Below are 61286 nucleotides of genomic sequence, written 5' to 3' on the forward strand. Positions count from 1 at the left end.
AGAGTTGTAGCTCCATGGTGCAGAAAGCATTTTGAAAATGGCCATGGTGATGTTTGGTATGGCTATTCTCCTGTAGTCTGCGATGAAGGAGACGACGATGACGATGGTGGTCCCAATTTTGACTTGTGGAACCCTATGCCAAGAAAGTAAGTCATGATACCATGGTCACTCATTTCAAACTCCTCCATAAGCTCACTCTTAAACTTAGAAATGCTTAACTCATTGTTGTCCATGATCAATAAATCATCCACATATAAGCAAAGTACTACCATATCTTTGCTCGCATCCGTCTTCACATAGACACCATGCTCCGAAACACACCTCTTGAAGAAAACATCGACAAGGAAATCATCTATGCGTTTGTTCCAAGCTCTTGGAGCTTGTTTCAAACTATAGAGCGCCTTCTTCAACTTGTAGACCCTTCCCTCTTGATTTGTCAAAACAAAGCCAGGGGGCTGTTCTACATAAACTTCCTCCTCAAGTGGATTGTTCAAAAATGTGCATTTCATATCCATTTGATACATCGACCAATTGTTGCAATTCGCAATTGCCAACAACTAGCCTAATGGTTTCCAACCTAGCAACTGGTGCAAATACCTCATCAAAGTTTATCCATTCTCTTTGCGAAAATTCCTTCGCAACAAGTCGAGCCTTATGCTTGACAATTTAGCCTTTTAGATTTTCCTTCACCTTATAGATCCATCTCACACTGATTTCCTTCTTCCGTTTTGGTAAATCAACTAGCTCCCAAGTATTATTATTCTAGATCAATTCCAATTCTTCTTTCATCGCACACATCCATTTTGGATTGCTTATAAGTGCCTCCTACATGCTAACGGACTCGGATTCGGCCATAAGCGCAAAGTGAATGAGATCACCATCATTGTTAATCTCATTGTCCCAGAATACTTCACAATCTCAAAACCTTTGAGGAAAACCTCTTTGCCTTGCTGGTCGTCTACGGGATTCATCATTTTCGACTTCGGCCGACTGCTGTTCTAAATTTTCAAAATGCTGATTTTCCGTGTTTGCTTCAGGAAATAGATTTCCAGCAATGGGGTAATCGATTTCACCTTCTTCAAAATCTTCATAATGCAGAAATAAATCAATTTCCGTTTCTGTCATGGCCATTTTTCTGCTATCAAACAACCTCACTTCATCCACAACCACATCACGGCTGATCACAATCTTCTTACTCTTCACATCACACAACTTGTAACCTCCAGTAGGATGGTAACCAACAAGAAACATCAATTCTCCTTTGTCATCCAACTTCTTTCGAAGTTGCCCCGAAATATGTTAAAATGCAATCGAACCAAAAACTTTCAAATGATTTAAACTTGGTTTAAATCCACTCCATACCTCTTCAGGAGTTATTTTGTCCAGCTTCTTTGTAGGGCACCTATTCAACAAATAGGTGGCATTAGAAATTGTTTCACCGCACAAATAGGTTTTTAAAACACGAAGAAGAAGAAGAAGAAGAAGAAGAAGAAGAGAAAGAGATGATGTTGATGGTCACAACAAGAGATGAAGAGAGATTCAACGAACAATGGTACTTGGATTCGAGATGATCATCTAACATGTCTAGAAGGAAAGATTGATTTGTCAACATAAAGTCCTATGAAGAATACAATGAAATTTGCAAATAGCAACTGAAGTATTGAGGATGTTCTGATTATGAGGCAAGATGGCGAGAGGTCAGTAATTTCCAATGTGTTATACATATCAGGCATGAAGAGCAATTTGCTTAGCATTAGGCAGTTGGTCCAAAAGAACTAAAAGGTGTCGATCAAAGATAAGATATGAGAGTTGTCGATGCAAGTGGGAGATTAATCTTAAAGGCTCATATATCCTAGAATAGAATTTTCAAGATTGAACTTAATGTGATGAAGTACAAGTGCCTTGCAACTGCAGCTAGCAGAGATGAATGAAGATGACACTATCGACTAGGCCATCTCAACTTCAATGACATCAAAAAGTGGAAAAGAAGAAATATAATTTTAGGATTACCAGAAATTGACAATATTCCAAGAGAAGTGTGTGAGAAATGTATGCAGGCGAAACAACAAAAGAACAACTTCACCAAGGATGCAGGAAGCAAGTCGAAGACAGTCCTTGAAGTCATATACTCTGATGTATGTGGTCCAATTTAGGTGGATTTGAATGGAGGTAATAAATATTTTGTGACATTCATAGGTGATTTTAGGCAAAAACGGTGGACTTACCTGATCAAGAAGAAAAGTGAAGTGATCGAGGTATTTGCCAAGTTCAAATATATGGTCGAAAGGAAAAGTGGGAAAAAGCTCAAGGTTTTGAGGACTGATGGTGGTGGAGAATATGTGTCGAAAGACTTCGACATGTTATGTGAGAAAGAAGGAATTATGCATGAGGTGGTGCCACCCTATACTCTACAATCATGAATATGTTGAGAAGTATGTTGAAAGGCAAACATTTACCTAAAGAGTTTTGGGGTGAAGCTGTGTCGATGACAACATACATTTTGAACAGATGTCCGACGAAGAAGGTAGAAGGAATTATGCTAGAAGAATGTTGGTCTGGTGTGAAGCCTAGCTTGAATCATCTGAAGTTATTTAGATCTATAGCACATAGATATGTGCCAAATCAGTTGAGAAGAAAACTTGATGACAAGTCGAGTAGATCAGTTGAAAAAAATAGATTACATGACATATGATTTGGTAGATGTCAATAGATTAATTTGGAGTGATTCGTTTAGAACAGGGTATCTTCCAACTCGTCTAAAACCTAGTTCGAGTAATATATTTTAAGATAATATTATATATGACAAAAAAATTATCAATCTTATAAAATTCAAGGTCTTCGAGTGCTGTTTCGTTTAAGAATCGGTAATTCGTTTTTGACAGCTCTAGTTGCTTCTAGGCACATTGAACCACATTCACTATTTGTGGCACTAGGACCATTGAGCCACAAGAGTCCTCACTATAGCTAGAAATAAGAGATTCCTCATCGTGCCAAAAGATACCTCAAGGATTCCGTATGTTATTGTTGTTATCCTCCAACTACAACAACACCAATATATGATGCGTTCCTATATTCTGGACTGGATTCCATATATCTCCAACGTGTCTGCAGAGTTGTGTGAATTGGATTTCCTTTGTGGCGAGCCAATATAACACTCCACATCTCGAACTCATACTCTCACCATAAATCCACACTTCCCTCGTGCTTTTCTTGTGCTTAAAACATGTTTCATTTCATACTTTCCCCTTCCCTTTATATAAGAGGTATTGAGTCTCTTCATCCATATATAATCAAACACCACAACAATCTTACACTATTCAGGACACTAGAATTTGTACTTGTTGTCTTACTTCCAAAAAAACATGGCATTCTTTAGCACAGTTGTTACTCCATGGTGCAAGAAGTATGGAAATGATCATGATGGTATTGTTTGGTATGACTATCCTCTAGCAGTTTGCAACGAAGGAGACGATGACGATGATGATAGTGGTTATGACTATGCTCCAGCAGCATAAACTCAATCAATATCTGTCTCATTGATTTTGGTTACTACTTCAACTAGCTAGAATTAATTACTACCTAACTACTTATAGTGGCCTTCTTTTTGGTAGTAACTATAAGTGCTAATTGAAAAAAAATTAGAATATCAACTCTAATCTTACCTATTAGTACTACTCATCAGATGATCATTTTATGAATGGTGTTGCACTGTAATCTTACTTTAATTATATGTTTGAGAAGCTTTTGTTGTGTAGAATGGAAAACTATATATTATGAGAATGAATGTGTAACATGACAAATTTTACTATATAATTTTTTTTTAAGCAAGATATATAAATAACGGAGAATTAAGGGTTCTCCAACCTGTTTACACAGCGAAACGGGATAACCCGACAAAAAGCGAAGATTACAAACCAATTACAACTACGACAAAAAGTGCATAGGATCCATGCAAAACTCGTAGAAAGAGTAATTGGGGTGAGTAATTTTCCCGCAAAAAGACCACCTCCACACCAAGTGCTTAATGTTCCAAACAATATTATTCACATTCCAAGCCTCCTTCCGAAAGCAACTACCATTCTTAACCGTCCATATAACCCAAGTGGTGGCTAGCCAAACCACTCCCAACTTCCTATCTTTCACTTTTTTACTACGAAAAAATAAGTGCCAATCCGTAAAATTCGACAAACACTCATCATCTACCGTGTCCCCTTTACCAACCCAAAAAGCAACCTCACTCCAAATATTTTTCACCACCAAGCAACTAAAAAATAAATAATTACAAGATTCCAAACATAACCCACAAAACACACACTTAGACTCCTCCAAAGAAATAGAAATACCTCGGATCTTCAATAAATCTTTCACCGGAAGCCTATTAAGGAATAATCTCCAACCGAAGGCCTTGAATTTAAAAGGAACTTCCAATTTCCACAACAACCCAAAAGCTCCATCATTCCTATTAGGAGGACCATAACTAAAGCGAAGATTGTTATAGAATTCATAACAAGAAGCTACCGAAAAAACCTTATCCTCGGAATTATTCCACTCAACGGCATCCTTGCCCTCCAACCAACCTCTAAACCCCACCACCTTCCCTTTAAAATCCGCATAGACCTCCTCCAAGCATAATTCATCCACCTCTACCTCGGATATTCCAAAATCTCCCCAACACCACATACCATCTTTCCACCCTCCCATGGCCGCCACCGAAACATACTTTAATCGGGAAATGACATATAAATCCGGAAAAAAATCTTTCAAAGTAAAATCACACAACCATTTAGCCTCCCAAAACGGAGTAGAAAAACCATTATGGACGGAAAACCTACACAAATCAACAATAGGATCATGAGAAGAAGAAGAAATAATTTTTAAAACATCCTTCCACCAAACCGAACACTTTGAAAGGACTTTATTAGCCCCTCCACCACCGAACATTTTGGATGAGACGTCACCGTACTGCGAGTTCAAGACTTTAAACCACAAAGAATCGTGCCCTTGAATAATCCTCCATCTCCACTTGTTTAGAAGAGCCAAATTAAAAGAATATAAATTTTTCACGCCTAACCCCCCTTTATGCATTGGTAACGTAACATCCTCCCACTTCACCCAATGAATCTTCCTTCTTTCCTCTAATCCTCCCCATAAAAATTCTTCAGCTAAAATTTTGATTAACGTTGATCATTTTTTGATTAGCATTTTGGCAAGAGTTTTTATTATTTATGGTACTGTTTGTGACATCATTTCTTAAATATTTTATAATCGATGGAATTTATTTAAATATTATTCCATGGTACTGTTTGTATTAATGATTGTGCATGAAGTATTGGATTAGTATTTGGTTGTTATGAAATTTTGTATTATTCATAATTTATTGTACAATATTGTCGAAACAAGAATTAAAATAAATGATAACTAGTTAAAAAAACAAAACTGTGATTGTAAATTAAATTAATTGATTTAAAATAACTTTACTAAATCATGTGAGTCGATTTAAATTTGATATTTCAAATCGGATCATATAGATTTAAAAAACTGCGATACTTTTGGATAATTTTTTAAATGTGTCAAACCGATTTAAATAAACATTTTAAAATAACCACTTGCTTTGGCTAGATGTGCACTCTCATTGGATTTGGGATGGTTCTTTGGGTTGGTTTTTTGTTGGGTAATGTGGAAATGTAGGAATGATATTATTTTTAATAATCTTTCGTTGTCGTCTTTTGATGTTTTGGGTAGGATCAAATTGCTCTCGTGGGATTGGTTGTTAGTTTTTCATAAAGGGCTTGTTAATGGCTCTTGGGTGGATTGGTGCAATGATGCTATGCTAGTTTTTAATTTGTTGATGGCTTGAAGGGTTTTGTTCCCTTTTCTTGTTGTGTTGTTTTGTTGTATGTTTGGGTTGTAGCACCCCTAGTGCTCTTAATTGATTCCCTATTTTGCTTAAAAAAAAACATTTTAAAATCATATTAACCGATTCAATAAAATATTTTAAACCGGATCATAACCGATTTAAAAATAAAAAACTTTCTAAATCGACCAGTATTAAATCGAAACATCAACCGATTTAAAAAATTATTTTTAACAGATTTAAAAAGTAGTTTTTATACTAGTGATGTTCTCCTTGCGACTTGTACACGGGAACATTAAAGTATGAAGTAAAAAATATCAACTTAAAATCAAGTCTTCGTAATTTCAAACCAAGTACAAATCAAGTGTGAATTTCCTTTTAAAAAATAAAAAATAAGTGTGAATAGATATAATATAGATTTAACTAGATGATTTTTGAATATTTTAACCAAACCAATTTGATGACTGATGATCGAGGCAAATAATAAGAAATAGTTCAAACGGTTTGTCCCTTATCAATCCTTCACTATTCTTGGCACTAGGCCCATTGAGACACAAGAGTCCTCACCAAAACTAGCTAGCAAAAAGGAGATTCCTCATCTTGCCGAAATGCACCCCTAAATATTGATGTCGTTAGTAGTTAAAACGACGACAACCTTGCACTCAAGGATTCCCTATGTTATTCATGTCCACCAACATCACCAATTTGTTCTGCTTAGTTGTCTGAATTGGAATTCCTATGTGGCCAAACAGTATAACACACCACATCTCAAACTCATATTCCATCCATAAATCCACACTTCTCTTGTGCTTTTCTTGTGCTAAAAACAAGTCTCACGTACACTTCCCCATTCCCTTTATATATATATAAAAGCATATGGAGTCTCAAACACAACAACAATCATACCTTAATCAGAATCTTATATTAACTTAGGACTCTAGATTTCGCTCTTCTTGTTTGTTGTCCTACACTTGTAAAAAATGGCATTCATTTCCAATGTTGTTGCTCCATGGTGCAAGAAGCATATTGAAAGTGGTCATAGTGATGTTTGGGATGGCTATCCTCCTGTAGTTTGCGATGAAGGAGACGATGACGACGATGGTGGTTATGATTATGCTCCAGCAGCATAAACTCTTTATTTGTCTCATTGATTTTTATTGCTACTTCAACTAGCTAGTATTAAACTAGTTATAGTGCCTCTCATCTTTTTGGTTATTAGTGCTAATTGTTATGAAAAAAGAAAGAAAGAATATTTACTCTAATCTTACCTATTACTCATCAGATGATCCTTTTAATGTAGCATTGTAACCTCAATTAGTTATGAAGAATGAAAAGTATTATAATAAAGATGAGTGCGTAATAGGACAAATTTTATTGTATATTTTATGATAAAATTTTCACATCATCTAACAAAATCAAAATATAAGAAAATAGATGCAAAATGCATTTAACTTTGGCTATAAAAACGAAGTAAAAGACGTCATAAAAAGTTGTCATTTTATTCCTCGATTAATTAAAAAAATCAAGGTGTTAAGTTACCTGCACATAGGTTCGAACTTCAACATCTGCATTTTTATTATTTTCAAAACTAACACATCATACCTTTTGGTTTATCAGTAAAATCGAGGCATAAGATAGATTGTATTTTTAAAAAAAAAAAACTCGTTACATTGTTCACACAAAATATTAATAAATTAATTTGGTTATAAACAACATTGTTTACTCAGAATATTACATTGTTTACACAAATTAAAATATTAAAGTTAAAATTAATTTGTCACTGAAGATAAAATGCTGGATCTTCGAATCATTGAATTTTGGGGAAGATCAAATGCTAGGTGCCAGTATATTTTCAATTGCTTTTGTTTGCATTTGTTTCTAATATAAAACAAAAAATGGTTATATATATAAATGATTTTCCGCTCAAATAAATATTCAAGAACAAAAATCTTAAACCCAAATAACTTTCTGTTCTTGAAATTCATCATTGAGAACTTTTCATGGTAAATTCCCTTACAAACCTTAAAGTGATGGGTGTATATAGTTTCAACTTTCAAGCACTTTATGATGTTTCATTATCAATTTTTTATATTCAGCATGTTTTTATAATGAAAGGTTTTTTTTTATTTTTATGTTTCATGCGAATCACTAATGGTAAACTCTTGAGGGTTGATACTCATTAAATGGAAGGCGAAGATTTGTTCAAGAATGATAGTCAATATCCTCAATAATCATGCTAAATTATTCCCCCGATTTTGACAAAAATATGTTTACCCTTGGTTTCAGTAGAAAACTAAGGTGAATAAGTTTTTTTTTATAATAAAAATAACATTATATTGTTTACACAGAATATTAAAATACAACATGTTATGTTATTCTTGGAGAATAACACATCTTTGTTGTAATCCCGATTTTGTAGTTGTGTAATAAAATTTCTCGATTTTGTTAAAAACTGAGGGTAAAAGAATTTTCTTTTTTAAATAAAAAATAAAATAAAATAAGTAAACCCCTCATTTTTATAAAAAAAAAAATCAAGCTAATAATTTTCAATCAAAAAATGTTAAATGATAAAGAATTAAAAGTAACATGTCATGTTTTACATTTCAATTCTTTACCAGTCACCATTTTTTGTGCGTAATTTACAACATGTTTAAGAATAGATTTCTCAATGATGTTAACTCAGAAAAGCAATGTTGTTCTCTTTGATTGACAACATAGAAAAGTTATTCAAATAATACAACAACAAAAACATTAACACCATTATTTGAGATACATTGTAAGGGCAAAAAAAATATTTTGTTCATGATAGAAGAACAGTGAAGATTTTTTCTACCTTGCAATCTATTCCAAAGAGTGACACGTATACCTCAACAAGTATTTTTTATAGTAAAATCGGATTATTTTATCCCTTGGTTATTTCGGAAACCGAATAGATAAATCATTTAGATTATGTTAAGAAATATGGTTGGACATAACTCAACCCTACAAAACCGGGTTGTAGGGTGAGGATTGCCCTCACTTATAAGCTCGTGTTTAGACCATATATTGTCTGATGTGGGACTCTTAATACACCCCTCACGCCCAGGAATAGTAAACTGGAACGTGGGAATAAATGGTGGGTGGCCTGATAGTAGAAACCATAATAGGTTGCCCACCAGAGCTTAAACGAGACTCTTGATATCATGTTAAGAAATGTGGTTGGACCAAACTCATCCCTACAAAACTGGCTTGTAGGGATGAGTTAGGTCCAACCACATTTTTTAACATGGTATCAAGACTCTCGTTTAAGCTCTGATAGACCACCTATTATAGTTTTTGTTATCGGGTCACCCACCATTTATTTTCACGCTCTAGTGGTATATTTGTGGGCATGAGGAGGTGTGTTAAGAGTCTCATAAATCATTTAGATTACAAATAAAAAAAATAAAAAAAAATTCCACTTATAAAGAAAAAAACATAAACTGTATTAACTAGGATTCAAAGCATGTCATGGATTGTTTTAACCCTACGTTATATTAAAAATCAAGAGAACATATGATTTTTTTGTTGTTGTTTGGTTTTATTTCTGAACTGAAATGTTCTGTGTTTTTCATATTTCATAATTCTATTATATTTTTTTGTGTAAATTATTGTATATATTAAATAATTCTAAATGAATAATAATTTTTATTAAAAATTTTTTTTGAAAATGTCCACTATCTCTTGACCATATGGAATCTTTATTGTTGGTTGCGTCCTTAAAGCTAAATTTTTATGATTGACAAAATTTCGATATTGTTTTTAAATAGTTCGGAAAGATGTATTATGTCAGATAAATTTTTTTTTTTGATAAATGAGTATTGACATCTTATTTATTTAGTAGTTAGAAATTTCAAAAGTTGGGTAAATTTGACTAAATTTAAGTGAAAAATGCCACAATGCATCTGTTCTGGACTGGGCCGAGCAGGCCCAGCTCCCCTTGTCAGCCGAACAGGCCCAATCCATTTGGGCCCATCTTGCCGTTACGAATTGGTCAAGCATAAGGACCACGTGCGTAACGCTTCAGCGAAGGATCCGGTCAATCACCTCCGAATCCTACGCCACGCTCACCCAGAACGTGGGTCACCTGCTGACTCAGCCCTAGCAGAGGTTGTTCTGGCAGTCTCCTAGCACGTGGGCCTCCAACTGGATTTGGCCCAATTAGGAGACCTTGGCCCAGCGCTGGGGGCTATAAATACCCTCTTTCACTATAGGGTCAGGTATTCATTCTCTACTTCTTAAACCCTCACTCTCTCTGATAGCTTCTGATTTTAGCATCGGAGAACCTTGTAGGTACCCCCACCTTGTTCATCAAGTCAGACCAGTTGCCGTGACGATCCATTCTGATCAGGTTAGATCAGTGGCGCCGTCTGTGGGAATCCTGCTTCCCCATCTTTTCTTTCTTCAAGAAACCTAGAGATCAAAGCTCAATCCATCCCACGATCATCATGGCCAGCAACAACAATGACGACCAGGAGAACAGCGACCAATTCAGCGTTGAACGATTGATCCAAGAAACTGCTGCAGGCAACCAGTCTCGTCCTCGTCGGGACGGGCAGAACCAATCAACTAAGAACGGGCAGGTGGGTCCCATCGGGCAATCCAAACCCAACGATGGAAAACCGCCTCCGAGAGACGGTCAGACGGCCACCCCGTCAACCCAAAGCTCCAAACAGGTCGAGGACCTGGAGGCCAATGCAGAATCCCTCCAGGTCGAGATCCCGATTCCAGAAAACGTTGACCCGGTCACTGTCGCACTGCTCGTCGCAGTTAACCGGACCAACACCCTGCTGTTCGAGCAGAATAAGAGGATAATAGCTGCATTGGAAAAGAAACGCCGATCCAGGACACTTCCGAAGAGGCGCTACCGCCACCGCTCCTCATCCAGCTCTCGCTCTCCTCCCAGGAGGAGGTATCGCAACTGCTCCTACAGCCCTTCCGCTAGACGAGGCAGTCTGTCCCCCGGATACAAACGCGACCTGTCCGATTCCGAGAGTCCCCGAGGACGGAAACGGAACCGTGGCGCCGCTTCAAAGAAGACCTCTGTTTCCAAGCACAAAGACTTGTCACCGAGGAAGAAACCCGCCTCCCCTCACAAAGGACGCGGGGAAACCCTCCAGATAGCTGGAAAGCCCTCCAAGCCGAGACATTCCCCGAAACGTCCTCGTCGCTACACTCCTTCACCTCCTGAGAGCGACGAGGAGAGACAAAATCCTTTCTCCAAGGAAATTGTCAAAGCCAGAATTCCCAGGGGAATGGAAAAACCTCCGGTGATGGACCTCTATGACGGGACCACCGATCCTGAAGACCACATCCTCAGTGTTGAGACCATGCTCGACTACCACTCTGTCAGCGGCGCCATCAAATGTCGCATCTTCCCCACAACTCTGAGGGGAGGCGCAATGACTTGGTACAATAATCTTCCGAGGAATTCTGTCCGCTCCTGGGCCGAATTCAAAGACAAATTCTCCCACCACTTCACCGCGTCTCGTCGGCATCCGAAGACAGAAGCCTCTCTAGAAGCTATAGTCCAGGGACCGACCGAGTCTCTCCGAGCCTTTTTGGACCGATTCAACCGCGAAGCAGTTCAGGTGCCCACGACCGAAGAAATGAAGTTATATCTGCTCGATAAAGGGCTCCGACCTGGCAGCGACTTCCACAAAGCTGTCGGCATCGAAAAGTCGCAAACCCTGGAAGATCTCCTCATCAAAGCTCAATCATACATCACCTATGAGGAGAGGGCCAATCCTCCTCGAAATGAAAAAGCTCTAGGCGCGATGACACGCCTCCCCGCCGTGGCGGAGAAAAAAGAAGGGAGGAGAGATCCAGAGACAACAAAGAGAACCGAGGCCCATCTGGACGCTTCACAGAATATACGCCTCTCACCGCTCCCCGAGAGCGCATCTGGACTGAATGCAGAAGCACCAAATTTAAGGACGGCGATGTCCGCATTCCAAAACCAGGGGCCCCGAGACCAGCTGCCGTGACGATCCATTCTGATCAGGTTAGATCATTGGCGCCATCTGTTAACCAAGGCTCAACCGAACGGGTCGAAATGTTTCAGTTCAAGACCAACAGTAACTCCGTCCACCTCCTCGGACGAAATGTACACCGTCGAACCGATCGTCTCCTCGACGCGTACGTCTCTCCCCAATAACTCCGCTCCCCGTGAGCCGAGGAACCAGATGACAAGAAGACCTTAGTTTACCACTAACACGTTTGGACGTATGCTCGGCCAGACCTTAGTTTACCACAATGCATCTTATACGGCTTAACCGCAAATATAAAAGGAGTCAAAAAGTGTCCCCTATATAAAATGACCCTACATTGTTGCACTATAGGATTCCCTAACATACTTTCCAACAATACCATTTTGTGGTGAATTCCTGTTCTGCTGAGTTGTGTGAATTAGAATTCCAATGTGGCAAGACAGATAACTCTCCACATAACAAACTTACACCCCAACCATAATTCCACACTTCTCTCGTGCTTTTGCCGAAACGAGTCTCACACTTCCCTCTTCCCTTTATATAACAGCATATCGAGTCTCAAATAAATCAACAATCATACATTAATCAGAATCTCATATTTTCTTCTCTACCAGTCCCCAATTTAGGACACTGATTTCGCTCTTATTGTTTGTTGCCCTATTTCCATAGAGAAAAATGACATTCATTTCCAGAGTTGTAGCTCCATGGTGCAGAAAGCATTTTGAAAATGGCCATGGTGATGTTTGGTATGGCTATTCTCCTGTAGTCTGCGATGAAGGAGACGACGATGACGATGGTGGTCCGAATTTTGACTTGTGGAACCCTATGCCAAGAAAGTAAGTCATGATACCATGGTCAATCATTTCAAACTCCTCCATAAGCTCACTCTTAAACTTAGAAATGCTTAACTCATTGTTGTCCATGATGAATAAATCATCCACATATAAGCAAAGTACTACCATATCTTTGCTCGCATCCGTCTTCACATAGACACCATGCTCCGAAACACACCTCTTGAAGAAAACATCGACAAGGAAATCATCTATGCGTTTGTTCCAAGCTCTTGGAGCTTGTTTCAAACTATAGAGCGCCTTCTTCAACTTGTAGACCCTTCCCTCTTGATTTGTCAAAACAAAGCCAGGGGGCTGTTCTACATAAACTTCCTCCTCAAGTGGATTGTTCAAAAATGTGCATTTCATATCCATTTGATACATCGACCAATTGTTGCAATTCGCAATTGCCAACAACTAGCCTAATGGTTTCCAACCTAGCAACTGGTGCAAATACCTCATCAAAGTTTATCCATTCTCTTTGCGAAAATTCCTTCGCAACAAGTCGAGCCTTATGCTTGACAATTTAGCCTTTTAGATTTTCCTTCACCTTATAGATCCATCTCACACTGATTTCCTTCTTCCGTTTTGGTAAATCAACTAGCTCCCAAGTATTATTATTCTAGATCGATTCCAATTCTTCTTTCATCGCACACATCCATTTTGGATTGCTTATAAGTGCCTCCTACATGCTAACGGACTCGGATTCGGCCATAAGCGTAAAGTGAATGAGATCACCATCATTGTTAATCTCATTGTCCCAGAATACTTCACAATCTCAAAACCTTTGAGGAAAACCTCTTTGCCTTGCTGGTCGTCTACGGGACTCATCATTTTCGACTTCGGCTGACTGCTGTTCTAAATTTTCAAAATGCTGATTTTCCGTGTTTGCTTCAGGAAATAGATTTCCAGCAATGGGGTAATCGATTTCACCTTCTTCAAAATCTTCATAATGCAGAAATAAATCAATTTCCGTTTCTGTCATGGCCATTTTTCTGCTATCAAACAACCTCACTTCATCCACAACCACATCACGGCTGATCACAATCTTCTTACTCTTCACATCACACAACTTGTAACCTCCAGTAGGATGGTAACCAACAAGAAACATCAATTCTCCTTTGTCATCCAACTTCTTTCGAAGTTGCCCCGAAATATGTTAAAATGCAATCGAACCAAAAACTTTCAAATGATTTAAACTTGGTTTAAATCCACTCCATACCTCTTCAGGAGTTATTTTGTCCAGCTTCTTTGTAGGGCACCTATTCAACAAATAGGTGGAATTAGAAATAGTTTCACCGCACAAATAGGTTTGTAAAACACGAAGAAGAAGAAGAAGAAGAAGAAGAAGAAGAAGAAGAAGAAGAGAAAGAGATGATGTTGATGGTCACAACAAGAGATGAAGAGAGATTCAACGAACAATGGTACTTGGATTCGAGATGATCATCTAACATGTCTAGAAGGAAAGATTGATTTGTCAACATAAAGTCCTATGAAGAATACAATGAAATTTGCAAATAGCAACTGAAGTATTGAGGATGTTCTGATTATGAGGCAAGATGGCGAGAGGTCAGTAATTTCCAATGTGTTATACATATCAGGCATGAAGAGCAATTTGCTTAGCATTAGGCAGTTGGTCCAAAAGAACTAAAAGGTGTCGATCAAAGATAAGATATGAGAGTTGTCGATGCAAGTGGGAGATTAATCTTAAAGGCTCATATATCCTAGAATAGAATTTTCAAGATTGAACTTAATGTGATGAAGTACAAGTGCCTTGCAACTGCAGCTAGCAGAGATGAATGAAGATGACACTATCGACTAGGCCATCTCAACTTCAATGACATCAAAAAGTGGAAAAGAAGAAATATAATTTTAGGATTACCAGAAATTGACAATATTCCAAGAGAAGTGTGTGAGAAATGTATGCAGGCGAAACAACAAAAGAACAACTTCACCAAGGATGCAGGAAGCAAGTCGAAGACAGTCCTTGAAGTCATATACTCTGATGTATGTGGTCCAATTTAGGTGGATTTGAATGGAGGTAATAAATATTTTGTGACATTCATAGGTGATTTTAGGCAAAAACGGTGGACTTACCTGATCAAGAAGAAAAGTGAAGTGATCGAGGTATTTGCCAAGTTCAAATATATGGTCGAAAGGAAAAGTGGGAAAAAGCTCAAGGTTTTGAGGACTGATGGTGGTGGAGAATATGTGTCGAAAGACTTCGACATGTTATGTGAGAAAGAAAGAATTATGCATGAGGTGGTGCCACCCTATACTCTACAATCATGAATATGTTGAGAAGTATGTTGAAAGGCAAACATTTACCTAAAGAGTTTTGGGGTGAAGCTGTGTCGATGACAACATACATTTTGAACAGATGTCCGACGAAGAAGGTAGAAGGAATTATGCTAGAAGAATGTTGGTCTGGTGTGAAGCCTAGCTTGAATCATCTGAAGTTATTTAGATCTATAGCACATAGATATGTGCCAAATCAGTTGAGAAGAAAACTTGATGACAAGTCGAGTAGATCAGTTGAAAAAAATAGATTACATGACATATGATTTGGTAGATGTCAATAGATTAATTTGGAGTGATTCGTTTAGAACAGGGTATCTTCCAACTCGTCTAAAACCTAGTTCGAGTAATATATTTTAAGATAATATTATATATGACAAAAAATTATCAATCTTATAAAATTCGAGGTCTTCTGTTTCGTTTAAGAATCGGTGATTCGTTTTTGACAGCTCTAGTTGCTTCTAGGCACATTGAACCATAATTCACTATTTTTGGCACTAGAACCATTGAGCCACAAGAGTCCTCACTATAGCTAGAAATAAGAGATTCCTCATCGTGCCAAAAGATGCTCAAGGATTCCGTATGGTATTGTTGTTATCCTCTAAGTCCTACAACACCAATATATGATGCGTTCCTATATTCTGGACTGGATTTCATATATCTCCAACGTGTGTCTGCAGAGTTGTGTGAATTGGATTTCCTATGTGGCGAGCCAATATAACACTCCACATCTCGAACTCATACTCTCACCATAAATCCACACTTCCCTCGTGCTTTTCTTATGCTTAAAACGTGTTTCATTTCATACTTTCCCCTTCCCTTTATATAAGAGCTATTGAGTCTCTTCATCCATATATAATCAAACACCACAACATTCTTACACTATTCCAGACACTAGAATTTGTACTTGTTGTCTTACTTCGAAAAAAACATGGCATTCATTAGCACAGTTGTTACTCCATGGTGCAAGAAGCAAGGAAATGATCATGATGGTATTGTTTGGTATGATTATCCTCTAGCAGTTTGCAACGAAGGAGACGATGACGATGACGATGGTGGTTATGACTATGCTCCAGCAGCATAAACTCAATCAATATCTGTCTCATTTGATTTTGGTTACTACTTCAACTAGCTAGTATTAATTACTACCTAACTACTTATAGTGGCCTTCTTCTTTTTGGTACTAACTATTAGTGCTAATTCAAAAAAAAAAATTAGAATATCAACTCTAATCTTACCTATTAGTACTACTCATCAGATGATCATTTTATGAATGGTGTAGCACTGTAATCTTACTTTAATTATATGTTTGAGAAGCTTTTGTTGTATAGAATGGAAAACTATTATGAGAATGAATGTGTAACATGACAAATTTTATTATATAATTTACTCTGTATATCAACTTCATATCTAGTATATATTTATATTCAAATGATGATATTGAATAACTGAGTGAAAACTGAATAAAGGTTTTGCATATATAAGGTGTAGTAGTATTGTATATAGGTTTGATAACTAATTTCACTTGGCCATCATAACCTTAACAAACTTATCTTCATAATTGATTTAACCATCACCGTCAGTCTCTCGAATCGTTTCATCAACTTATTCATTAGTTAGTTTCTCGCCAAGGTTGATCATCACATGACAACGTTTAGCAGCAGGAAAAATAACAGTTGAGGGACTTTTTTTCTTTGAGAATAAAGTATAACCGTTTAAGTTTAGGTTGTGATAATATCCTGTCATATTAGTTTTTAAAGTTTTTTAGCTAAAATTTTGATTAACGTTGATCATTTTTTGATTAGTTTTATAGAATTGGAGTTATGATTTATTTTTTGTGAATTCTTATCTACCCAACTCAAAAAGTTGGGTAAGGTTACCTCATTTGTAAAATGCTTTGAAAACAACAAATATTTGTAACATTTTAATAAATAATTAAATGGTTGGAGGTACACTACCCAACTTTTTGTGATGGGTAGAGAAGTTTTCCCCTTTATTTTTAGGGCACCTCAAATTAGTTTAACTAAACAACTCTTTTTGATATTTATACTTTGTGAATCTTATGGGTAAGAAGAGTTCATTATTGTTTTTATGATGTGAACTCCAAATAAAAATAAAAACATCATTTTATACAAGTTCCTAGACATTATAGTCCACAAAAAATATTGATACAATTTAGACCAGACAATAGAATCCAATAATTTGACGACTTTCAAGTAACATAATCTAAAAAATTCAAAATCCCTCAGCATGAGTTCATATTATAGCATCTGGTATGAGTTCAAATGACACCTCTCAACATAGTTTTAGATTCTAGGGTTAATAGACATTTTCCCCCTGCCATATAGGCGAGATTCGGTTTACCCCCTATTAATTTTTTTTTTGGATTACCCCCTGTATTTTTAGGGTACCCCCTAAGCGTGTAAAAAACAGTGAAAAACCAGGGGTAAATCAAAAAAACAAGTTTACAGGGGTCCTAGGGGATAAATCATAGAGCTTTTCATATTTCAAGGGGCAATCCAAAAAAAAATATTAGTAGGGGGTAAACCGAATCTCGCCTATTTGGCATGGGGCAAATGTCTATTAACCCTAGATTCTAATAAAACCATCTTTTACAGTTGCACAATTCATGTTTTTGTTAATAATATCTTTTAATTACACCAATATAAACAATAACATAAAATAACATCTAAAAAATAACTAACTAAAAATATTCAAAATAATACATAATATAACATTTCAAAATTAATATTATATAAATAACTAACTAAAGATTTCCGCGGCCCATCGTAAAATTGAAAAAAATAAAAAATAGATGCAACTGTAATATACATATCAAATCTCTCCCTCCCAAACGAGCCTTTAAGATATACTTGAGTCTCCAACATCTAAGGCACGCCACTCGCACCTCAAGCACCTCCAATTCGACCTCCTGCACCCGTGGCTCCCGAGAATAAGGTTGTGACTCAGTTAGTCCAACTCCATATCAGCACATAACTTACACACACGCTATTGCCTAAGAGATAACAACAATTGAGTTTCGGTTTCTCCTAGAGAGGATCCTCAACCTATTGTTCTTATCCATTATTAACCAAATTTTATTAATTAATCAACCTATTCGACAAAAAATTATAGAACTTAAAATCAGCATGTAATTTGTCATGGTTCAAATTATAGTATTTGAGTGCATGCTTGCCTATGGATACGTTCAAATACTATAATATTGTGAAATCATATCATAATATGTTATCAAATGTATAATCTTAGCGGTACCAGTAACCCATTAAAAAAAGGCACATAGTAAAAAAATATAATCAGACACGCGTATATTAATCTATTTCGAAATAAAAAGATACATGATGATTCGAGAAAAATTTGGTAAAAAAAATTGAGACAACGTAAGGATTTTAGATTTTGAAGTTTAGGGCCCAAATTATAGAAATGCTAAAAGAGAGATGAAGAAGAGGAAATTGATGGCTTAAAGAGAGATTTTAGATTCAAGAATACGAGAATTTTCAAAACATACTCTAGATTCTAGGATGTAAAAGACATATTAGTCAAAATAAAGTGTTTTCAAAAAAGTTACAAGTTGAGAAAAGAAACCCATAATAGTTTGTTCTTATCAACCCTTCACTATTCTTGCCACTAGGCCCATATTGAGGTATAGTCCTCACTATAATTTGCAAAAAGTTGATTCTTTACCATATGCCAAAAGGTGCACCTAAATGCTAATGTTTTACTAGTTAAACTGATGACAACATTGCACTCAAGGATTCCTTATGTGAATATTGTCCAATATGTGGTGGATTGGACGCCATATATATGTCTCCGCTGAGTTGTGTGCATTGGAATTCCTATCTGGCGAGACACTATAACTCTCCACATCTCAAACTCACACTCCAACCATAAATCCACACTTCTCTCGTGTTTTTCTTCTGCTAATAACAAGTTTCACACTTCCCCTTTCCCTTTATATATGAGCATATCGAGTCTCAAACAAATCAACAAACAATCATCGGTATCTTATATTATCCTCTCTGCTAGTCCCCAATTTAGGACACAACATTTTTCTCTTCTTCTACTTCCATAGAAAAATGTCACTTATTTCCAGAGTTGTTGCTCCCTGGTGCAAGAACCATATTGGAAATGGTGATGGTGATGTTTGGTTTGGCTATCCTCCTGTAGTTTGCAATGAAGGCGACGATGACGACGATGGTGATTATGACTATGCTCCAGCAGCATAAACTAATTATCTGTTTCAATGATTTTGGTTTCTACTTCAACTAACCAGTATTAACTACTACCTAGTACCTAATTAACTAGTGTTGTAAATTTGATGTTGGCAACTAGTATTAATTTCTACATAATTAACTAGTATTGTAAACTTGATGTTACCAATCATTAAAATCACATCAACTAGTTACAATGTCTCTCTTCCTTTTGGTTGCAACTATTAGTGCTAATTGAAAAAAATAACTTGAATATTAATATCTACTCTAATCTTAATTATTACTCATCAGATGATCATTTGATGAATTATTTAACCTTACTTGCATGTTTGAGCAGATTTTGTTATCAAGAATGAAAAGCATTCCAATGAATGAGTATGTCAACTTCAGATATATAAATGAGAATTGAGTAACTAATGATGATATTCAAATACACTCTAATGATGATACTGAGTAACTAAATAATAATTGATGAAAGGTTATAAATATAAAAGGTGTAGTAGTATTGTATAGGAGCTTGGTAATTTCATTTGGCCATCATAATTAATTTGACTATCAACATCAGCCTCTTGCATCATATCTTCAACATCTTCATCAGTTAGCTTCTCACCAAGGTTGGTCCTTTCTTGACGAAGTATAGCCGCAGAAATTTAAAGATGCGCGGATGCAATATTATTGATGTTGTAGTCTCTGCAACCACATCTAAACTTTAATTGTTGTGTGATTTGAAATCACGCGCGTTCTTATTCCTCATTAGAAACTACATCAGACAGTTTCATTCAAATTTCTTCTAGTATTTTTGTCAAAACTCAAAATTTAGAATCCAAAAATTCTATTTACTTTTGAAAAATATCAACATTATGTGTTTCAAACAGTGCATTTTAAACCATTTTCAATCAAAATTCACCCCACAACGGCCGCAGTGCTTATCGTTGCAACTACAATGACCTTAATCACAACACATGCATCCGCGACCGCAACCACAATTTAAAACTATGATAATGACACTCTAAGCCTTTTAATTTTTTAATTAATTTTTATAGTCGTTTATCTAGAATTTTGATTAACATTGCACTTTTTTGAATTGTTTATAACAGAAATTAAGACTTATGTTTAGAGTATTGTGGACTCACACTCGAGGGGAGTGTTAGAATAATAATGTAAGTGTGAGTAGTGGGGAAATAGTCTCACATTAGATATGAATGTGGTGGGTTGAGCATTTATATGTGAGAGAACCTATTCACGTATCAACATAAGATTTTAGGTGGACAAGTAGTGTGCCTCTCATAAAGGTGCTTAGTCCTACACTATCTATCAATGCTCCCTAGTAAAAAAACTCCTCTAACATAGAGCACTAGTGTATCTTGAATTAATCTAACTAAACCACTATATAATGTTAATACATTCTGAATTTCAAGTTTTTTATTGTTGGCTAGATCTTCTCTGATTGATATCAAACAATATGCTCAACAGTGGACTCAATAGTATCACCTACGAACTTTGTAAAATTAGGAATCTTGAAACTTTTGTGAAGTTTAGTTTGCAAAACATACTCAAACAAGATAGAAAAAATTAGGCATATGAAGGTCAACACAAAGACTATTTTGGGCTAAGATCTATTCGACCAAATAGGCTATATTATTTTTGTTCCCAAAATTGTTTAGATGGAAATTTCTAACTACTTGGCCTGCATCGTAATTTTTGTTAACTAATACCACCTCTAGACCATTTCGACCTGCATCATCCCTAATTACCCTTACTATTGGTTGTTTGACTTATTGGGGCACAACTTGTTGTTTCCCTTAATCATTAGGAATCTCTTGATTGTTTGGCATTCCTAGATTTTGAGCTGGCCTAACATTTTGGATTTGAGGAATTGGTCGAATAGGCATTTGAGGAGCACCAAAAATATCAGCAATTCGACTTATTTGGGGAGCCAATGGTTGGTAGCTAGCTGTTGTTTTTGTTTTAGATCAAAGGATTAAACACAATACCAATTCGTTGGGTAAGCATATTCATCATATCATGGTTGCTTTCATTAATTTGTCGCCTCACAGAGAAGAGGGAATTGGCAGTTAGTAGTGACATAACATGAAGGACATATCCTAACCCTGCTTGTGGTTGTATCATTTGACTATGATTGCTTATAGCAGATCCTAACGCTAAGTATGGGTTAATAGGTTACCCAATAGACATTGCATTATTTGCATATGTCGATGCATTCGTTTGTAGGTCTGCCATCATTGCAGTTGGCATGCCATATACATATTCCTTATTACTAGGGGGTATCGTAAAGCTTGGGAGAAAAGAAAGCCTAGGGTCTCCTACGATTGCTTGTGTGACCTAGGGGGTGGATGGAATACTTACTGAATGTGGCGGGGAAATCGCCACTTCTGGTAATATTGTAAAAAACAACATTTGGCTTATTACAACAGGGGTTACTCCAACAGTTGTTGAAGTTCTTGCACTACCAACCGTCAATTTAACTAGTTGTTCTTCTACATTATGAGCATTGTTCGGCGTAGGGGGAGGATTCTTTAATGTTGGAAAAGTCATTTTTGGAAGAATTTTACCACTCCCCAGATGCATAAATACTCAACATTCAAAGACATTTCATGTATGAAGAACAAAATAACAATAAAAGACACAACACTTTTCTACGGAAGTTAAAATTTCTTGCAAAACAGGATTCTATCGGGTGTGCCAATTTGTTTACTGGTATTTTTAGTAAATCAAATTATAAGTTTTAGTTCAGTTAAGGGATGAAAAATCCTAAGGACAATTTGTGTATAATAGTATAAGAAAAAGTGTTTGTGCTTAGAATTTGGCCATTTGGATAGAAACTATGATCAAAACAATGCAAAATTGTTTTGGAAGAAGAAAATAAACAAAAAGCATAATAAATGTCATTAAGTAAATGCGTGAATTTAAAAAACGGGAAGAAATGACGCATGTTCATACATATTCTCACAAATAGTTTCTCTTTAAAATAGCAACCTTTGTTACATAAACAAATCTTGACTTAGATACTATCACAATGTTAATCGTCGATGATGGTATATCTACACAAATGAACACGTATACCCCTACGTGGGCTTCAGTCTTCCAGTTGCTTCCACGCGTCTTCAACGTTGGAATTCCTGCAAACCTCTACTCACGATGATAACTGCCTTTAAATTCCCTAACTGCCTCTTTCAAGAATCTCTAGTCGAATCCTATAGATTTGTCGAAATGTCTCTAGTTCAATAACCTCTGGATTAAAAAATGCACTAAGTTCCCAACATCGGATGGGTGCGTCGAAGTTTTGATTCGTGCAAATCTTTTTGAGATTCTGGACATGTTTTGAAGTGAGATTGATCCTAAACTTGTGGATAGTTTCCTCCAAAGCAAGCCTAATAGGTTTTTCAGCATATCTAAACCTTGAACTCAAAATGTCAAATCCATAGCTAGATTATCTTATCCTTAGCAAATTTTATACCTTCATATAGAATTTGTATTAGGGGCACTATTATGATATTTATATTAGAGACACTATTATCATTTGTATTAGGGGGTTCCGAGCCCGTTATACCTAATAATTTGTAGTATATGCATTAGGAGCACTATTATCAATTGTATTTTATATTGACTTCGTTATGTATTATGAATTTATTATTTTATATGTCATTTTCATCATACGGTTGTATGGTTTAATTTATACAAAATTGAAAACAATAGCATATCTATAATATATTGTCAAATTCATCATAATATCTCTAAATAACGTCAGGATTACTGTTTGGTGTGGTTCCAGAGATGCCTCCCAAATTATGTATGGTGTAAATAAAGAGATGTAACTAATATTATGTCTGATGTGAATACGGAGATGCACCTCTAAATAAAAGTCAGGAATTTAGTTTTTATTAACCCTTCACTATTCTTGCCACTAGGCCCATTGAGGTACAATAATCCTCACTATAACTAGCAAAAAGGGGTTTCTTCAGCAGGCCAAAAGTTGCCCCTACATACTAATGTTTTTACTAGTAAAAAATGACGCCAACATTGCACTCACGGATTCCCTATGTTATTGTTCTCCAATATGTGGTGGATTCGATGCTATATAAATGTCTCCGCTGAGTTGTATGAATTGAATTTCCTATGTGGCCAGAAAATATAACACTCCACATCTCAAACTCATGCTCTAACCATTAATACACACTTCTCTCGTGCTTTTCTTTTGCTAAAACACGTCTCACACTTTCCTCTCCCCTTTATATATGAGCATATCTACTCTCTTCATCCATATCACTCAAAACATCTCAACAATAACACATTAACTAGCTAGTCCCTTATTCAGAACACTAGATTTTGCTCTTCTTCTTGTCCAATTTCCAACCAAATGGCATTCATTTCCCGAGTTATAGCTCCACGGTGCAAGAATAATGGAAATGGTCACGGTGTTGTTTGGTATGACTACCCTCTAGCAGTTTGTAATGAAGGAGACGATGACGACGATGGTGGTTATGATTATGCTCCTGCTGCATAAACTCATTATCTATCTCATTCATTTTGGTTACTACTTCAACTAACTAGTATTAACTACTACTACCTAATTAACCAGTCTTGCAAATTTGATGTAGTCAATTTCTAAAATCACATTAACTAGCTATAATGTAACCTTACTTATATGTTTGAGCAGCTTTTGTTATAAAGAATGAAAAACAATTATATGAATGAGTTTGAAAAAAGAACAAATTTTATTATATAATATACCCTGTATATCAATTTCACATCAATTATATATTCATATTCAAAAATACATACCAATAATGATATTGAATAAATAAAGAAAATTTCTTTAGCCACCTCCCTATGGGGATCACCCCCAGCGAAAATTCCAAAATACCCCTGCTTCGGAAGTTCATTTCCGAAAGCGTCTTTTTTTGAAAAAATTGACTTATTTCGGAAGTTCATTTCCGAAAACATTATTTCGGAAGTTCACTTCCAAAATACTGCGATTTTTGCAGATTTATCAAAACACTCCCCCTCCCCCAATCATTTACCCTAAATCAAAACAAAAAGTGGCAAAGGCGAAAATTTGTGCAAACAGAATTCCAAAGCTGCATCAAGGCTCCAATCACACTGCTAAACAACATTCAAAAGCCCTCAATCCTAACACTTTGTAAGTTTTGAAATTTTTAGATATATTATTCAAATGCATGTTATTTAGGGTTTTAATTGCATAAATGATATATGGTTAGGTTGTTTGTAGTATTTAGGTTGTTTAGAAGCATTTTGATTTGGTTTGAAGTTTGGTTTAGGGGTCTGCCATGGAAGTTGCAGAAAACTCCATCGCAGGGGTGTTTCGGAAGTTCATTTCCGAAAACACCTCCATCCCAGTTTTCGGAAATGAACTTTCGAAATGTATCAGAAGTTCAAATTTTTTTGTTTTTTATTTTATCTCGCATATTAATCGATTTCAATTGTTTACAGGAACATGTCAGACAATTAACCAGCACGCAAGACTGCGTCTTATAGAGAGGGTAGGGAGTGTCCGTTTTAATTTGCAAGTACTTTATTTTTAACGTCTTTGTTTATTGTGCCTGTTTCTTTGAAGTTTGTGTCCCTTTCTTCTTTTATAAAAGGAGGTCTCATGGACCTTTCTTTCTTCATTTTTACGCAGGAATGGGTGGCGCTAAGGGAAGAAAGGGTTCTTCAAAGAAGGAGGTGAAGGAGGTGAAGGAGAAGAAGAAGGTTTTGACTGGTTCTGCTTCTCGTCCCCTGGGGGTCCATGGCTCGGACGTGCAGACTCAGTCTTCAGGCGTGATCAACGCTGATGGTTCTGATACTGAGTGGGATGAGGATTGGTATAATTATCTTCATTCGAAGGAGTTCGCTCGTCGGGAAGAATAACGTGTTTTTATTTTGTTTGATGTGTATTTTGTAACGCTCGTCGGGCAGAATAACGTGTTTTTGTTTTGTTTGACGTGTTTTGTTTTGTTTTGTTCTGATTTCGGATTGTATCGCACAGTGTTTTTGTATTGGATTTATCATCTTAGTTTTTGGATTATTCTGATTTCAATATGTAGATTCTTGGATTTCATCGCCGCGAACACTATCCATCTTCTGGATTATAAACATAGAACTTTGACTTTCCCAGCGCACCCTTTTGTTTGATTTTTTTGTAATGACGTCCCCTGATCAGGTAAGAAATGTGGACACATGTGCCTACGTAAGTCTTCTAAGACGGTTACCTTCTAAGAAATGTGGTAACACTTTCCTACTTAAAAGCCTACGTAACAAAAACTGGGAAGCTCCACAGCCACGCCCTATTTAAAAGAATAAAAAACCTTTTGAAATTTCGAAGTTCCCTTTTCCTTCTCCCCACCACTCTCAGACGGTTAACTTCTAAAACACTTTCCTATTTAAAAGCTTCTCACCAATTTTTCTTTCAAAATATCCTAAATCATTTTCGATCCTAAGTCTTCTTCTTTGCTTTAACGTTTTCTATCTCTTGTTACTGCTTTCATCACAATGTCTCGCCGCGGTGGAGGAAATCATCCCGAAAATCGCCGGAGTCAACCATCTCCTGCACATTCTCAACAATCATCCATCAATGCTGCAGGATCAGGCCGTGGTGGTGGTGGCCGTGGCTCTCGCGGTGGACGTACCTTCAATCCTTCTTCCTCCGGACATCCACCTCCTCCGTCATATGCTCCGGCCCCGGTTACCTCTCCTCCGTCTGTTGTTGCAGCTCCGGTTGTTCGTCCATCTGTTTCAGCGCCGTTTGTTCCATCTGTCGCAGCGCCGGTTGCTTCCTTGAGTTCGGCTCTGATCTCCATCGAGAGCCTGACTGCCGAAGTTAAACAGAAGGCTACTCTAGAGTCGGCTCCGTCGTCTCAGAAGGAAAATTGGGAAGGAAAATTCAAGTTCGTGCTAATCATTTTCAGTTGCGAGTGGCTGATAAGGATCTACACCACTATGATGTAAGTATAGTTTGCTCATAAGTTTTTTGTTGTTGTTTATTATGTTGGTAAGTTACAATGTGGTATGGATTTCTAGAGGATCAGGACTTTCTAACTTGTTGCAGCGTCTCCTCCATCGTCTTCATCCGATTAAATAAAGCAAATCGTTCTTGTTTGTTATCTTTCTTCTGTCCAGACCTTTTTTTGGAAGTGCATTTCCGAATTCCTCCAAGGGGGGTGAGTTCGGAGATGAACATCCGAAACACCACATTTTCTGAAAATGTAACTTTATTTCGGAGATGCATCTTCGAAATCATTATTTTATATTAAAAAAAACACGTTTTCGGAAGTTCATTTCCGAAAACACCTTTTTTTCAAAAAAAAGTACCTTTTCGGAAATGAACTTCCGAAACAAGGGGTAGTGTTGTAAATTCACCAGGGGTGAGCAAGAAGGTTAGGAGGTGGGTGAAGAAATTTCCTAAATAAATGAGAAGTGATAAAAGGTTATACACATATAAGGTGTAGTATGAGCTTAATAATTTACCTAGCCATCATAACCTTAGCAAATTCATCATAATTAATTTGACCATCACCATCACCATCAGCCTCTCGAACCATCTCATCAACTTCTTCATTAGTGTTGTGAAAAACGATACCAATAACAAAGAATAATAAAGAATTAGAGAGGAGAAGAAGAAAACAAGAATTGGTTATAACTGCTATTCTTTTACTTTCTCTTAAAACAAGATTACAAGAATAACAAATAACCTCTCTCACCCTAAATTAGGATTTGCAGCTTAGCAATGATGAGAGACTAGTATGCTATTTATAATAAAACCTAACATACTAACTAATGGGCTTTTTCAGCAAGGCCCATTACACAAGCCAACTTAATAAACAAGCTAACTTAACAAATTAGGGTTTAAACACTAAAACCTAATTTAACATGCTAACAACCCTAGCATCTTCGACACCTGCATACTCGAACCATCTTCGACTACAACATGCACACTTCGACACCAGCATGTGAGCAACCTTCGACGTCATGCTTAACCCTGTCGAACTGTCGAACCAAGAAGCTACCCTTCGGCTATACTAGAGTTCGATCCGATATCTCACAAATCTCCACCTTGGATCTAACTCTACAACATCAAGGGAACAAACTAGCTTTCTTCATGCAGCTTTAACAACTGCATACAGTGGAAAAACTTGCAACTCGGCAATGTCTTGGTGATCATATCAGCAGCATTGTCTTCAGTTGAAACCTTCAGCACTTGGACTTCTCCACACTCGAATACTCCTCTGACGAAATGCAGCCTCACATCAATGTGCTTAGTTCGCTCATGATAGGCTTAATTCTTCGACAGGTGTATTGCACTCTGACTATCACATTTAACAGTGATACCTCGACCTTGAAGTTCCAGCTCCTTTGCAAAACCTTCAAGCCATAATGCTTCTTTCACGGCTTCAGTTAAGGCAATATATTCCGCTTTAGTGGTTGATAGAGCAACAACCTTCTGAAGAGTTGCTTTCCAACTAATTGCTGTGCCAAACATAGTGAAAACATATCCAGAAATAGATTTTCTGGAATCCATACAACCTGCATAATCAGAGTCGACATATCCTTCGATTGCTACTTTACTATCTTCACCCAAGGCTCCACCATAAATTAAGACTCTGTTCATAGATCCATTTATGTACCTTAAAATCCACTTCAATGCTTGCCAGTGAGCCTTTCCAGGATTCGCCATGTACCTGCTTACAAGACTTACTGCGTATGCTATGTCGGGTCTAGTACAGACCATAGCATACATCAAAGAACCGACTATATTAGCATATGGGATGCTATTCATATAGGCTCTTTCGACATTTGTACTGGGACACTGATCAATACTCAGCTTGAATTGAGGGTTTGTTGGAGTCACAACTGGCTTCGAATTTGACATACCAAACTTTTCAAGAATCTTCCGTAGATATGCCTCTTGAGATAGGCATAACATCGACTTCTTTCTATCTCTTCGAATGTCAATTCCAAGAATTCTGGAAGCATCTCCCAGATCCTTCATGTCGAACTCCTTATTGAGTTCAACCTTCACCCTCATCACATCTTCGACATTGTTGCTTGCTATGAGAATATCATCAACATAAAGCAAAAAAAATAACAAATGAATTACCAGGTCGGAATCTGAAGTAAACGCAGTGGTCGAACTGACTTCTAATGAAACTTATGTGTGCCATGAACTTGTCGAATCTCCTATTCCACTGTCGAGGAGATTGTTTTAGCCCATACAAAGATCTCTTTAACTTGCATACATAATCTTCCTTCCCCTTTTCGACATACCCTTCAGGTTGCCTCATCAGGATCGTTTCATCTAGATCACCATATAAGAACGCAGTCTTCACATCCATCTGTTCCAGTTCAAGATCGAACTGTGCCACCATGGCAAGCAACATTCGAATGGACCTATGCTTCATAACAGGAGAAAACACAGCATTAAAGTCGACACCTTCTTTCTGAGTGAAACCCCTTACAACTGGCCTTGCCTTGTATCTTTTCGAAGTCACTCCTTCGATTCCTTCCTTAACTTTGAAAATCCATTTACAACTGACTAACCTTGCCCCAGCAGGTTTCTTGATCAGTTCCCAAGTGTGATTATCATGAAGAGATTTCATCTCATCATCCATGGCCTTCAGCCATTCAGTCTTATTTCGACTCCTCATAACTTCCTTATAGTCTCTAGGTTCTTCATCTAGAACCTCACTTGCAGAGATTAAGGCATAAGCTATAAGATCTGCATATCCAAGTCTCTGAGGTGGCTTGATGACTCTTCTCGACCTATCTCTCGACAGTAGGTAGTCATCGTCAGTTTCCTCAACTTCAGCATCTTCTGCTTCTTCTTCGACTTCATCTGGGATATGCAATTCAGCATCAACATGCTCCACCTCAACAGGAATCTCTACCTGTTCCAGCTCTTCGTCAGATGTTTCTGTACTTCGACCAACATCATCCGTTTTCTTAAAAGCCATTTCAGCTTCATTGAAAACTACATCTCGACTGGTGATACACCTCCTGTGACCTGGCTCTAGGCACCATAGCCTATAAGCTTTTACTCCTTCAGGGTATCCCATGAACATGCATTTCAGAGCTTTAGGTTCGACCTTGTCTTGCCTAATGTGAGCATAGGCTGCGCAGCCAAATACTCTCAGTTTGTCGAGATTTGGTGGATGTCCCAACCAAACTTCTTCAGGTGTCTTCATATCTAATGCTGTCGAAGGACATCTATTTATCAGATATGTTGCTGTCGAAACAGCCTCAGCCCAAAACACCTTCTTTAACCCCGCACTAGTCAACATGCATCTTACTCTCTCCAAAATAATTCGATTAAACCTTTCAGCCAAACCATTTTGCTGTGGAGTACCTGCAGTAGTTCTATGCCTTGCAATACTAGAGGCAACACAAAAACTGTCGAATGCCTCATTGCAAAATTCAAGGCCATTGTCGGTTCTCAACCTCTTGACCTTTCTGCCAGTCTGATTTTCAACCAGAGTCTTCCAACTTTTGAAGTTCTCAAAAGTTTCATCCTTAGTCTTCTGGATGAATACCCATAATTTTCTGGAATAATCATCTACTATGGATAGAAAATACCTTGCTCCTGAATGTGATGGACACCTTGCAGGCCCCCAAAGATCAGCATGGATGTAATCAAGGGATCCATGTGTTCTTTGTTTGCCTTTGTTGAACTTCACTCTGCAAGATTTTCCAAGTACACAGGGTTCACAAAACTTCAGCTTTTCGACTTTGTCTCCACCAAGCAGATTTTGTTTCCCTAATTCGACCAGACCCCTTTCACTGACATGGCCCAATCTTATGTGCCAGGTTTCTGTCTTCGACAAAGGTTTCGTGGATGCAACATTTGTAGAACCACTTACAACTTCAGCCTCAAGGGTATACAAGCCTTGTTTCTTCACGCCTCTCAAGACTTCCTTCGAACCCTTCATGACTCTTAGGATACTTTTCTCTCCTTGGAAAACATATCCTTTCTTGTCGAATTCACCAAGAGAAAGTAGATTTCTCTTCAAATTAGGAACATACCTGACTTCGGTCAACAACCTTATTGACTCATCATGGAGCTTGAATCTAACAGATCCAATACCTGCAATCTTGCAAGCCTTGTTGTTTCCCAGCAATACTGATCCACCATCTTGATCACATAATTCCTCGAACAAGTCTTTGTTTGGAGTTATGTGCCAAGTGCACCCTGAATCCATAATCCACTCTCTTCTCGAGTCACTGCTTGAAACCACAAGAACATCAGATGTTTCAAAATCATCTTGAACAATGGCTGCATTGCCATTATCCTTACCTCCATGATCTTTCAGGCGTTCAGGTCACACCTTTCTTGGGTGACCCTCCTTCTTACAATGATAGCATCGAATGCCAGATGCTTCGCCACTGTAAGACTTCGACTGGCTTTTGCCTTTCTTGTTGAACTTACCATTCTTTCGCAAGAATTTTGCTTTAACGGCCAAACCTTCACCAATAGTCGAAGGTTTATGCTCCTTTCGTTCATTCAAGTCCTTAGAATACAAGGCTGATTGAACTTCTTCAAACGTCAGGGACTCCCTTCCATACAAGAGAGTTTCTTTGAAGTGAGCATGTGGTCGAGGCAAAGAACACAATAGTAACAGCGCTTGATCTTCATCATCGATCTTCATATCAATATTTTCAAGATCAAGAATCAGCTTGTTGAACATATCCAACTGCTCAGCCAACACTTTATCTTCAATCATCTTGAATGAATACAAAGCTTGCTTCAGGTATAGTCGATTTACCATTGATTTGGTCATGTACAAACTTTCAAGTTTCACCCATAACCCTGATGTCGTCGTCTCCTTTGATACTTGCCGAAGAACCTTATCACCAAGGCTTAACAAAATTGCGCTGTGTGCTTTCTCGATCATATTCGTCTTCTCCGCTGCCGTCAATTCTGCATTCATGGCTGCCTCTCCCTTCAACGCTTCCAAACAATCCTGCTGAACCAGTAGGGTTTTCATCTTCAAGCGCCACAGACATAAATCATTCACTACGGTGAACTTTTCAATCTCATACTTTGTTGAAGGAGACGATGACGACGATGGTGGTTATGATTATGCTCTTGCTGCATAAACTCATTATCTATCTCATTCATTTTGGTTACTACTTCAACTAACTAGTATTAACTACTACTACCTAATTAACCAGTCTTGCAAATTTGATGTAGCCAATTTCTAAAATCACATTAACTAGCTATAATGTAACCTTACTTATATGTTTGAGCAGCTTTTGTTATAAAGAATGAAAAACAATTATATGAATGAGTTTGAAAAAAGAACAAATTTTATTATATAGGGTTAAATATGTTTTTAGTCCCTATAAAATTATCAAAAATTACTTTTAGTCCCTATTAAAAAAAGTCGACTTTTAGTCCCTATAAAATTGCTTTTGCACTCACTTTTAGTCCCTGTAGAGGGACTAAAAGTGAGTGCAAAAGTGATTTTATAGGGACTAAAAGTCAACATTTTTTTTATAGGGACTAAAAACCAAAATTGAGATATTTACAAGGACCAAAAACTTATTTAACCCTATTATATAATATACCATGTATATCAATTTCACATCAAGTATATATTCATATTCAAAAATACATACCAATAATGATATTGAATAAATAAATGAGAACTGATAAAAGGTTATACACATATAAGGTGTAGTATGAGCTTAATAATTTACCTAGCCATCGTAACCTTAGCAAATTCATCATAATTAATTTGACCATCACCATCAGCCTCTCGAACCATCTCATCAACTTCTTCATTAGTGTTGTGAAAAACGATACCAATAACAAAGAATAATAGGGAATTAGAGAGGAGAAGAAGAACACAAGAATTGGTTATAACTTCTATTCTTTTACTTTCTCTTAAAACAAGATTACAAGTTTACAAGAATAACAAATAACCTCTCTCACCCTAAATTAGGATTTGCAGCTTAGCAATGATGAGAGACTAGTATGCTATTTATAATAAAACTTAACATACTAACTAATGGGCTTTTTCAGCAAGGCCCATTACACAAGCCAACTTAATAAACAAGCTAACTTAACAAATTAGGGTTTAAACACTAAAACCTAATTTAACATGCTAACAACCCTAGCATCTTCGACATCTGCATGCTCGACCCATCTTCGACTATAGCATGCACACTTCGACACCAGCATGTGAGAAACCTTCGACGTCATGCTTAACCCTGTCGAACTGTCGAACCAAGAAGCTACCCTTCGGCTATACTAGAGTTCGATCCAATATCTCACAATTAGTTAGCTTCTCGCCAAGATTGGTCATTACATGACGAAGTTCAGCAGCAGAAATGAATACATTCTGATCCTTATCGAATTCTCTTAACGCTTCTTTCAGCTCCTCGTCCGAATCCGTGTCTTTCATTTTCCTTGCCATAAGGTTTAGAAATTCAGGGAATTGATTGTTCTGTTACCATTACCATCGACTTCGTTTATCATGTCTTGTAGTTCTTCTTCTGTTGGATTTTGGCCTAATGACCTTATCACAGTTCCAAGCTCCTTTGTTGTGATGGAACCTGCAAAGTTATATAGAACATATTGCCAAGAAAATATTCTCCTAGTTAAGCTCACAAAATGTGATGCAATTATAATAACTTATGAAGCACCGATACAAGCGAACACCCGACACGTTCATGACACATTATGGCATGTAAATGTTTTTTAAAAATAGACTAATGATTGAATGTAAATGTTGATGTCATGTTAGGTGTCGTGTTATACACGAAATAAGTTTTCAATCTGAAATGAAGTTCCATAGATTGATAACAAATTTATAAATTTTAATATTTTAATGTTTTGCATATTGCAATTGTGATACCATGATTTCAAACCTTACTCACAAACATTGAATCATTAACATATACACGGACACCAAACATGACATCGTGATTGACAATGTGTTTGGCATTCCAAGATTTTGAACTAGCCTAGCATTTTGGATTTGAGGAATTGGTCGAGTAAGCGTTTGAGGAGCACCAAAGAAATAAATAATTCGACCCATTTAGTGAGCCAATTGCTGGTAACTGTCGTTTGTGTTTGGGATCAAAGTATTAAACACCGAACCAATTTGTTGTGTACGTATATTTAACATATCATAGTTGCTTTCATCATTTTGTTGCATCACAAACAAGAGGGAACTGGTAGTTAGTGGTGACATAACTTGAGGGACATATCCTAACCCTCCTTGTGATTGTGCCATTCGGCTAGGATTGCCTATGGTAGATCCTGACGCTAATTATGGGTTAAGAGGTGACATGATAAACATTGCATTATCTGCATATGTCGATGCATTTTTCTGTAGGCATGTCATCATTGCAGTTGACATGTCATAAGAATATTCCCTACTACAAGAGGGTTGCGTAAAGCTTGGGAGAAAAGAGACCTAGGGTCTCCTGTGATTGCTTGTGTGATCTTGAGGGTAGTTGGAATACATGCTGAATGTGGTGGGGAAACCGCCACTTATTGTAATATCATCGAAACTGACATTTGGCATATAACAGGAGGGTTGCTACAACAGTTTTTGAAGTTCCTGCACTACCATTCATCGATTCGATCAATTGTTCTTCTATGTTTGGAGCATTGTTCTAGAGATAGGGAGGATTCTTTAACGTTGAAAGAGTCATTTCTGGAAGAGTTTTACCACTCCTCTGACGCATAAAAATTCAACAATCGAAGACATTTCATGTATGAAGAAAAAAATAACAATAAAAGACAACTCTTTTCTGCCGAAGTTAAAAATTCCTTGCACAAAAGGGTCCCACCGAGTGGGCCAATTTGATTACTGGCATTTTTAGTAAATCAAATTACAAGTTTTAGTTCACTTAAGACATTAAACTTGAAAAAATCTTAAGGACAATTTGTGTATAATAGTATAACAAAAAGTGTTTGTTCTTGGAAATTGGACGTTTGGATAGAAACTATGATTGCAACATTGCAGAATTGTTTTGGAAGAAGAAAGTAAACAAAAAGCATGATAAATGTCATTAAGTAAATGCTTGAATTTAAAATACTGAAATATAGGACGTATGTTTATACATCTTCTCACAAATTGTTTCTCTTTATGACTTAGATACTTTAGTTCTATAGAGAATAAATGAAAATTGTGACTTTTGTTACATAAACTAAACTCGACTTATACACAATGACAACGTTAAACGTCAATGACGATTATCTCTGCAGGAATTAACACGTCTTCCTCTACATGAGCTATAGTCTTCCACTTGCTTCCACGCTTCTTTAACGTTGGAATTGCTGCAAACCACTATTCACGTTGATAATTGCCTTTAAATTCCCTAACGGTCTCTATCGTGAATCTCTAGTCGAATCCTATAGTGTTTTCGAAACGTCCCTAGTTTAGCTAACTTTTGGATTCAAAAATAAACTAAGTCCCTAACAATTAATGGGCGCTTCGAACACGACACTCCTGCACCTCATCTCCACGTCGAAGTGTTGATTCGTGTAACCTTTTTAGATTTTGAACATGTTCTGAAGAGAGATTGATCATAAACTTGTGGACCTGTTCTTGATATTTCTTCAAACCAGACCTAATAGGTTTATAGGTTATCAAAACCTTGAACTCAAAATGTCGAACCCATAGCTAGGTTATCTTATACTTCGAAAATTGTACATTTATATCACGCCTTCATGTCGAAACCCTAAGCCAATATTTTCAAGATAACAGGGAGGCATTGTAATTCAGGTGAGCGTATGCACATGGGGGTTTGAGTCCGTCATACGTAGTAATTTATAGTACTTGTATTAAGGGAACTATTATCAGATGTATTTTATATTGACTTCAATATATATTCTAGACTTATTACTTTATATACGTCATTTTCATCATATCAGTTGTATGTTTTAATTTAACAAAATTGAAAATAATAGCATAGCTATAATATGTGGAAAAAAATCCAAATAACCATGTTTAATAAATAATTTACACCAAAAACCATGTTTTCGGCAAAATTACGTATATGACCAGGTTTCAGAGGTGGTCTCCACATAGGAGCCACCTCTGGTGGCGCCATTCAACAATTTTCTTTAACCTATGCGCCACCCAGGGTGGCGCCAATGTGCATTTTCTTCTTACAAGCCACCTAGGGTGGCGCCAATGTGTTGGCTTTTTTATTTTTTTGTTTTTTTAATTGTTTTTATACATATTTTTTTTAATTTTGTTTTTTATTTATAAAATTGTTTTTATTCTAACATATTTAAAAAATATATATATTAAATTACAGCAGATAAGATCAGTGAATCAGCTAACTCGAGCGTTCATGGAAAACAGTAGTTCATTCATTAATTAAAAGGTACATAGAAAATAACCAACAGAAAAAGATAAACTAAAACATCTAAGAAATCACTACGGTTAAAACAATGTCATTGGGTCCATGCATCATTTGAATGCAATCAATGTCGTATTCCACGTTATCCCAGAAACTTACCGTTTCTCCAGTCACAACATCGACCCTTGTTTTAAGCCTCTTGATGCTTCTTATCTGTTCGCCGGCTTCGTACTCCCCCTCTAAAAAACTCATGAGAGTCCTCTTGAGTTGCTCGACGGAAGAGATATTCCAAAACATAACCGGCATGGGAGGTTTCACGGGTGAGAATATGACATGTCCGTTCCTTCTGCAATACTCCGGTTCAGGTTCGATACGCCATGTTGATCTCCGGGGCGGCGGCTCTGTTGTCCGGTGACATCCATCTGTCCGAATGCGAGACATTGATGTGTCTGTGTGTTGGTGTTTGGTGTTTGTGTTTATTTGTGTAAACTCAACCCTGGGAACCCTAATTTATAATAGTAGCGGGTAGAAAAGTAATGATGTTGCGTACTGTTTACAAGCACGCCTAACCTGTATGATAAATGCAGACACACTGATCAATGACTGACTTGATGGGACTAGACGAAAGAATGCGTATTTGATTGTCCAAAATAAAGAGTGGCAGTATGGGCCATGAAGACAATTTCACTACGAGACAAAGACACAACTAGTTGATTTAATAAAGGATAATACAAATACATAACCAATAGAAATACAAACACAAATACAAATACAAATACAAATACAAATACAAATACAAATACTAATACAAATACAAATACAAATACAAAAACATTATCAATAAAAATACAGATACAAAATACAAATGACATACAACTAATTGTTGGTGGAATTTGATCCACGGTTAGGACAGGTATTTCTATTGTGCCCGACTTCACGACATATGCTACACTTTCGTATTATTTTCTCATGATCCATCTTGGTTGTGATCCGGGTGCTGTTCGGGTGACCTCTTTTCTTTCTCTACATGTTGTCATTATGCCAAACCACGTCCCCTTCATACGCAGGCCAATAATCCTCCTTTGCCATCACTTGAAATGCGTTGTGGTACACTCCGAGCAAGGTATCCGCCTTGTAAATGGGAGAAAAAGTGCTAACAGATCTTGATGCGCATACGAACATGCTACAATTACATGAGAGCATGGCATGCGAAAGGCTTGAAACTTTCCGCAATCGCACCACCCTTCCTCTATAAGAACCCTGTATTGTTGTCTCGGAAGGCCCTCGTTATGGTCAATCGTTTCTTTAACACTGAAGGTCCGGTTGAATCGATCGAAAGATGTCACAATGTGGCTGTTGGCTTTGGCAGATTGCTCTTTCATGAATTTGACGCATGTTTCGCTGAATACTTTTCCGGATTCTAGAACTGCACTCCAACGCTCACCTCTTCTTGCGAAAAGAGAAGTCATCCTATAGTATGTTGCTTCCACCAAGGCAGTAATCAGAAGGTGTCTGATGCCCTTAAACACCCCGTTCATAGACTCCACAAGATTCGTAGTCATGTGCCCCCATCGCTTCCCGTTGTCGTATGATCTAGTCCATTTCTCTCTAGCAAGATTGTCTAACCATCTGCCTGCATCTGGATTTGCCGCTACAATTTCATGTCGATAATATTGGAACGTCGGTTGAGTCAACGCATATCCGGCATTGACAAGACTCTTCCGAAGAGCCCTGTCCTTTATCTCTCGCATGAAATTTTGTGCAATGTGTCGAATACAGTAAACAGGCGTTGATGTTGGGTTTTGCCACCCGTTTGCTGGATTGTTGTACGCACTCTCGATGGAAGCATGTCTGTCTGAAATCAAGCAAAGTTCAGGTTGGGGGGCAACGTGTGTCCGAAGATTTCTGAGAAAGAAACCCCAACCTCCAGCAGTTTCTCCTTCCACAAGAGCGAACGCAACAGGAAAGATGTTACTATTTCCGTCTTGAGCCACAACCATCAACATGGTGCCTTTATATTTTCCATACAACCAAGTTCCATCTATTTGAGGAATTGGTTTGCAATATGAAAATCCTTGAACACATGGGCGGAAAGCCCAGAAAAGCCTGTGGAATATCACATTTCCTTGAAGGGACGTTCCGTCTGGAGATTGCGCCGGAAGGGTCTCTAAAATAGTAACGGTTCCAGGAGCATAAATTTGAAGCGCATATAAGAAATATGGGAGTCGTTTGTATGAATCCTCCCAATTTCCATACACAATTTTCGATCGCTTTGGTCTTCGCCAGCCACGCCTTTCTATAAGACGGAATGTAATTGTATGTTGCAACGATATGAGAGATTATCGTTTTCACCTTTAACGATGGATCTTTTTCAACTAGAGGCAAGATTTCTTGACAAATAATGTCATAACTTAGCTTACGGTGATCTTGTGAAACATTTGTGTTACCACACGTGTGATCTTGGGAAATATATCCTATAACCCATGAATCACTTCTCTTCGTGTATGATGCATGCAACCTGAATCCACAATCAGTGTTTCTACAATAAATTTTGTACCTCTCAACATTGGCGCAATCAACTCTAAAATCAACATTGTTTGCCATATGAAATCTTTTTATGTCCATGATACATGCCTCCTTAGAACGAAATATGTCTCCTACTTTTAACCGTTGATCTGTTTGAGTGTATGGATCATAGAAAATATCAGTCGATGGTTCGTCATCCCCATCACAATTCAAGTTCCTCATGTGCGCTGGAGGCATATGCCCTTGATCTGGTGGTACAACAACTTCCGGTTCATCTTCACTTTCCTTGTGCGCTGGAGGCACATGGGTCTAGATGACGAATACGACCCAAACGAGCAAATGATCACTCAATCGTCACAATACTAACAACATGGCTACTCTACACCCCAACTTTCACAACACCAACAATATGGGTACACCACACCCCAACAAACAATGCCATTTTTCCAAGGCCAATCAAGCGCTGGGTTTTACCGACCATATGAACTCCACCGCCAAGACCAATCTTTGAGGGCATGGGGACCCGACTATTTGACAGCAGCATACAAGAATACATGTCCAACGAGCGCATGAAGGGGCTAATCCGAGGCCTACCTACCCAGACACAACAAGAACAACCAAGGAATAGGGGGGTCGTGGAGAAGTGGGTCGTCGAGATCCTTCCAACCGGATTCGAACAGTTCCAGATTGCGGAACTGGCGGTCAGAGGGGTCATGGTCTGGGTCGGAGGGGTCATGGTCGGAGGGGTCATGGTCCAAGGGGTCATGAATAGCATAATATCCATGTTTTAAAAATAGTCTTTTTTTTCGTATTTGTAATGTTTGTCTCGTACTTTCCGTATTTGTAATGTTGTTTCTGCATTTCTCGTATTTGTAATGTTTCTTCCCTAATTATATCATTAAACACTACGTGTCTAATTATTTATTTAATTATTTTTTTTAATTATGTTAAAACAATTTTAAAAAAATCAAAAACAAATTATAATTAATATATATATATAAAAACAATTAAAAACAAAACAAAAAAAAAAAGCCAACACATTGGCGCCACCCTAGGTGGCTTGTAAGAAGAAAATGCACATTGGCGCCACCCTGGGTGGCGCATAGGTTAAAGAAAATTGTTCAATGGCGCCACCAGAGATGGCTCCTATGTGGAGACCACCTCTGAAACCTGGTCATATACGTAATTTTGCCGAAAACATGGTTTTTGGTGTAAATTATTTATTAAACATGGTTATTTGGATTTTTTTTTTCATAATATGTCGTCAAATTCATCAGAACATCTCTAAATAAAAGTCAGAACATCTCTAAATAAAAGTCAAGAATTAATGTTTTGTGTGAATACAGACATGCATCCCAAATTATGTCTGATGTGAATATAGAGACGAATCACTAAATAAAAGTTAGGAATTCCTTGTTTTTATTAACCCTTCACTATTCTTGCCACTAGGCGCATTGAGGTACAATAGTCCTCACTAATCACTATAACTAGCAAAAAGGGGTTTCTTCATCAGGCCAAAAGTCGCCCCTACATACTAATGTTTTTACTAGTAAAAAATGACGCCAACATTGCACTCACGGATTCCCTATGTTATTGTTCTCCAATATGTGGTGGATTCGATGCTATATATATGTCTCCGCTGATTTGTATGACTTGGATTTCCTATGTGGCCAGAAAATGTAACACTCCACATCTCAAACTCATGCTCTAACCATTAATACACACTTCTCTCGTGCTTTTCTTTTACTAAAACACGTCTCACACTTTCCCCTCCCCTTTATATAAGAGCATATCTACTCTCTTCATCCTTATCACTCAAACATCTCAACAATAACACATTAACTAGCTAATCCCTTATTCAGAACACTAGATTTTGCTCTTCTTCTTGTCGTCCAATTTCCGACCAAATGGCATTCATTTCCAGAGTTATTGCTCCACGGTGCAAGAATCATGGAAATGATCACCGTGTTGTTTGGTATGACTACCCTCTAGCAGTTTGTAATGAAGGAGACGATGACGACGATGGTGGTTATGATTATGCTCCTGCTGCATAAACTCATTATCTGTCTCATTCATTTTGGTTACTACTTCAACTAACCAGTATTAACTACTACCTAATTAACTAGTCTTGCACATTTGATGTAGCCAATTTCTAAAATCACATTAACTAGCTTTAATGTAACCTTACTTATATATTTGAGCAGCTTTTGTTATGCAGAATGAAAAACAATTATATGAATGAGTGTGAAAAAAGAACAAATTTTATTATATAATATACCCTGTATATCAATTTCACATCAAGTATATATTAATATTCAAATACATTCCAATGATGATATTGAATAAATAAATGAGAACTGATGAAAGGTTATACATATATAAGGTGCAGTAGTAATATATATAATCTTGGTAAGCTTCACTTGGCCATCATAACCTTAACAAATTCATCATAATTAATTTGGCCATCACCATCAACATCAGCCTCTCGAATCATCTCATCGACTTCCTCATCAGTTAGCTTCTCACCGAGGTTGGTCATTACATGACGAAGTTCAGCAGCAGAAATGAATCCGTTCTGATCCTTGTCGAACACTCTGAACGCTTCTTTCAGCTCTTCCTCCGAATCTGTGTCTTTCATTTTCCTTGCCATAAGGTTTAGAAATTCAGGGAAATCGATTGTTCCATTACCATCAGCATCGACTTCGTTTATCATGTCTTGTAGCTCTGCCTCTGTTGGATTTTGGCCTAATGACCTCATCACAGTTCCAAGCTCCTTTGTTGTGATGGAACCTGCAATGTCATATAGAACACATTGCCAAGAAAATATTTTCCTAATTAAGGCCATGCTCACAAAATGTGATCCAATTATTATAACTTATGAAGCGTCGATACAAGCATGAACACCAGACACGATCATGACACATTCACGCTCATAAACTTTTTAGAAAATAGAAGAATGATTGAATGTAAATGTCTGTGTTATACATCAAATGTAAATAGAAGAATTAATGATTTAATAAAAATGTTGATAATACAAAATATGTTTTCAATCTGAAATGTTGATATTGTGTAGATTGATAACATATTTATAAATGTTAGGATTTTAATTTTTTTGCATAATGCGATTGTGCTACCGTGATTTTAAATCTTACTCGCAAATTAAGAAGCACAGATAGATACACAGACACCAAACATGACATCGAAGCGGACAGAAATAATTTTAAAATGATTTAGATTCACATTTTTTCAAGGAATTTGAGATGTTACCTCTCTATTTTATTATGTAACATTGAAACAAAAACAAAGACAACAATAATAATTAGAAACAAAAGAGATTATGGGAGGGCACAAATTAATATGATCATGATAATAATGATAATAATGGAATAAAAATGCAACGAAAAATTATGAAAAGAGAAATAGATGAAGATAGATTAAAACATACCATCGCCATCTTTATCGAACAAGCTGAAGGCTTCCTTGAATTCAGAGATCTGATCATCTGTGAGTTGATCTGCCATTGTGATATATAGATCTTTCTTTCTTTGAATATTATGAGTTTTTTTTTCTTTATGCTTTTCTGAAGAAAGAGAGAGAGGGGGAGAAAACAAGAAAGTGAACAAACAATCTTGTTCCTACAAAACCTCCCCTTCTTATATCTAAGCCATCAACACAAACTCCACTCTTTTTTATTTGCCATAAATAACATATATTGACTTGTTTCCTCTTTCACCTAATATTATCCTATTATTCTAAACAACCTTTAAAACTTGTCACAAATATTGACAATGTTATCTTAAGATAAATAAAATACAAAAATTTAAATTTGTTATGATTTTAGACTCCAATTTAGAAACCAAAATAGTAAATTGAAAGAAAATTAAATAAGGGAGTTAGATTGCATTTTGACTATAATACATATACATAAAAACGTTACATGCTAATATAATTATCTATATATGTTTATTAAGATATTTTATTCTTTTAAAAATAATATAGGCTAAATACCTTTTTTTTTTCTCTCTTATCTTGTATTTGGGATCCATTTTGGTCCTTTAACTTTAAAAAAGACCATATGAGTCCCTCAATTTTTCCAAACGCATCACATTAGTCTTTTCCGTTCAAACGACACTAACAGAGTTAATGTTTGGTGACGTGTAACCTACAACTTTTTGTGATTGATTATAGCGATGAAAAAATTGGCCACTAAAAATATTTTCTTGGTTTTAACTACATTCTCCATCTTCTTCATCAACTTTTTCGCTCCATTTTCCAAAAATACTCAACTTTCTCTCTCATTAATTTTTTTTTAAATAAGCAATTGAATATAAGAAATCGCACTAGGGGTGCAACCCTTACAACAAGAACACGCTAAGTCGATACATTACAAAGCAATGGTAATTTATACCAATCATAACTTTTACTTTCTTTTTTCCATGAAAACTCTAAACAGCTCCATGGAAGAGGATAATGGTGAAGCTCTTTCTTCATCGTAATTCCTTTCTGTAAGAATCATGTTGAGTAAAGAAGAAGAAAATCTCTTGATTATTCAACTTGCTAATTACACTATGGTTCTCCACTCTATATGAATTAGTTATTGGGTTACTCTATATCTACCATGCACCACCATGTACAATAGTAATCATAACAAAATTTAAAATTCTGTTATGGTGGTTACAACAAACAAGTTCAGTAACTTGCACATCAAGCCATTGCATGGTCATTATCCATAGTGCATGTCATCCATGGTCTTTTGCATGCAAGCCTTCAATCTTATGTCATGATGTCATCTATCACCCTTCCACAAACTTTACATGATATATGTCTATCACCCTGACACAAATATTTTAATTTTTTGGTGGAGATAAAGGTTTTGTCAAAATAATCACCAATCTGTTGAGTAGAGATTTTGAACCTTTTCCCTCACAAAGTGGCATTCTATCTCCAAATATTTTGTTCTTTTCTGGAAGACCGGATTTGAAGCAAAATGGATAGCACTTTGAGAATCACAGTATAACACATGCTGTTTGTCACATATAATTCCTAAATCATCTAAGAGATATAAGAGCCATTGCAGCTCACATGTTGCAGTTGATAAAGCTCGATATTCTTCTTCAAATAATGAACTTGAGACTGTTGGTTGCTTCTTAGCTTTCCGTGACACTAGTTAATTTCCTATAAAGAAAATAGAACTAGTTGTTGATCTTCTTGAATCAGAGCAACCTACCCCATCTACATCTACATAACCTCTTATTTGTGTATCAGAAATTCTAGGGAACATAATACCTATTTTAACTGGGATGTCTTCTAATATGCCTATTGGATACTTAACAGATCTGTCGGCCAATTGAAGAGACATCTTAGTTGGTTGCAGTTCTCTTAATTTTAACCTCTTACAAACTACTAAAGGCATTAAGCTTACGCTAGCTCCTAAGTCTAGAAAAGCCTTGTAGATTACATGATTTCCTAAAATACAAGGAATGGAAAAACTCCCAAGGTCTTTCTCTTTCTTAGCAAGTTTATTTTCGGAAATGAAATTGCATTCCAAGGGTTTAGGTTCGTCAAGCCTACGTTTCTTGGTCAGGATGTCTTTTAGGAATTTTGCATAAGATGGTATCTGGGTGATGGCTTCGGTGAAAGGAATATATACATGGAGTTTCTCTATTACCTTTATGAATTTTTGATATTGATTATCAATTTTGGTTTGTTTAAGTCTTTGCGGATACAGAATTGATGGTTTGTATGGGGGTGGTGGTGTATAAGTTTTATCTTTAGCTTTCACTTCTTGGTCCTTTTGTTTTCAGGTTCCACTGGTTCCTCTTCTTGGTCCGTAGGCACAACATTTTCCTTAGGAGTTTTGGATTCGCTTAATGCTAGGTTAACAGGTTCATCGTAAACGGTCCCACTTCGTAAGGTAATGGCGTTAGCTTGCCCTCAAGGGTTGGGTGAGGTTGTCCAAGGAATCGTCCTCTAGGTGTAGTCTAGGGGGCTTGTTTTTTTGCTACCTGTGAGATCTCGGTTTCAAGCATCTTATTGTGAGTGACTATCTAGTCAACCTTAGTTCTTAATTGTGTGATCAATTCATTTACATGAATGTTTTGGTTTATGAATTCTTTGTTTCGCTGAGTTTGGGACGAAATGAAGTTTTCTATGATTTTCTCAAGGTTTGGTTTCGGGGTACAGCTTGCTTAGGTTAGTTTGTTTTTTGAGCTTGAAAACCTTGTGGTCTTTGAGGTGCATAATTTTGAATAGGGTTATTGTTTTTATATGAGAAATTTGAGTGATTCCTCCATCCAAGGTTGTAAGTGTTTGAAAATGGGTTACCTTGGGCATAGTTGACCTGGTCTGTGTTCGGTTCATTTAATAGATTACATTTTACCGCTCGGTGTCCTTTGGTTCCACAGAGTTCACATTCTAGGTGGACCGCGGCTGCGGTAGCAAGGTTTTGTAGACATGTGTTCAACTTTCAGGGCTAAAGCGTCCATTTTAGCTTGCATCATGTCCATACAATTTATCTCACGTATTCCTCCTTGGGTCTCCTTTTTCTCTACTGGTGATCGTTCTGCTCTCCATTGGTAATGGTTTTGAGTCATATCTTCGATGAGAGCACAAGCTTAAGGGTAAGGTTTGTTCATCAGTGCGCCACCAGCGGCCGCGGCGATGGTCATCTTAGTGTTATAATGGAGTCCATTATAGAAGGTATGAATAATCAATCATTGTTCTAGGCCATGGTGTGGACAAGCTCTTAATAGTTCTTTATATCTCTCCCAAGCTTGAAAAAGTGATTCTCCTTGATTTTGAGTAAATCGGGTGATCTGATTTCGAAGGACTGCAGTCTTACTTGGGAGAAAATATCTTGCAAGAAACACTCTCCTAAGGTCTTCCCAGGTTGTTATTGAGTTGGACGGGAGGGATTCTAACCAAGAACGTGCTCTATCTCTGAGGGAGAAAGGGAATAGTCTTAGACCAATTGTCTCTGGTGAAGCACCGTTGGTTTTGAAAGTGTCAGCTAATTGGATGAAAACTTTTAAGTGTTGATTAAGGTTCTCTGAAGCGAGACATGCGAATTGATTTTGTTGTACTAATTGTAATAAAGAGGATTTCAGTTTGAAATTATTAGCAAGAATAGTCGGGTTTACTATACTAGAACTGGGTTCCCCATCAGATGGTTGGGGGAATTCCTTAAGGGGTCTACGGTTACGATCTTTAGTGATAGCTCTCTTCACTCGTTGGAGTAAGAGACATGCGCGAGCATAACATTCGGGTTCCATTATAGGATCTACTAAACTTCTGGTACTGCGATTTCTACGCATTTACCGGCTAATAAAGCCTTAGTCTAGACGGGATAACAATAAGGTACGAAATTTGACGAAGTTGGTCCTCGGCAACGACGCCAAAAACTTGATGTGGTGTTAATCGCAAGTGTAGGAATCACGTCAAAGTAATACAAAAGATTATCGTTCCCACAGGGACCTAGTGTCAATCTATCGATTTTTATTGTTACGGTGTTTATCTAAGGCGGGTCAAATCAATGTTCGAGTGCACAGTGAAAGGAATAGTAAAAGGATAAGTAAAGTCAGATAAAAGAATAGGCTCGAATGTAATTCACATCAGTTAGACAATACTCCAATTGTTTCTAAATAGAACAACTTATGGGACAATATTTTCACTTATAAAATATGTTGATTGCGTTAAAATAATAAACTTATTTTTAAGAAATTGGTTTCTTGACTTAGTTGAAAAATAGTTTTAACTTGGAATATTTAACTAAAAAGAGGTTCATGGCTTTCGCTCAAAGAACTAGATTTTAAACCCATGAACGCGTCCGAAAATAGTTTCAAAATCGTTTTCTAAAAGTGTTAAGGATTCCTAATTAACTGGACAAAACGCTTTTGCCCTCTTTGAACAGTTAAAACTAACCAAGCTTACTTTGAAAGTTGGACGGCTTTCGATCTTACCCAACAATGTTAAATACTAAAAACTTATGTTACAAATCAAAACGGCTCCTAAAGTATTTCTACAGATACAATATGTGGAATATCATCATAACGATGATCTTCGCATTCTAACCTTTAAAGTTTTAGGCAGACATGGAAAAGAGGGAAGATCGTGGGAGAGTGACAGTTAACTCCAGGGTGGAAGCAGACACATCGTGGCATCTCCTATAGCGGCCGCCATGCTGAACGCCATGAGTTCAATTTTGCTGAAAAACTCGATTTCTTAGACTTTTAACTTTGTTTCTTCAAGAAGGGGTCCATATGAGCAAAGCACCTGAAACAAAGACAAAAAAACATAACATAAGAAAATAACACTAAAAACTCTAAGAAACATGTGCAATCCGAATCAAATATGTAGTGTGTTTCAGTGTTATCATATGCCAAATACATGTTCTGCTAAAAATGGTGGTTTTAACTTACACGTCGGTAACATGTTTGTGCCAAAACTATGGCCAAACCAAGTCAAAACTAAGTCTGTAACATGTTTGTGCCAAAACTATAGCCAAATTATTCCAAAACTAGGTCTGTAACACATTTATTCCGAAACTATGGCCAAATTATGTCAATACTAGGTCTGTAACATGTTTGTGCCAATACTATGCCCATATTATGCCAAAACTAGGTCTGTAACAGGTTTGTGACAAAACTATGACCAAATTATGCTAAAATTAGGTCTGTAACAGGTTTCTTACACGTCATGTTATGGAAAATTATACAAGTTATTTCCTATTCAACCATTCATTAACAGACAAATTTCAAATGGTCTTATTATGTCAAATGGTTCTAAACATCTCATTTCATTAATTCAATCACATTACACACAATAACATGTTCCATAAACTTAAAATACAGAAAAATTGCATTACTTCAATACATGTTACAATACAGGATGATCGATCATCTGAAACAATGCATTGAGCTTCAAAATCGGGTTAGGGCCGCCTAAATAGACTAGTTCACTAGCCATACTTGCTGATGTGGCATGCAATTAATAACCAGAAGTAAGAGTGAGTCAAAAGTGAAATCGCTGTCCCATTATTTTAGGAAGAGATAGGTCTTCCAACGTTTCAACGCTGGAGACCGAAAAGATAAGCAAATTGCCCTTCTAGTCATCCAACTCGGTTCTAAGAAGCCTTCTGTATAAACCCATTTCTATAATCTGGAAAGGATCCTCAACTTTTCATCTGAAGAAGCCATATATAAAGCTTATCACCACTGTGCGTAACCAAACCTAAACATTGTCAAAATACCATATACACCACATATATCTCTACAAATATAGGGCTACCCTCATAGGATCGTTTAGCAAGTACAAGTATCTATTCCCGCTTTTTCTTATACCAGAATGCTTCTTTGAAGCATATGAGAAGCTGTTATATGACATGGAAATGAAAATCTATAATATAAGAAAATTAATGGTTGTGGAAAAGTAAAAAATACTCTTATTTTATTTTTTGCCACCGCATTAAAATTGTGGTTATATGGTCTTTGTACCATAAAAATAATACACTTAATTTTATTATTAAAATAATACAACCCTCATATTTTATAAAACTTACCAAATCTCTCTCCATTCTCTATTTTTTTCTCTTTCATTCTTTCTTCCATAAAAAAAGAATCTATATATATATATATATATATATATATATATATATATATATATATATATATATATATATATATATATATATATATATATATATATATATATACGAAAAATAATATTTATGATCGAAATATTTTTTAGTAAAAAATGGTATATGGGAAAAATTTATTCAAAAAATCTATTGATATGAATATTTTTATATAAGAAAATTTAATATTTATCCAAATATTTTTGTAAATGATACCTAAATAAAAATAATATTTGTATACGGAAAAAATCTATTATTAATGAAAAATGGTATTCATGATTCAAATATTTTTTTATTCAAAAATGGTATATGGAAAAAAATCTACTTTTGATCTAAATATATTTATATACAAAATTTACTGTTGATCTAAATATTTTGGTAAATGATACCTAAACAAAAATGAAGTATGTATACGGGTAAAAAATGTATTATTGATCTAAATAATTTTATATACGAAAAATGTTATTTATGATCCAAATATTTTTTATTCAAAAATGGCATAGGCCGAAAAATCTATTATTGACCTAAATATTTTTATATACCAAAATTTAATATTGATCCAAATATTTTTGTAATTGATACCTAAACAAAAATAATATTTGTATACGGAAAAAAACTATTATTTACGAAAATGGTATTTATGATCCAAATATTTTTATTCAAAAATGGTATACAGGAAAAAAATCTACTATTGATCTAAATATTTTTATATACGAAATTTACTATTGATCCAAATATTTTTGTAAATGATACCTAAACAAAAATGAAGCCTGTATACTGAAAAAAATCTATTATTGATCTAAATATTTTTTTATATGGAAAATGTTATTTATGATCCAAATATTTTTTATTCAAAAATGGCATAGGCCAAAAAATCTATTATTGATCTAAATTTTTTTATATACGAAAATTTAATACAAATCCAAATATTTTTGTAAATGATACATAAACAAAATAATGTTTATATACGAAAAATGGTATTTATGATTCAAATATTGTTATTCAAAAATGGTATACGGTAAAAAAATCTACTATTGATCTAAATATTTGTATATACGAAATTTACTATTGATCCAAATATTTTTGTAAATCATACATAAACAAAAATAAAGTCTGTATACGGAAAAAAAACTATTATTGATCTAAATATTTTTATATATGAGAAATGGTATTTATGCTCAAATATTTTTTATTCAAAAATGGTATACGAGAAAAAATCTATTATTGATCTAAATATTTTTATATACGAAAATTTAATATTAATCCAAATATTTCTGTAAATATTTACAAAAAAATAGTATTTGTATACGGAAAAAAATCTATTATTTACGAAAAAATAGTATATATGATCCAAATATTTTTATTCAAAAATGGTATACGGGAAAAAAATCTATTATTGATCTAAATATTTTTATATACGAAATTTACTATTAATCTAAATATTTTTGTAAATGATACCTAAACAAAAATAAAGTCTGTATACGGAAAAAATCTATTTTTGATCTAAATATTTTTATATACGAGAAATGGTATTTATGATTAAATATTTTTGATCCAAAAATGGTATACGGGAAAAAATCTATTATTGATCTAAATATTTTTATATACGAAATAATCAATTATTTATCTAAATATCTTTTTTTCTTTTTTAACATTTTATTTAAAATAAATTATGTATCCAAATGCGCGTAAATGAACAGAACCCGCGCGTATGCACGAGTTTGTTACTAGTTGTGATAAAAGTAAAGAACAATGTAAATAACAAATAAAAGAGGAGAGGACGAGAAGAGGTGAAGACGATAGATGACGTAAAAGAAGAACATTTAGGGTTCAATTCTATTTAATTGATTTTTATATTTTTAATAATAATAAACTATTTTTAATAAATAAGATAATTAAAATACTAATGAAAATGATCAGGAATTAAATTTGGTAAATCTAAAAATGGTATTTCTTCATCAGAGTATGAATGAGACTAAAATTCCAAAAAACATAAAAACAAAAAACGAAATAAAGAGACCAAAAACCCAAATTTTAAAATGAAAGACAAAAATTTTATAAAAAAATTGAGAAACCAAAATTACAATTAAATCTTCTTATCTACTATATAGCTAAATACTAAGAAATTGACCAAACTGTCAAAATTGCTCTTCCCGCTCAAAAATATTACACTACAAATTGGTTAAAATAGTAACTAACAAAATCACCCTACCATTTTTCTATTATCCAATGAAAATTAACTATTTTGCCAAGTGTCAATTGCATGTTTATGATTCAACTTTTCTCCCCAACACACATCTTCTCTCTCTTACTTAAAATTTCAAATTTCTTTCACATTTCATTTTCCCACACTTTCTTACTTTCATTTTAATTTTTCTCCATTTATTTATTATCACAAAAAATATTAATAATATATTTTTAAATTTTAATAAAATTAAATATCTGCTTATCTCACGGGTCACTATCAACATAATATTTATTTATTTATTTTTAATCGATCATTACACAATTTCTCTATCTTAAATAAAATTTCAAATTTCTCTCACATTTTTTTCCATGCTTTCTTACTTTCATCTTAATTTTTTTCTCTATTTATTTATTATCTCTAAAAATATAATTTATTTTTTAATTTGAATAAAATTAAAAGTTTTGTTATCTCATGGATCACTATCAACATAATGTCTATTTTATTTTAATCAATCATTATCTTTATTTGAGAGATAATATCCTTATTTTTATTTTTTTTTCTTTCTCCATCTCACGATTCTTTTTTTTTTAGGATTATTTAATACAATTAAATTTATATAATTATTATTTATTTTACATTTGTATTTAAATATATTTTATATCGCATCAAATAATTTTTTTATTTCACGGGTCATCATCAACACAGTAGCTATTTTATTTTAATCAACGATTACTATTAATTGAGAGACAATTTTTATTTTTAAATGTTAATATTTCATTTTTATTATCTCTATCTTACAGGCTCTTTTTTATAAGATTATTTAATATAATTATATTTATATGATCATTTTTCATTTATAATTAAACCATTCATTTTAAATTTATACGTATCTAATTTAATTTTATACAATATCAAATAATTTACACGTGCAGAAACACGGATATCTTATTAATTTTATATACGACTGTCACTTCTTTTAATGATACAGGTAAATGTTAAAACTTCAAGTATGGTGAATATAATTTGTGTTTTGATCACTTTTATTTGTCACTTGAATAGTATTCATACTTTTACCGAAACATATACTAGTACATCATTGCAACAGTAGGTAAAATTTTGGTTGTAGCTGAAAAGTGATATTCAATTTGTAGCACCAGACCCCCTTATAATTGACACCAGAGAAAAGTACCACTCAAAGTTTTACAAACATCTATTCATGTTGATATTCACTTCTAGTAACCAATAGTGAGTGTTACAAATAGTTAGTTTTTTTGTAGTGCTTGTTCAACAGAAAAAGTAAAACCACAGCAACAAAAGAAAGAAGATTACAAAAAACACAGCACTAACACAACCAAACACACCACCACCAAGAGCAACAATCACATATAATAGTTGGTCGTAGAATTAGATATCATGTTTTTAAAATTTATTATTATAATTATTATTATTATTATTATTATTATTATTATTATTATTATTATTATTATTATTATTATTATTATTATTATTATTAGAGGTTAAAGGTAGTGCACTGACAGTGTAAAAAAGTTTTACACTGTCATCCAATAGAAACAAATCGTTTTGCCATGTCATATAAGTTTTTTTAAAATTACAGTCTGACTTGTCCTGATTCATGGTCGTGATTGGTTGACAGTGTAAAACTTTTTTACACTGTCAGTGCATCACCCATTTTCTCTTATTATTATTAGAGTTTAAAGATAGTGCATTGACCGTGTAAACAAACTTTACACATACATCCAATCAAAATTCTTACACTTGCCATGTCATATTAATTTTTTTAAATTAAAATTGTGTTTTAATTGGATGCATGATTGTGATTGGTTGACAGTGTAAAAATATTTTACACTGTCAGTGCATATCCCTTTTTCTCTATTATTATTATTATTATTATTCATAAACATGTTATAGACACGTGATTTTTACTCTTGAAATTCTTTCAATCATATATATTTGCACTTTTTTTTTTGGATTCTTATGTTTGACATATTTAATAGAACACATATATTTTATTTTAATAGAATATCTACAAATTTTGAAAGCCAACAAAACTTTCCTTTTCTTCATCACCTATCACCAAAATTGAGTAACTTAGATCATGGTCCACCCAACCACCTCTCTATATGCCTACCTTATTTTAAATTTTTTATACTTTTGATGAATGGACAAATTTTCCAAGGACTCTTCTTCTTCAGGTTTGCCACCACTTTAATAGAAGAAAAATGTACATGTCTAAAGATTGCAATGTGTTGTTGTCTTCATCTGGTTTTCAGCAAATGTAATGTATCAAACTCTTTTTGGCTTGAGTACATTTTTCACTAATATTTTGATAATTCACAAATGAAAAGAAATAAAAATAAATACAGTGCATATGGATGGTTTCCAATAAATACTTTATGTAATAGAAATAGAAATATATGCATTTCTTCCATTCATTCATTCTAAGAAATAAAAGAAACATTACATCATATATAGTGTTTTAAATTAATAAATCAAATGATGTAACTGAATATGGATGAAGTTTAACATTCATGGCATTGCTTGCATTTTCAAGTGAAGCTTTTTCGGGTACAATCTGTACATATACAAAATGAAACAAAATTATTTGAAACATATTTTTATACCATCGATCAATTAAAAGGTTAAATATATTTTTATTTTAAAATAAAAATAAATTCAATTTTAATTTTAAATTAAAATATATAAAAAAAATTGTTTCAAAAGAATCACAATAATATATATGGCCAACTATATATTGTGTATAAAAATAAAATGCACCTTTGTTGGCTCGTAGAAAGAATTTTCATCCATTTTATTCAAGGATGTAAGCACAACCATTGATGAACCTGATGGTTGCACATTTGATTTTAAATTTTCTATCAAAATCTTTAAATTTTCAATTGAATTTCCAAAGTTTACCACCTGCAAAAGTAAATAACCGTAAAGTTAATTAATTAATAGTAAATTACATTTAAATCAACAATTACTTTTGATTAAAAAAATTGAGTTATATTATTTACCTTGACTTTTAGATAATTTTTTCCATCTTGAAAATTTTTATACTGAATTGTAGAGGCAACAATTGAGCTAGAAGATTGGTGGAGAGTTGAATTAAGAAAAGTTGCTCCACTAGAATCAATAAAAAAATGTTGGAGCCAATAACTTGGAGTTCCATAATTTTGATAAGAGTTAAATACAATTGCATCCGGTATCCAACTGTTTAATATATAAAAAATAAATTCAATAAGTTATATCTCTCTATATATTTACATGATAATTAAAAATAAATAGTAAGAAAATTACTGCTTGTCGTTTGTGTTAACAAAGAGAGGTGCATAAGCAACCATGCTGACAACATCACTGTAGAAAATTGATTAAAAATTAACTCAAAAATCAAACTTTATAAATTAAATTTCATGAATTTTTTATATATACTGGAACCCAACCTATTCTTTTCAAGTCCAATCAGAAATGCAGCCTCAGCCAAGGCTGCATAAAGAGTTCCATTAGCTGCATCTTCCTGCCAAACAGCATACTCACTAACAAATGCCTGCAATGTGCAATTAATAAAAAAAGAGCAAATTCATTTACCAATAAATTTTTAAATATCTAATTATTTTCTAAAAAAATATATAATTAATTATTTTTATAAATATATGCATTCAAAAAAAATTAATAATCAAACCTTTGGACCGGATCGTGGTGCTTTATCAAACTTGGTATAATGGAAAAACATGTCCTTTGAATTTGTATAAATCTAATAATTGAAATAACATGTAAGTTACTTAACCTAAACTCAAAATTAATAATAATTAAAATAGGAAAAAATTAAATAAATAATATTATTACATGAAAATCATAAAGATCTGCAGGATGATTTAGCGGATATTTAGAACCATCACAATTTGAAATAATCTGAATATCAGGATAATCATGCTTTATAGCTTCATAGAATTTGAGATAATTTTCTTGATAGCTATATTTATCACATTCTTCATTTCCAATTGCAACATATCTCAAATCAAATGGTTTTGAATGTCCCATGGAAGCTCTAAGAGAACCCCATTTTGATGTGGAAGAACCTCTAGCAAACTCAATACCATCTAAGGCGTCCTATTAATTATAAAAAAAATGTCATAACAATTAATAAATAAATAAATAATTGAATTATAATTTAGAGAATAAAAAATATTGTTAAAAAATTATACTTTCACAAATGGTGAAATTGCAGACGTATTTACTTCTTCTTTACGGCTAATACCTGTAAGAAACCATTTGTAAATTAGATGTTAAAAATATAAATAAATTTCAATGGTGTCTATATAAATTTTAGGGAGAACAAAATATACCATTATTAAACACCCATATTGGCATTGCACCAAGATCCTCTGATAACTGCTTGATGAATAAAAATAATAATTTTTTTAATTGGCAAGACAAATATTTATTATTTTTTTAAAGTAAAATAGGAAATTACTTGAAGCCCTTCAAAATAACCAAATCCATCGTCAGTCCAATACGCCCATACATCATTATAGTGGCCAGGTCTCTCTTCCCACACTCCAATTGTATCTTTCCATTGAAATGCATTTTTTAGATAAACATAGTGATGATTTATTATAGTGATAATACATACCTCTATTATTCACAAGTTCTGCCCACAATCCTCCAGCTCCGGCATGATTAATCTCCTGAAAAGTATACATTAAATCAAAGTATTATAAGATAACATTTCACTAATACACTACTTTATATGTAATCTTCAAACTTATAAAATATATTAAAATGTAATTTACTTCAAAGAATGCTCCTAAAAATGTGTCTGGAATAAGTCTTCCAGAATCAGCATTAATCACTAATTTTGATGTGATCTTGCTAGCATTAACTTCATCTTGGCATTTAGAAATGAACAAACACATAACTAAAGTGAAAAGAAAAGAAGTGAAAGAAAGTAAGAAAGACATTGTGTATGATATATTTTGATTAATCATTTTTACTCATATTTATAATGGAAGAACAACATTATTGAGGATGGTGATAATGATGATGAGTTGTTAACCATATAATCTATAATTTGTTGTTTTCTATTTTTAAATTAAATTATTATAAGTATTTCAAAATTTGATTTATATTTTAATTTTTAACCAATATTACCTTATTAAGTATTGGCGTGTGAAATATGATAATATATTCACCTTACCTCACAATGGAAAAGTGTACAATTCTGTCTGTGCACAATAAATATATACTTTTTTTAAACCTATTGCATAAAAGATATCAATGTTATTTAAGGATAAACACCCTTTATATTTGTATATATTTATATGGTAACATGAAAAAATACAAAACATATGCACATTTAAGCTAATAGCTACTGCAAATGATAGGAGAAATTTCTGAATAGGGCAATACTTGTTTGCTAAGTGTTAGATAGTAGCTCCAACATAATTCGATGTATCAAAGCCACATGCATCTATCATCTACATATAGTCATGCTCTTTATTATTGCACTACATTTTGGGTTTAATAATCTTCTACTAGGCGGTTCAAAATATCCATAGAACTATACTGAATTACAGAATCGAAACAACCCGTTGTTAAATAACTGAACTGTTTTATATAGTTTATGAACTGAACTATAGTTTATCAAACAATTTAATAACTGAACTGAACAGTTAATCGAGACAAAGTATACCGAACCGAATCACTCTTAACTAATCGTATATTATTTGGTTATCTTAATTAGAACTTTAGTTCATGGATATTTTCTCAAAATTAACTTTTTAATATTAAATTTTATTTTAAATATTAAAAGTTAATTTTTTTACAAAATAATTTTTTAAGGGTAATAATATTTAATATAAATGCTTATTAGTAAGAAAAAAGAAAAACAAGAAATCCAAGAATAAATCACAACCATCCATTATCACCACAACTCCATGATCTCTATTAAAAAGAAGGTTAAATTTAAAATTAATTTAAAATTTTCCACAAAAATACACATATTTATTGTAATACGGTAAACTGACTTTATTTTTAATATGTCGCGGTAAAGCAAGAGTCGCCACCGGCTTTTATTTTATCCAATTGGAAAGGCTAAAAGAACAGGAAAGACCTTTTGAAAAGATTTTGAGTTCGGGGGATAGGTTATACAAAGGGAAGGTATAAGGCACCCTTTGCATCCATGGTTATCCATGGGCTCTTAATTGCTTTAGCTCACTTGTTTGTTTGAATTGTTTGAAAAGTGTCGTGTGTGAATAGTAAAAAGATTTCGTTAAGGACTTTAGCTTGTAAATAAGCGTAGCCTTGTTTTGAAAGTATTTGAAAAGGAGGTGTGAAAAGCGTTTGATTTTTTAATTGATTGTGAGCAAGCAATTGAGAACTACCTACCCTAAGTATGTCTTTCGTGTTCTTTAAGTCTTTCGTTTGAAAGGGTCTATCCATACCATGAGAGGGCAGGAAGTCTTTCAATTGGATGTGAAGGGTCATCGAGAAAGTATCATTCGCCATAAAACTGTCCTCACCATGAAGAGGGCAGGTAGTCTTTAGGGAAGGATAAAATAGTCATTTAGGCAACAGTAGGGATACCTTAGCAACCGAAGGGACTATCACCATTTAATCGAGGGACGAGATCGCATTTTATCGTAGGCAACTCGAAAGGGACTATGATCTTTTATCGGAGGGACGTGGTGATTTTGAATCGAAGGAAGCAAGCTAAGGTATCCCTATATTCGAAGGGACTTGACTATTTGATTGAAATCGAAGGCAACAGGCAACATGCAACAAGAGACGTTACCCTAGAGGTGCGTGTGTGTAGCAATCACGTGGTTCAAATTCAGTTATGTTATCTTGATTTAAATGAGCTATCGTTCAGTTAATTAATCTTGTCACTCCCTATTTTACTAACCACGCAGTTAATATATTTACAGAAATTAAATTGCAGAAATTAAATCCTACGCTATTACATGGCTTCGGGATTGGGGGATACATAATAAAAACCAGGGGATGCGGAAAGCAGAAATTAAATCCTAGTTACTATTACATCCAAAAATCTGCGACCTATACATCTTCTAAAATTTAAATAACGGAATTAAATAAATAAATAGATAAACATGATGGCAAAATTTAAATAACGGAAATCAAATAATTTAATAAACGTCATAATTAAATAAAGGCAAAATTAAGATAAAGGCACGCGACAATCATAGAGTGTGGGATGAGAGGAGAAATTCGTAAATAAATTAAGTTAGAAAAATCAGGGTTAACAAACCTAATGGCAAACCTAAACCTTTAAGGTCAATGGCTAAAAAAAACCTAATGGTCCTAAATTAATTATTAATGTAAAAACTTAATCATAAACCTACAAGGTTTGTTTAAGAAAACTTATTGTGACCTAAAAAGGTTTGTGAGGTTTGAAAGTTGTGTTAATGGGCAACACCTACCTGAGATTACCTAAGGTGGTTTTCTTGAAATTTGAGGGCAATTACTAAGCCTAATAACAATTTAAACCTAAATTATTTATCCTAATCCTAATTAGTTAATTAATACTAAAATATCAAATTAATATTATGCTAATTGCTAAATAAAAAATTAGTTAATTAAAAAAGGTTATTTAACTAAAATTAATAAAAACTATTCCTAAAAACTAAACTAGTTCATTTTAATATTAAAAGAAAAAGAGTTTGATTTTAATTAAAAACTAAACTTGATTAAGTAAAAATTGTTTAAATAAATCCTAAATCCTAGTTATCAATATTAAAATTAAAACTTAAAAATAAAAAAAACAAAATTAAACAAGAATAACGAACAACAAAGAAAACAAATAAACTGGAAGAAAATAAATAAATAAGGAAACACAAAAGATTGTTATTTGACCCCGTTTTACCGCGATTTAGTATATATTACTTTGTGTTTTCATTTATAAATCAATTTTATACATATTATTACTTATTCTTAATGTTTATGCAGTCGACATTGACAACTACTAGTCATATGTTCGAAGAAAAATATTATAGTTGTGTTTTACTCATTGCACTCTGGAGTTTCTGAATTTGTGATTAACGCTTTGAATGGGTAATTGGTATTATTTTTAATATTTATATTTAACTTTATAATTGAATAGTTTTTATTCAAGTTTAATTTTAACCGACACGTGTAGAGCGATGGAGGAATATAATGCGCACAAAAGGAATCTTATTGGTAAAAATCCACTTTGTGTTCAACCAAGAGTAAGTATATTACTTGTGGTTTTTGACAATTTATTATTTGTGTGTATTAGTGTGACATAAATAAATCAAAATTATTTGTAGTGGCGAAAGCAACCCGATAGTTATTCTTGTGGATATTATGTTACGAGATGTATGCTCCATATTATCTCTGAATGCATTACAAATGAATAGATGAAGAATATTACATTAGCTTAATCCATATATATACACATATGTACTTATAAGTAAATGTTGATGTTTTTAGCTTATCATACTTTAAATATTGTTCTAATTATAGGAGCTTAGCAACCCAACACCATATTCGAAAGAAGAAATTGATGATATTCGATCACGTTGGGCCAGTGTGTTCTTATCTTGCTATGAATATATACAGTAAAAATAGTTTTTTCTTGGTTGCTAAAATTTTAATTTGTATATGAACAAAGGTTTTGTCATTTTTGATGTACAAATATATAAATGTCAAATGTGTATTCTGTCTTGATGATGATGATATATAAATTTGTACATTTTGTTTAAAATGATATGATATATTCCAATTATGTTACATATTTTGTAGTTTCTGTGTAAAGAATGATACATGCAGGTTAATAGATTTATAATGATATGATACAGACCAGTGAAAATGATCAGGCAGAAAAATACACGTCGGTGAAATTGGTACGAATACAACAAAAAATTAAGATTAAACCCCTCTGTTCTCACATAAAACTGAGGTAAAAGAATACATTATTATCTTGGAATTTAAATAAAAACGAAAGGTTTATGACGCGCGTAACAAAATTTAGAAAATAAAAATGTGCATTCCTTGGGATCGAATCCATGACCTTTTAACAATTTAACCTCGGTATTTAAAACACAGAGGTGTTAAGTGCTAGCTTTTCATGACCCGCTTCTAACAATTTAGCCTTGTGTTTGAAGCTACCATGTCTATGGATAGCTAAACTTCTCTTGTGTCAAGATTAGAGATAATTAGCTTATACATTATGTATTTCTTTGCTTTTAATGTTAGATGTTTGTTATTGAAAGGTATTTTTCAAACCTTGACCTAAGATATTCATCTATCAATGAACAAAATCTAGACATAGATTTATGAGTTGATATTCACTTGTACCAAGCTCTAAAGATTATTGTGTTGATTGTTAGCACGAGACATCATTTAGTGGATAGTATGATAATACTCACGATATTGCTTTAGAGATAAACGGTATTGAAAGGATACATGATTATAATGATCATTAGCAAGTTCACATACTTGATTGAGAGAATATGTATGAAATAGGTTAAAATCTAATCTTGACATGCTTTCTTAAATAGTTCAAAACTCAACTTTTTTACTGTCATTGCTTACTTTTTTATGCAATCGTCACTTTTCGATACCAAAAACTTTTTAAAACCCTTACTCAAAACATTGTTAACTATAGAATAGCGGTAATATCGCATCAATCCTTGTGGAAACGATAAAGAAAATACTTACCTTGTAAAAGTGTTTCAATTGTGGAGCAGAACAGAGGAACGCAGAAGGATACTTTGGATGTGATGGAAGGATGTTTGCTTACCTGTGGACAAAGCTGGTTTGTGCTTAAAAATAGTGGAAGATTTCAATGTGCCATTTCTTCATAAATTGAGGTGGAGAATTTTAGAAGGCTCAGATACGTTATGGTATCATCTTTTGAAGGCGCGGTATGGTGAACATTTGTTTTATGGTAGTTAATGGCGGAGCTTCCCAAATCTCTAGTACTACCAAATATTCTTAGTGGTCAGATATTCTATTCCTTGAGAAGAATAAAATTGAAGACACACTTATTAAGAATTGCAGGTTCAAAATTGATAACAGTTTTTCTACCTCTTTTTGGTATTTTATTTGGACCGACAAAAATTGTTTGAAGGATCGATTCCCTCTGTTATTTTCTGTTTCTCGGGTGTAGGATATGTCGATCGCATGACTATGGGCTAGATCGAAGTAGATTGGCAGTGGGGGGACTTTGGAATTTCTGGTTTGGTGAATTCAGAAGTTGCAGTCAGGTTGTAGGCGTTGCGTTCTTTTCTAGCAGTGAACCCAAGGATTTCGGTTGGGCAGGACCAAGTTTTCTGGGCAAAAGATTTAGCTACCGGTTTTTTCTGTCCGCTCATGTTTTGATCTTATTGGAGGTTCTCAAGTAGTTTTCTGTCCTCCAGATTAGTTAAACAAGGTTTGGGGGCTGCAATGGAAGACGGATGTTTCGTTCAAAATTAAGGCTTTTGGGTTGAGAAGTTTCAATAATAGACTTTTGATGAGGGACCTTTTAAGGATTAGAGGCATTATTCTTCCCGAAGGTAATCAAAACGGCATTCTTTGTTTGGGAGTAGGGGAATATTTGGACCATATCATTGTTTTAAGTCGTGTAACTAGGTTGGTTTGGAGGGAGATAACTGAGTGGATCGGTCTCTCGGAACATTTGGATGTTTGTTTCAAAGACAGTTTTTTGAGGTGCATACCTTCAGCAAATTCTAGAAAGTTAAAGCATGAAAAGAAGGTTGCATCTGTTGACTTTTTGTTGGAATATTTGGACATTAAGGAATGGAATTGTCTTCAGGAAGGTCTGGTGAAGCGGATATTAATAGTGAAAACAAAAAAAAGGCAAATGGACATATACAGTAAATATAAATATAGTAATAAATTTATAAGATTATTCTGATGGACTATTAATGTTTTTTTATTTATCACCACCGGTGTAGTCCGGTTCGGGGGTCAGTTATGGCATCAAGTAGTTTCAACCTCTTTCCGATCGCAGTTGCGGAGGATCGAACCGTGATTCTCTCTACCAAATTCAGCGTCAATCACCACTAAACCAACTAACGATTGGTGACTATTATATATATATATATATATATACATATATATATATATGTATATATATATATATATATATATATATATATATATATATATATATATAATTAAAGGTATTCAAGTGCACTTGAATGAAATGGTGGGATTTCACTTAACTAGTATACATGCAGCAGTGTTAAATCACTTGAGGGTAGATATGTTGTCTAATCTTTACAGTTGCGCGCAGAAGATATCTAATTTATGTTAAAAATATATATAATTAAATGCGAGTAAAATATTTTTAAATTAATAAATACATTATTATTTAG

The 61286-nt window shown here is 34.6% G+C and overlaps 4 protein-coding genes, 1 non-coding gene and 1 pseudogene across 6 annotated transcripts; 1 reads left to right on the forward strand and 5 right to left on the reverse strand.

Moving 5' to 3' along the window:
• Positions 1 to 3924: 3924 nt before the first annotated feature.
• Positions 3925 to 4941, reverse strand: LOC131623741 (uncharacterized). The gene has a single exon (XM_058894764.1). The coding sequence runs from the start codon at positions 4939 to 4941 to the stop codon at positions 3925 to 3927; it is 1017 nt and encodes a 338-aa protein (XP_058750747.1).
• Positions 4942 to 26703: 21762 nt separating this feature from the next.
• On the reverse strand, positions 26704 to 32729 carry LOC131623692 (calmodulin-2/4-like; annotated as a pseudogene).
• A 1696-nt stretch (positions 32730 to 34425) lies between these two features.
• Positions 34426 to 38305, reverse strand: LOC131623742 (uncharacterized). Its single transcript, XM_058894765.1, has 3 exons — positions 37978 to 38305; positions 37002 to 37853; positions 34426 to 34526 (listed from the first exon to the last, which is right to left on the reverse strand). The coding sequence occupies exons 1-3, from the start codon at positions 38303 to 38305 to the stop codon at positions 34426 to 34428; spliced, it is 1281 nt and encodes a 426-aa protein (XP_058750748.1).
• Positions 38306 to 40318: 2013 nt separating this feature from the next.
• On the reverse strand, positions 40319 to 41708 carry LOC131623691 (calmodulin-like). Its single transcript, XM_058894706.1, has 2 exons — positions 41529 to 41708; positions 40319 to 40873 (listed from the first exon to the last, which is right to left on the reverse strand). The coding sequence occupies exons 1-2, from the start codon at positions 41602 to 41604 to the stop codon at positions 40500 to 40502; spliced, it is 450 nt and encodes a 149-aa protein (XP_058750689.1). The 5' UTR covers positions 41605 to 41708; the 3' UTR covers positions 40319 to 40499.
• A 3098-nt stretch (positions 41709 to 44806) lies between these two features.
• Positions 44807 to 44913, forward strand: LOC131623769 (small nucleolar RNA R71). Its single transcript, XR_009290290.1, has one exon. It is a non-coding gene; the product is annotated as a small nucleolar RNA R71 (small nucleolar RNA).
• Positions 44914 to 52327: 7414 nt separating this feature from the next.
• On the reverse strand, positions 52328 to 54897 carry LOC131623648 (alpha-L-arabinofuranosidase 1-like). Of its 2 annotated transcripts, XM_058894652.1 has the most exons (12): positions 54717 to 54897; positions 54557 to 54611; positions 54398 to 54492; positions 54270 to 54315; positions 54129 to 54181; positions 53770 to 54033; positions 53606 to 53677; positions 53367 to 53470; positions 53224 to 53280; positions 52941 to 53136; positions 52699 to 52842; positions 52328 to 52495 (listed from the first exon to the last, which is right to left on the reverse strand). In XM_058894652.1, the coding sequence occupies exons 1-12, from the start codon at positions 54882 to 54884 to the stop codon at positions 52400 to 52402; spliced, it is 1350 nt and encodes a 449-aa protein (XP_058750635.1). In that variant the 5' UTR covers positions 54885 to 54897; the 3' UTR covers positions 52328 to 52399. The 2 variants fall into 2 exon arrangements, with proteins under 2 accessions (XP_058750635.1, XP_058750636.1); XM_058894653.1 differs by lacking the exons at positions 54270 to 54315; positions 54398 to 54492 and having other exon boundaries at positions 52332 to 52495.
• Between the last annotated feature and the right edge of the window lie 6389 nt (positions 54898 to 61286).

Source organism: Vicia villosa, unplaced genomic scaffold (assembly GCF_029867415.1).
Source record: "Vicia villosa cultivar HV-30 ecotype Madison, WI unplaced genomic scaffold, Vvil1.0 ctg.000077F_1_1, whole genome shotgun sequence".
NCBI lineage: Eukaryota > Viridiplantae > Streptophyta > Magnoliopsida > Fabales > Fabaceae > Vicia > Vicia villosa.

Bases quoted from the DNA above. Each gene is read 5' to 3' on its own strand.
- LOC131623741 (XM_058894764.1), bottom strand. From the start codon at position 4,941: ATGTTCGGTGGTGGAGGGGCTAATAAAGTCCTTTCAAAGTGTTCGGTT.
- LOC131623742 (XM_058894765.1), bottom strand. From the start codon at position 38,305: ATGAGGAACTTGAATTGTGATGGGGATGACGAACCATCGACTGATATT. The intron at 37,854-37,977 runs GTAAGCTAAGTT...TCCGTCTTATAG, and splicing joins AAATGTTTCACAAGATCACC to AAAGGCGTGGCTGGCGAAGA. The intron at 34,527-37,001 runs GTGAGCGTTGGA...AGTGGTTTGCAG, and splicing joins TTCTCTTTTCGCAAGAAGAG to CAATTCCAACGTTAAAGAAG.
- LOC131623691 (XM_058894706.1), bottom strand. From the start codon at position 41,604: ATGGCAGATCAACTCACAGATGATCAGATCTCTGAATTCAAGGAAGCC. The intron at 40,874-41,528 runs GTATGTTTTAAT...ATGACATTGCAG, and splicing joins GTTCGATAAAGATGGCGATG to GTTCCATCACAACAAAGGAG.
- LOC131623648 (XM_058894652.1), bottom strand. From the start codon at position 54,884: ATGTCTTTCTTACTTTCTTTCACTTCTTTTCTTTTCACTTTAGTTATG. The intron at 54,034-54,128 runs GTATAATTTTTT...TATAATTAATAG, and splicing joins CAATTTCACCATTTGTGAAA to GACGCCTTAGATGGTATTGA. The intron at 53,281-53,366 runs GTTGGGTTCCAG...AATTTTCTACAG, and splicing joins ATTGGACTTGAAAAGAATAG to TGATGTTGTCAGCATGGTTG.